The sequence below is a fragment of the Mus caroli genome, unplaced genomic scaffold (genome assembly GCF_978045245.1).
Source record: "Mus caroli unplaced genomic scaffold, Mus_caroli_1 scaffold_2, whole genome shotgun sequence".
In the NCBI taxonomy this organism is placed as follows: Eukaryota; Metazoa; Chordata; class Mammalia; order Rodentia; family Muridae; genus Mus; species Mus caroli.
Genome location: NW_028227257.1, coordinates 64,093,450 through 64,165,538, shown reverse-complemented (window position 1 = coordinate 64,165,538; position 72,089 = coordinate 64,093,450).

The window sequence follows — 72,089 nt, the reverse complement described above, 5'->3', positions numbered from 1 at the left end:
CTTATGTGATCCTCGCACATACTCCAAGTTGCTTGTAAATTGCTCATAATACACCAGACAATGTCAACCTCATGTGAGTAGTTGTTATGATTTATCATTTAAAGAATATTGACAAGAAAAAAAGTATACACTGAGTATGTGTGTGTGTTCAGATGTGTGGGAGGTGTACTCCCTCATGTGTGGGTATGTGAAGCCCGAGGTTGACTCTTGGTATCTTCCTTGAATGCTTTTCATCTTATTTTAATTAGGTCTTTCTTTTTCCTAGATCTTATTTTATTATTTTGTGCATATGAGTGTTTTGCCCACATATGTGTCTGAGCACCACATGGGTGCCTAGTGACTGAGGACTTGGTGAACTTCCATCTGGGTGCTGGGAATCAAACTGAGATCCTTTGCAAGGATGTGGGCTCTTAACCACCAAGACAACTTTCTAGGCCCTCTATCTCTTTGTTTGAGACAGCATCTATCATCTCACTTGGGAGCTTGCCATTTTGGCTAGATTGTCTGTCTAGTGATCTCTCAAGTTCTACCTGTCTCTGAATCCCTCCTGCACTATTGTTTTGACATGAGAGCTGGGGTACCAAACTCACATCCTCCTGTTTATGCACCAAGCATCTTACTAATATGATGATCTTTCTAACCTCTAGAGGAGTTTTTTTTCTTTCCTTCAAAATGTTCTGTCTGAAATTGGCACAGAGAGTTGACTATACATTGTTTTCTAAACTCTAACTGGATCTTAATTTGTAACTCAAATATTGTCTTTAATGCAACCCTTCAGGCCATTGGCATAAAGACATCTCTTTCTTCCGTCTTTTGCAAAGCTTATGCAGCATGGTTACAAATTTAGGGAGGTTGCATTTGATTTTGATTTTACTATTAGCTAGCTCATTGACCTTGGGTAGCTTCACCAATTATTTCTGAGTCTTAATTTCCTTATAGATGAAAGTTTTAGGTATAGTGTCCTATAGGCTCTTTATGTTTATTATGCACAGCTTTTGATAAAGTATATTTGTTTACTTGTTTGCCACACATAGCTTTACTAAACCATAACAGAGTCAAGTATGAAAGTCATGGGCATAATCTGAGGTGCAGTGGACACATCCCTTTAAAAGATGCATTCCAGGGAGACCCCCCTCTTTCATGTGATAATGGTAAGGGTGAGACAAGGGCATAGACCTAGAGACAAACTTTTAGTTTCATTAGCTCCATTCTTCAATTAATTCTTTATGCTGATCCTCAGTGGGATATCAAGATAAAATGTGGATGTCAAAAAACAAGCAAATTATTCAAGCCCAACCTCTACTTTATCTAGACCACGTGTAAATTTGTTTCAAGAATGTCTCATATTGCTAGACAAATTAGGCATATTATTCTGAAGCAGCCTTTTCTCTCACCTTCCACATAAAAATTGGCAATAACAACAACAACAACAACAACAGCAATAACAATAACAATAGACTTTGGATTCCTAAAACACTGCCTCAGTATGTTCCTATCAGTGTACTTTGTTTCAGGACTTAAAAGACTCCATTCTAAAAATAGTGCATGCCCCCACAATGACATTTTTTTCCAAATAAACCACATTTTTAAATGATGAAATTAATATACAAAGTAGAAAATGGTTTCCACAAGTCAACTCCCTGGCCTGGTCCACAGTATCACTTAAGCTTTGAAAGACTTCCTAAGCTAATTGTTCAGCAAAGAGGAAGCCCAGCAAAGCGCTCAATCTAACTTTTATCCATCCAATGATGTTTTAAAAGATCTTGCTCTGAACAGTACTGGTAAAATGATAGATGTTTCTGAATAAGTACATGCTTTGTACCTTAAGTCAAATGATCACACACACACACACACACACACACACACACACACACACACACACACACATATCTTATGAATCTACAGTAGAGTAAGCTATTGAATAAAAGAACAAATTCTCACCATCATGCAAACTAAACATGGCGAAAATGAACTGTCAAATAAAACGTGTGGGGTGTATTTTCACCATACAACATAAAAATATATTTCCTAAAATAGCATAACAAACCAATAAAAGAAAAAGTTCTGCAAAGGAGAACTCATGTGCAAAGATTATGTGTTGACTAGGGCTCCTATAATTTGATCACATGTAAAATTTTACAGATTTCTGCTATTTTTTTCTAAATTTTAAACTTTCAAATATTTCAAAAAAATTAAGATTATAATTTAATTACATTTCTCCCTTCCTTTCGCCACTTCAGCCAAACTTTTCATCATTTATTTTATATGTATGGGCCATTGAATGCTGTGGAGCTTGTCCAATACATTTGTATGTAGGGTTGTGTTTTATATAGTTTTTTGTCATTGTAGCTTTTGCTTGGAAATGCATACTCATTGTCAACAAATTGTCACAAGACTGCTCTGCCCTATAATCCACTTTTAGGTTCCTTTTTGTGTTTAACTATTTGCATAGGAATTTTTGAGGAATTGATACATGTGTGATTTATTATAGGACAATTGTTAAAATGCATTTAAAATGATAAGTTGTTATCCTTGTGAATATGATGACCATGTGACTGTTTTTGTTGCCATAGTGTTATTTTCCACAGGAAGTGTTTAAGCAAATAAAGATAATTAAATATGGAGAAGGACAGTTATACTATTTTACAAAATGTAGTAGTTCCAAATAGCTCCTTTTGCTTTATCTTTATGAATGGTGCCAATTATGAAAATTTATTTTACCCAGAGAACAATATTTTGTTTATAAAAACCATGAGGATGCTTAAAGCTAGATTGGAAAATATATTTTTCACACATATGAAGTACTTACCTACATAATCACGTAGGGCTTCCAGTAGGAAGATGTAGTTCTCTGCAAACAAATTCATTTGCCGAAAGACTACAGAGAGAGACTGTTATTCTCAGATACAGTTTTAGTGTTCTTTTCCTTTTAAAGGGGGATTTGGATCTGTTTCCAATTTAATTGAAATGTGGCATGAAAGTTATCAATCAAGAGCAAGTATTTTGTGCATAATATTGTCATACACAAAATTGGCATGTGCAACAGGGGAACATGTCAGAACATATCAGTTATTCCCGGGACAGCTTATTTCTGAGCACAGTAACACAATTCTGGAACCCAGCCCTGCTCCCTTTGGCCCTGTTTCCTCAAGTTGACATTCTACCAGTGGCTACTTTGGGGTGTCTTCTACTACAAGATTCAAAAGAAACCAGCACCAATCGTTAGGCATGGAAGAATCAAGATTTCCACGTAATCTCCCTGAGATTACAGAACAATGTCATAAGGCACAAACCATAGGATCATGGCAGATGATGATACAGAAGGTTCAGGATGATACCGTAGTTCCCTGCCTGCCATTCTCTCATCCTGTTGACCAGTGAATAGCAATATTCTGATGTCCAGAGGATTATCCCAGAGCATACATACGGATGTAGCGTTTTCCTATCATCCCGACTTAATCTGCCATGTACTTCATATCCATACAAGTCATAGAATATGTGGAGTACTGTGACCTGGGAGACTGAGACCTGCCCAGGACATGGGAAACTTCTCAGTGCATCTGCAAGTGTTTAGACCTCCTGATGGTGACATACATGAACTTTGGTCTTTGGATTCTTCTGCTGAGTTGGCAGAGGTCTCAGATGCCTTCATATCAACATTCCAAGAAGTTATTTCTAACTGATTTGAGTTGATTCTCAAATAAAATCATTTTGTGCCCCCTACCCCTTTGGGTTGACATTTCCTCCACTCTGAATTAATGTGCATTTTAGGCCTTCTTTTGGTCCGGGTGAACTTATACTAATGTACAACCCTGCAAAACATAAGCTACACTGACATTACACATGGATGATTTCATGGGGGGCTGCTCATTCCAGTTGTGTCCTCACTGTAAAATCATGAACTGTAAATTTTCAGAATGTATGGAAAATAAAAGATACACATGTTCAGAAGTAAATGATCTAGCAGCAGGGTTCCTTTTCCTGTCCACGCATTTATGGCATACTCTCAGGGAACATCATTTTTTTTTTTAGCATTGTATTTCTCTGACTTCTCCTTATCATTCGTTTTTTCATTTCAGTACCTTACAAATACATGTCACGGTTGTTACCTTAGGGCTCATATCTTTGTTAGCCCCAGCTCAGAACTTAGCACAAAATATTCTCTCAAAAGAGAATTAAATTTGGTAGAATGATGTGACCTCACAGGATGCAGTAATCTGAAGGATTTCACACTGTCATCTTACTGGTGACTGGAACTGGAAATCCCCATGACTGGCTTCAGGCTTCTAACAGCCAATCATGGTGAGCAGCCCTCATGATGTGGCTTTCTCTGTTATGTCACTTGCAGTACTTCCTGCTCTACTACCTGTCTTGACTATGACCACTTTGACCTTGTATGTTAATTTGTTTTAAGGTTTAATGTTTATTTTAATGCTTATGTGTGTATATGTGTATCTCTCTGTGTGTATGCTGTGTGTTGGGCATGCAGGCATATGTGTCTGTGTATCAGTCTGTGTGTGTCTGTGTGGTGTTTGCCTATGGACACCAGAAGAGGGTGTCAGATCCCTTGGAGCTGGAGTTATCAACTCTTGTAAGTTTTCCAGTATACTCTTCAGGAACTGAACTCGAATGTACTGGCTACTAATTCTATTATTAACAGTTGAGCCATTCTTCCAGCCCAACATTCTGTTTCTCACGTGTGCTTTGCTGTTTTCCAGTCCTGAGTCATTGGAAATCTTACTTCTTTTCTAGATGTTTCTTCCTGTCACTCAATCTGTGTCATATTCCACTAATCATTGCATCAGTTGAACAGCAACTTCCTGCAGGTGACCTTCTACAAAAGTCTCAGTCTCAGTTTGGCTCCCATAATGACTACCTCGTGTAACTACTTTTTGCTGTGATACCCTGTTCTTATTCTTCTCCATTCTAATTTTCAACTATTTGTGTAATGTCTATTTCTCTGATTAGATTGTATGCTACCTAACTCTGAGGCAATTTCTTTTCTACCTTTGTGTTCTCTGCACTTATTTCAATGCCTGGTGTTTAATAGATACTCATTAAACTTCACTGGAAAATTAAAATAGTGAGTTCATATCAGATCCCTAGCTGGAAACTAAGATATCTATTCTTTCTAACTCCATTGTGACTGGCTCCAATAAAAATCTGTGAAAAGAAGTGTACTAAAGATTTCCATCCTAAATGAACAAAAGCTCTAAATTTCACTGCCATGAGCATAGTCATTTAAAAGAATTTTTATCTCGGAGTTAAGAACTAACACTGTCATTTATGCTAAAACTGCTGAGAGTTTATTGGAACTTAGAGTATGGATTGAGTTTCATAAGCACTAGCCTTTAGTTTCTCTTGTTCATACAGTATCAAGTTCTATGTGATTATGGTAGTTTTAACCCTAGGTTGTGCAGTGCAGAAATGTCTTAGGAACCAGAGTTCAGCTTCCAGAGCAGCTTCATCTGTTCTTTGCATTCTTTATTTATTACGATGCTTGGCAATTCATCAAACACTTCTAAGGCTTAATTTTCTTATTTCTCCAGTAGATACCTTCCTGATCTACTATCTGCCTTGACTATGACCACTTTAATCTTGTATGTTTACTCATTTTAAGGTTTAATGTTTATTTCTTATATGTGTATGTGTGTATCTCTGTGTGTATATGCTGTCATATATCCATATATTGATATCATAGATTGCAATGATAATACTCACCCATTTTCAGTCTCTTTTGGGTCTACTCATTTCTCTCCCCCAGTTTCAATGTAAAACCATGTTTGCTTATACATATACATATATACATATGCACACATATACATATGTATATACATATATGTATACACATACATATGTATATATATGATTTATGAATGAAGAACTTAGAAAATGCATGTCGAATATTGAGTTTTCAAACATATAGCAACTATTTGTACTTTATTATGAATCTGTATTTCACCCATCTATACATCCTATGGTGTCTGATGAAGAGTAGAGCACACTGAATGTGAGTATCATTTGGTACAAAGCTGGTGTTATTATGAGGGCCTCATAAAAACCCAATTATACTTTTCTTCCTGTACACAGCTTCACAGTGAAACACTCACTGGGTTTGCTTCCTTTGTAGAGTTACTCTGTTGGAGAGTGTGTTGAGAGATGGCCAGCAGTCATTCTCCTTAATTTTCTTAAATGATCCTTTTATTTAAAACTTCATCTAAAAATTGCACTGCATTACAAAAAAATCAACAAATACTATCATTAAATGCCCTTCAGATTATTTTAATACATATGGAAAAATTCACAGAAATATAAATTATATGAATATGTAACAGATCATATCCACAAACACAATTGCAAATTTTAAATATTGTAGGTATTACTGTTGTAAGGTAATTGTTTTTCAGTTTTCAGAAGATTTTTCATCCCTTGTATCTCTTTATTTTTTTAATCATGATAGATGCATCTTGTCTATAAATTCTTACTTTGAGAATTCAAGACATAGTATATCTTCTTGATATTGATGAAGATTTCTCAGTGTGCCTTTTATGATATTCCAAAGAAATTTTTTTTAAAAATTCAATAAAGTATTAATGCTATTTGGTTATTAAAATGATCCATGAAGGTTTTGAGAGTCATGATCTGCATGTCACAATTGAACTTCATGTGGCAAAGGCTCGAATGTGTTCTTTCCTGTGAGATAAACATGATGAGCCTGATGGAACATAACTAATCTGTAAGTTTCATAATGATAGGTCATCTTGTAATCAGTGAAGAGCAGAGGCAACCTCATCAAAACTCAGTTTCCTCATCGGCCAAATGGTGACAGCAGTCACTGACAGCATCCCCATGAGGAGTCTTGGTCATGAACATGGAGTCCATTTATTTAAAACATTGCTTGGCTATATCCCCAGACTTCGTGAGTATTAGCTTCACAGCTCTCCATGAGTGAAGAGAGAGTGAGAAATAGACTTTGAAAGGGTAGAGAAATCAGAAAGAGACTTCTCCTTTCCTAGTGTCCTCTGCAACGTATGGGAGAGCTAAGGCTGAGGTCATGGGGAGAGTCAGTCTTGAAACCTGCCTGAAGTTTCAGAGTAGAGAATTGGAGAAAGATGGCATCTTATAAAAATCTGCCACGGGATCTGATGCTTGTAAAATGAAAAGACTCCCTTGTTGTAAGTTATCTGTGGCTGCTGTTGATTTGAAATTTAGTGACAAGCCAAGATCTTGCTACAGTCAGATGTTGATCTAGAGAGGCAATGGGTCCAACTTCTGGAGGATGCGTCTCTCCCTGGCAGTAATTTACGCAGTGTGAAACCTGTGCAAATGCTCTTTTGGGTCATTATCCTTCTGCACATCATCGATAATGTATTTGGAGCTGGTAACACATTAGCCTTGTTAAATTTATTTGTTTTTCACAAATCATCCTTGAAAATGTCCACACTTTATCAGAGCTGCTCTTTAAATCTAACATATTTATCATACAGAATTTTATTTATTAAATTTTATTTGCTGTCAAGAGAGACAGACATGAGTATAATGTTTTTAAAAATTGTCTATTGATGTGTAAGAAAAAAAAAAAGGCAAGTCCCGAGGTGGAAGCTCAGTGGGTTGGAGAATTGTAAACATCCTCTACATTTTATCTTCACATGACAAAATGCATTATGGTCAAAATTGGATCGGCGCTAAATCGCAGCATTCTAATGCTCTAAAACATGCATAATCTAAGCCTTTGCCTTTCTATGGGCTTTATTTTTTTTTAAATCCTAGAGCAACCATTTTTATCATAAATGCTACTAGGTCATTGTAAGCCTCCTCTTTCTTACAATACTTTTATACATAGTTATTTCAGATACATTAAAGCCAATTATAATTACCTTGACTATGCAAAACAACACCTCCTTATTCAGGGTGGGTGTGATATACGGGGTGCAACATATACTGGTGTCAAAAGCAAGTTATTTTCATCAGACAATTATAGTTGTCTTTGACATCAGGCCTACATTTCCCACCAATTAGTACAAACTGCAGGGTGCAATTCCAGAATTCTGCAGAGCTAGCAGCTAGTGGTACTAACTGGAATTTAGGGCATTTAAATACTCCTAAGGCCAATAAATATTCTGCTTTAACTTCCATTGGTTCAAATTGATAGTCGATGTTGTCTGCACATTATTTTTTCCTCAGCAAGAAAGTACATATGGATTTTATTTTTTGTTGAGATATTAATTCTCCTTGTCAATAAAATGCTTAATTTCCATTTTAACTTTATGTCTCTCCTGCATGCCATCGATTGTACATCAGGCCAAACTTACAACTACTGCTATGGTTGGAGGAGATTGGGGGAGGGTTCCTGTAGGAAGAACATGTCCAGAAATTAAAATAAAACTGCCGTTTTCTTCTGCATTCGAGGTAGTTGTGAAATTATTGGATAGTCTGTAAAATAATTCAATTGCTGAAGCAAAAACAATGTAAATAAGCACAAAGCAGGTTACTTGACTTTTAGGGCTTTTAGTTCTTAGTCGAGAGCTGCGTAACAAAGAGGAATCTACGTGATTCTAGATCGCAGAGATTGAAGGGAAGCATAGGTCTAGTCTGCCGAGTCTCTTATTCAGCCCCGAGAGGTGGGACTTGCATTTTTTTATGAACACACTGTTCCTAGCTGCTTCCATTGCCCCAGCAGTTCTCATGTCAGTGCTGAGTTCCCTAAGCCCACAGCAGACAGGCTGCTCTCTGCCTCCAAACAGCTTATCAAACGCACTGGACTTGGGTCCAGTTATAATGTTTGGGTTTCCATATTTTCCTTAAATATCATGATTCCAGATATTACATAGTCTGTTATACTGTTTTAGACAATATAGCTGAAGTGCTAGCTTTTCAGCTCAGCCATCTGGTGATTTTATAGAGAAAGACACAGAGGAAGACATGACTCCATCCCCAAACATTAAGAGTTCAAAGTGATCCAGGATTGCTCTCAGCCAAGTATGGTTGGACAGTTCTGTACTCATAGCCTGCAAAAGGCCAAAAAATGAGACTCTCTTTAAAAGATAAAATAAAACACATGAAAACAGAAAAAAATATTTTAATTAAAAAGTTTTCTGCTGAAAGAGTCAAATGCATATATTTACACCCAACCAATGGACAGAAGCTGGTGACCCCTGTGGTTGAATTAGGGGAAAGCTGGAAGAAGCCGAGGAGAAGGGTGACCCTATAGGAAGACCAGCAGTCTCAATTAATCTGTACCCTGAGGATCTCTCAGACATTTAGCCAATAATGAGGCAGCACACACAGCTGCTATGAGGCCCCCAACACACATACAGCAGAGGACTTCTGGGTCTGGACTTAGAGAAGATGCACCTAACTCTCAAGAGACTTGGGCCCCAGGGAGTGGGGAGGTCTGGTGGGGTGGAGTGGGGTGGGAACATCTTCTTGGAGATGAGGGTTGGGGTAAAGAGGTGTAGAATATGTAAAAGTCAGTTGGTTGACCATGAGTGGAATAAAGCCTGGGCTGAAAAAAAAATTAAAGAATAATTTTTTTAAAAATTAAAAAATAAAATTTTCTAAAGTAAGTATTTTAAAACAATGGATGGAGAAAAGCCCCCAAGTGCTTCAACCTTACACAAAGAACTACAGGCAACTGAGGAGTTCTAGGAGTGAGAGAATAGTTGATTATCCAATACCAAATGGTCAACTCTGAAGCATACATAGAAGTAACACTGTATAGATTGATCAGATTATATTTAGGAATATATATGCATATACACATGGGCATACAGTAACAATGTAAAGAGGTCATGAATTTGAAATGGAGGAAGGTGAGGCACACAGGTGGGTTTAGGAGGAGGAAAGAGAAGGGAAAAGTGTAATTATAATCTCAGAACTTAACCAAAATGTAAAAAGTAGCAAGTACAGGGGAAGAGACCTGTTACGTGCTGTGCAGCGGTGAAGCAATGAAACCCATGTGGGCAAGAGGGGAGAAGCAAGCCACCAGGGCACCATCCAAGTAGTTTGAATCCAACCCAGACACTGACATTTCTTCCCTTCTGAAGTACAAGATTCCTTCTGCTTTTGTTCCGTATATGACTTTAGAGGTATATTGTAAAGGATGCCACAGAGATAAAACACTGAGTAATGGAGAAATGCTGGGTCCCACGTGGTGGTTAGACATGCTTTTGTTAGTCCTGCAAGTATTACTTGAGAACCTACTCTGAGTGTGGGTGTGCATTAGAAATGGATCTGTTCTCAAGAGTATATTGGTTAGGGAACCAGAGATGAGCACATAGATCATTGTAGGAGATTATATTGTATGTAGAGCACCCCAAGCAGTCACAGGGGGAACCATGGCTGGGCAGGAATGCTCAGAAGAGAAGGCAAATACAAAGAGTCAGGTAATTAGCAGTTCCCTTTACTCTAGGTGGAGCTTTGATCTAGTTTCTTGGTGCTCAGTGTTACTCCACTGCCAACGTTAAGGAGATAGCTGCTTTAACCATGAGTTATCCTGTGTAAGTAACTGAGTTTCTCTACCTGGAAGTGTTAATTTATGGTACTGTATTTCTAGCAAACAGATGTGTCAGTGGTTGCAAAATACACCCATCCAAGGGGAATGTAGCTCTAACTGTTGGGAACCACTCTCATCTGTTTACTTAGGGTATGCAAATCTAGACAAGAGAATGCCATTGTCCAAACCAGTTACAGCACACCAACTAAAAATGACTAACAGTAGTTTGAGAGACAGAGCCTCTTAACTCATTCATACTAGAGGCACTATCTTTCTTTTCCCTACAATTGGGGGCAGGAGACATTTTGTCCCCAGTGTAAAACAAAACAAAACAAAACAAAACAAAACAAAACAAAACAAAACAAAACAAAACAAACTAACAGATTCACTGGACTCTTCTTTTGCTGATGCCATACGAACTGTTTCTTGATGTCATTGTTTCCAGTATCATTATCTTGCCCAAATGTACCTGTGTGAGATAAAAGTTTAAGATGGTTGATATTGCAAACAAACTCTTCTATGCCCATGGCCCTTCAAGTTTTCTCCTAGCCAGTCCCCGTGAGCATGCCTGAGTGGAGAAGAGAAAGGTGTTTTTCCAGAAGCAAACCTTGGTTACAATGTTCCTGCCCTTTTGGCTCTTCCCTCAGCTTTCCTTCCCTGGAAGTCTCCCATGGAATCTCATCAGTGTGACAGCCTCCTTCCGAGTGGCACTGAGTGTATCTTGCCAATGGTGCACGGAGGATATAAGCTCATAACTCCCATTAGCATTAATGGGAGTTATCCGCTTAAATCCCCTTACATCGATTAGAGAATAGGCCCCTTTTGATTTTAGCAATCTTTCCTGTGAGGATTTCCCTTGTGTCTAGTATGGGCATATAAATGGCCATTTTATTGTATTAAATATGTATCACATCCATCATGTTTAATGCTGTGCTGTGATGGAGGCTTCTCAGTTCTGGGATCAGTTCGGAAAATATTTAAACTTGGCAAGCCAAACAAGCCTCAGTGGGACAGGCCTAAGGGGACATTCAGGGCAACATTATCTACCGCTTATGCTTGATTTAAAAAAAAAACAAAAAAAAACCGAATGCACACACACACACACACACACCTGAAATGATGTAGGGACAAGGTGTGGACAACATTGTTTTCTACTAAATTACAGGCTTTTCATATTCATCAGCAGTGACTTTGCCGTCACTCAGCAGAGAAAATCTGTGTTTAAAGCAGGAGCAAGGGAAGTGTCAGTGCTTGACATTTCTCTGAAGCTGTGGCTTGTTGGTTCACAGCCACACAAGTACAACCAAAAGAGGTAAGCTTGTGTTCTGACCTAAGATGAGCACGTAGAATGAAAACTGCACCATCACACCTCCTTCATCAAGGCGTCCCATAGAGACGCAAGGTAGAAAGAGCACTGTTCCCCCTTGACATTATGACCTGATCCTGGAGGGAGTGGTTATTGCAGGCTGCAGGCACAACTTACTAGCAGATTCTTTTTATTTAGTCTCCAATCAGGCCTGCCCTCTGCCAGCTATTCAAATGCCCTCTCACTCCCAATTTTAGGACACTGGTCCTCTTTTCCCATATCCTCTTGCTAACACAGAAAGTAGCTCTGCAACCTGACCATGGGATCTGCTTCTCACACTTTGTGTGTTGAGGTATCTGGCCTTAGGCAAGCTACTCATCCTCTCTCACCCTCAGTTTCATTCTCTGTGAAGTGGGAAAACAGCATGCATGTTTGCTTCAGTGTTGTGTCCAGGATAACAGGAGATGATGATTTCATAGCCCAAGCTCAGTCTCCAGTATTCACTCTGTCCTTGGTAGACATTATCAAGTTCCTGTGAGATTGTTACAAAGAAGGTTTGGAAGCCTGTGCAGGTTGTCAAAACCATGGGTGGCATGTTTTACCCTTTTGCCACATGAGTGAGCCTACAGTTAGGGCGATGTCACCGGCGCAAAGCATCCCAGAAGGTAAGAGGAAGGTTCCTATTTCCCCTCTCTAGCTTCAATAGTCACTTACATTTTACACAGTGGAAAGAGGGTTGGAGATACTACTCCAACAGCTCGACTCCAAATGCAGACTCCTTTTGGCAAGTAAGCAAGTCATCTGTGCAGTTGCTGCACACATTTAGATTTGCTGATCATGGAAAAGCACACTTGATCTGGCTAATACCAGAAAACGCTCTTGAGTATAGAAATGCTACTTCTCTATAGCTTCCTGTCTTGGGGAGACACCTGCTATCCCCCAACTCCCGCTGAATGTACTTACACATAGCACATCAGATGATAACTAACAATGTGGCTGAATTCACTGCAATGGTTCATGGGAGATTATATAGACATGTTTCTCAAGGACATTTTAGTGTGTTGTCTCCTTATATACACTAGATGGGGTGACATCCCTGGGGTCTCTAAGAGAATGTTGGCTGGCTGTTCCATGCCCCTCCTGATTCTGTATTACCTCTTTCAGAATTAATTGACTCTCTTTTTAATCAGCTGGACAGAAAGGTGTCTTTTTTATTCTGTTTTTTAAGAGGAGAAACACATTCAATTCACACTTAAATATATTTCACAGCTCTAGCATCACGATGTACTTAAAAAAAAAGTCCCCCTTGGCCTTTTCCATCTTTATTTCTCTTCAGGGCTTTCAAAATGAAAGGAAACATCCAACCATGTCCAGCAAGCCACACCAGACAGCATTACCTACTGGAAATTGGTGACATTTACAGAGAAGGGATATTAGGAGGACATTCATGGGCTTATTTGTTAAGATTAACGGGGAAGGATTATTAAAGATCTGGTTTTTCATATGTATACATGTGAGTGTGCAAAAATGGGGGCTGCGGGTGGGGGAGAGAGGCAGGGTTTAGGAAGACAAAGGCCTAAGGCAATTTACATTAGGGCTTACAATGGTTCTGCGGCAAGCATGCAGAACTAACTGGGTTTAGATTAAGGCGGTCTAATTAGTGTCATGTCAAACTGGCAGTGATCATAAGACAAGAGAGAGGTCACTCTTGTCATCTTCTTGGTCTTCTGCCCTTAAATATAGAGCCGCATAAAGTACAATCTCCTCCTTGTTAATGGAAGCAGAATATGTATAATCTGCACATGAAATGAAAAGAAAATGTGTAAGGAAATTTCTTTTTCCCATTTCCTCGTCAGGAGCTGTGAATTTTAGTGCGAATTAAAGTAAGGCTAATTCTGCAGTCATCTTCTGACCTGTCAGGGTGGCTGTCACCCTCACGTCTCTCAACGCCCGTCTTTAGCTTCTTCTTGCTGAGTGCAGCCTTTGCCGACTGACAGAAAAATACCGACCATGACAAGAAAAAAGAACATAATGTCCTTTTCACCCATCACTACGCAAAATTGCTCAATCTTTACTGACATATTATTATACATTGTTTCTCTGGAAAAGCACTCGCTTTCTTTTCTATATGAGAAGTACAAAACTTTCAGGAGACAAGAAACTGTTCTTTAGAAAAGATTAAAGCCTGTAATTATTTTAAATTGTCTATTAATATGCAATATGTTGCCCTTTAATATGAATAAGGTGTAGTGAGGCGCTTGAGTCATTAACAGTGTGCCCACTTGCGCCTCTGCAGCTAAAGATCTGTCACGTCTTTTATTATGGGCTGAAAAGCAGCATGGTAGGATCAGCTGCAGTGTTTTGAGAAGACTGTCCCAAGCTTGGAATAAAATATTTAAAAATTTGTTGGAGACTAGGTGGAAAACCACCCAACTGCCAATAAACCAAGTCAATAAATAGGACTGGAAGTAATAAGTCAAGACATTCATTCCCTCCTGACCTTCACTTCTTTTTTCCTGGAAAAAGGAAAAATCTTATCCTAATCTATAAGAAACATAAGAAAATGTCACTTATACCAAGAGAGAAAATTAAAGCATCAAGGAACCACGCAGACCCACAAGAGAATGTAAACATCCACAGAGTCCACCAAACACAAACGTAATGAGTGTCTGTGTGCAGCCTCCGGCCTCACTGGCAGTGACATCTCTCCAAGCCACCTGTACCATCAGTACCTCAGATTTCCAGAGTCAACTGACTCCACCTAGGTGCAGGGGAAGTGGGCTTCGGCAGAGCATCCTTGTGGCTGTTAATTCCTTTTCCTTTGATGAGCCGTATACTCTCAATAATTTTGGACAATTACTTCAGGTCCTAGTAGGCTCTTGTTTGGAGAATAATATGGAGATCAAGTACTCCCTATAAATAATTAACCAATAGACACAGGAAATACTCAGAAACCCTGGTGTTTATTTCAAGAGGCTCAATCTGAGGTCCATAAATACACTTTGCTCATTTTCCTAACTCACTACATTTTTGGATTATTACATCTATTATTTTTATTTTTTTTTAACCAAGGGAAGTTTGTGTTTTTCATTGTATGACATTTCTTTGAAAAATCTTTCTTGTCTAGATATGGACCTTAATGCATTATGCAAAACCCAGGGATTTTGATTTTTGACATCGCATACACTCACAGTATATTCTAAGGGGAGACATTATATGCTAACTTCTTGTGAAATCCTGTAGCAGCTGTTTGGTTAATATAATATGTTGAAAAATATTTATGTAGCTTGTTTTCTTTTCTGTCAACCCCAGTATCTTATGAAATTTTTTTTCAAATGGCCAGTAGCTAAAGTAGTGACTTTAGTTTGACTTAATATTATGCCACATTGACAGATGAAAACCCCTTCTAAAAATGTCATTTGAGTGCTCGACTAATTTGCATTTAGCTCAAAAGCTTTTAGTGCTTTGCACATTCACATTATAAACATTTGGGTGAACATTAATACCCCAGCTAAACAAAAATGCTATTCACTCCAACCATTTCTTCCACTACATAAAAACTATAAACGATTCTCCTACCACAAAAAAAATGAATGTAACCAGAAAATCAATTATAGTAACTATTTAGAAATGTAAAGGAAAGGCAGTAAAAAAAGTGACAAAAAATCTTTAATTGTAGGGAAAATGTGCATCTTTTTTCCCCCAACATGTGAATAAAATGCATTTCCTTCTTTAACAATCGCAGTTACAATAGATCCATGCATCTCCCAGGAAAAAAATTGACAATTTGATTATGACTTGTACTTTTTGCCGGGGCCATGAAAGTGGTTTATGTTTGAAATGTATCAGCTGGAAAGTACTTATTACTCATAAACGCTCTGCTATTTCACTTTGTGCAAAGTGAGCTGTTAACAGATACAATTTGAGCAGAATAGCCAGAGGAGGCCTTTTGATATGCAGAAGAGCTGACCCGCGTGCTGAGCCTTTAATTGGGTTTTTAATTTTCCAGGCCATCTGACAATATCAAACATGATCCCAGTGCTTGAAATGTTGATTGGAGGCTAAGAAGGATGTACTACAACATGGCATTATGGAGAGAAAGAGGGAAGAACTCAGGTAGAGGGAAAGACACTGAGGGCCAAAGCATCTATCTGCCTTGTGATTTTTGCTGGTTTTAGAGAATATTTTCAAACCGTTTAGCATTTCATTTTAAATGATGAACATCTTATTATTTTGTATTTATGGGGAAGATGTTTTGAAAATATCTCTGAATCATATGTCTTCAACTACTTAGCCAAGAAGATAAGTGAGATAGAACTGGCAAATAGCAGTTTTGCAATTTAGCGAGTTTTAGGCAAGGCTACCTAACGCAAGACAGCGGTTGTTGATGACATATTTAATTAATTGGATTAATTAATTAATTAATCATTTGAATCTTTTCTTTGAGTAGCTCCAGAATTATTATACTTCTTTCCTAATTGTGAAATTCTCATTTACTACAAAACATGATACTTTCCTGCTGGTCATCTTACTGGGAGTCAAGAAGGTGGCCCCTGAAGGCTAGGAAATAGAGAATCATAAAATTTACTCTGGTCTTGAAGAGCTTATTCAGTAAACATTTCGTCTTCATATTTACTCATTTTAAGCATAAAGCAAAGAATAAAATTCAATTTCTTTTGCTATAAGTTGGTATCAGAGTGATGCAGGACTGTGGATTTAAAAAATCTATAAATCTTTTTAATAAAAGCCTGGGGAATTATTAGCAAGAACAAATGTAAGACGTTTGACAGTTACATTTCTAAAAGAAAACCACAATAATCTCATTAAAGAAATTACTGACAGCAGCTCACAGATGTTAATGGTTGCAGTAACAAAGGCTACAAAATATCAGAGAGCAGATTATCTTTTTTCCTCTTTGAGAATTTCACTATTGATCTAACTTATTGAGCATTTCAAAATAACAACTTTATTTTTCATTCAACAATTTTCCTCAACAAGGCTAGGCAATTTTGAATAAGAAAAAAAAATGCATGCAATGGTCACTAACATTCAGACTGAAAGGATTGCTAAGCCCCACTTAAAAAAAAAAGACCGTGGATGCTGTAGTATAGCCAACATACAGAAGACTTTTCTGGAACAGGAATATCTATATTCTGAGATACACATATGCATTCATGCATTTATTTATATAAAATGTTTTTATCTTGATGGCAGTAGAGGAAATTATTTAGGCACAAAGGATACATTCATAGTTTTAAGATTTGGAATTCTGTTTTTCATTTATTATGCCCACTTCCGGCTAGCCCTTTAAAACAAGGGTTAAGAGAATTATCCACTCCGGTGATGGTTAAGAACAGTGGAATCAAGAAGAAAGAGGCTTGCTTAAAGGAAAAAGCAGAATTGTAACATGCCATCTCTACTGTTTCCCCAATGCTTCTGTATGTTAAGGGAGGAGGTGAACGGCTTTCCATTAGATCTCTGGTGTACTTGGAGGTATCTGTGCCATTTGCCAAATCACACAATATAACCTGGGTATTACATTTCAGTGGCTATTATGCATCTGGATCAAAATCAAGAAAAACTGTTTGTACACTTAATTCTTTAATCTTTCACCTGAGCCTCTTAAATGTTCCAGGCTTCTGAAAGCTGCACACTTCTCTAAGATGTAGTAAATATTCAATTATGTCTGTTTTGTACTGGAGAGAATGAAAGCACTCAGAGACGAGCGATCAGACTAATGTTTTCAAATGTGTTAATGCAGCTAAGCAATCTTCAACCCAGGGCTGAGACTCACCGGGCACACTGCCTGACAAAGACCTCAGCGGGGAGACAGCGAACCCCAGATTCCTACAGTGTGGGAATGCAGGCCAGCCATTGAGGAACATTCTGCCTGCATTTCAGCACATCCCACTTCAAAATGAAATGCTTTAAGATGTAGGTGTGATTTTCTGATGGAGGACAGCGTGCAGGAAGCCAGGGATGCCTTTTCTGGCTTAGGAAAAATAACTTACTCCTTCATATTGTATCAATTTAAATATAGCAGGCAGGTTAAACACACACACACACACACACACTCTTTGCACATGCACAATGGGCATTGTTTTCTGTTTTGTCTAGAGTCATTAACTTGCAATGGAAAATTTTACTTGGCAGCCTATATAATTCATAAACTAAAAATTTTTCAAGTATTCTAAAAAATCTGCATTAAAAATTTTCAGACTTTATTTTGTGCTTTAAAAATCAAAATATTTTGGGGAAAAAAAAGGAAACTACGAAAGCACTTTCAAATGAGCTAGGTCAGAAGCTTCCTCGGGTCCCATTTCATTTGGGAGAAAGTTCTTAGAAGCAGTTTTTGATGTGTCCTGTTCTGAAATTTTAATTAAAAAGTATTTTTAACAAACCCCAGTTTTTTATTTTGTAGGGAACGGAAGTGAATTCAACTAGATATTAATCATTGCTGATGTCAGTAGCTAATCCAGGGATTGCTAATATTTTCCAGGAATCTGAGTCAGAGGGCTCTCATGAGGTATGACCGAAAACACTTACGTAAAACAAAACAACCTCAAGTGTTAGTCTTCAAATTCCAAGAAAATTAGACCAAAAACAAACAAACAAACAAACAACAAAGGAAAACAATACAAAACAACAGCAGCAACAAAACCAAAAAGCCCTAACTCTTCCCACTCATGGGGACTCCTACATAAGGTCCTAGAAGATTCTTCATCTCTCCTGGAGTCAGTGAGCAGAGAGGTGATGGAGAAGCCATGGCAACAGCTTACTTTCCCTCACTGTTACATGGATGGAGCACGAACAATGTGCTTTTCTGTTACTTTAACATGTGTTGAAGACTCTTAGATCCACAGGGAAAAAAAAAACCTGAGAAAGCATCACGGAGAAATCCATATAACCTGAACCCAATTTCTCTGAATTAATTAATTTCATGCATTAAAATAACTTTTGTTAAAATTATTAAACCAATGTGGTACTGTTGACAAAAATTTCTATTTTATTCTTTTTCTTTCTTTTTAAACCCGAGGTCTGTTGTCTGTTCGAGGATCACATTCATGATACCACATTACATTTAGTTGTCATTTTTCGGTAGGCTTCTCTTGGCTGTGACAGTTTCTCGGGCTCTCCTGGCCACTGATGGATTTGACAGTTTTGAGGAACACATTGGTCAGGTATTTCGTATCCTGTCCCTCCACTGAATTTTTTTTTACTGATGTTTTTCTCATTAGACTTGGACACCTCACTTGATTTCAATCACAATCCTTTTAGGTTGATATTCTGCAGTCACAGAAGCAGCATTGAAAAGAATTGATCTACTAAAGCTACTAAGCTAGTAAGGACTCTCAGATGTTACTGTGGGTGCCGCTTCAGCCACTCTATGATGTTTGAAAACTATAGCATGACTGTGCTTGAAGAAGACCCTGTGTTAGGTTGTTTATTTTTACAAGGCTGAATTTGTTTTTCCACATGAATGTCATCTAATTACCTATTTTACCAAAAGAAAAAAAAATGAACAAGCAAATATTGGACAAGACTAAAATAAGAAAATCAGTTGGGAGGTCTATATAAATAAAAACAGCCAGGCTTGTAGGCTCTCTGGATGTCAAGATGGGAAGCATCCTTCAAGAGACTCTGCAACATTTATCTCATAGTCAGGTTAAAAATAGGAAAACTAAACATTTCTCTCTCTTGTCAGAGATTTCAGGGTAGGCAAAGCCTGGGGGAAATCTTTAATCTGCCGTTGCAGAAGCCAGGCTGTTCCTTAGCCATTCAAGTTGTTGTTGGTCAAATGAAAGCTCGTGGAAAGTTAACTCAGATCAACCTGTGGGAGTGAAAGTTAACTCAGATCAACTTGTGGGAGCTTGCTTCATGTTGTTTACCATTTTTATCCTCCACTCCACCCCATTCCCTAATACCTAATGATAATATAGATCAGAAAATAGTTATAAGTAGAGAGAGAAAAACAAACTTGCCCTTGCCACAAGCAGGCCTCTTGTAGGTGTGATTTAAGGGTGTGGTATAGTGGCAGGTCTTAATCATAAAGGAAGATTGACCACAGAAGGAACAGTTCACACTCAACCATTGAAAGACATTTCATACTTCCGTATAAAAACAGAGCAGTATGCCAGAGTTAGCTTGGGATATTTTCAAGGTAACAAGATGCAGCCTCCACTCAGAGCAATGGAGTGAGTCTCTGGGAATGTGATACCAACAGTATCTCTGGATAGAGAACCACTCACCTACATCTCCAATAAAAGACCCAGACAACAAACTCTGAAAAAAAAATTAAGGGACATTTAAAGAACGTGGGACATGGAGGATTCTATGAATCTGAAAACAAAACAAAACAAAAAAGAATAACAGGAAAGTGCCTGCTGTCAAGAAACAGGCCATCTGCAGGGGATAGAATACTCATGAAAACTCCAGTGTCATACAAGAAATATTCCAGGCAGCTATAATATGCTAAGAAGGGGCTCTGAATGGGGAACAAGCAATGAGGGAGAGCTCGCCAGCAAAGCAGCCATTAAGCACTTAGTGGAACTCATGGGATCTTGCTTCAAATTATTGAAAGGACCACATATTCTCTATGACTTTGGTTTTCACTTCTTAAAAACAATGTCAGGTTAAATATAAACATCATAAAATACAGATAGACCCCACATGCAGGTAAATGCCCTGATGTGCTAAGGTTTAACAATTCTCTTCCAAACATTATTCAATATGGTTGTATATCTCCAACTCGGGCATAATTGGATACCTATGTAGTTAACAAACTTTGCTGGTGAACATAACATTTCATACACACAGACATCATCTATTAAATCACCACAAAGCACTCCAAGGAGTAACGAATTCAAACAACAGTTATTCTACCCACAAACTTTTAATTTGAGTTGGAAGGTTACAACAGCTGTCTCTGGTCTACACGTAATTAACTGGTTGTTAAAATCTCCTAGGGCCCATTTTATGCCATTTATGTGATGACCCAGAGCTCAAATATTTGCTAGACTAAAAGATCCTGGGCTCTTTGGGTATCCTTTACCTTCTTTGTGTCCACTATACATGGTCTTCTGTATGTAGACTCAGAGATGAAGAGAGTTGCATGTACTGAGAGCCAGCTGTGGATAGAACATCTTTCCTTACCTGTACCTGGAGGTCCATTGTTAATAGGGAATGACTAAGGAATGACTAAAGTAAGCGCTCATTCAGGGAAAAAGAAAAAAAAAAAGGATTAGAATCTACTTTGTTATGCAAAGAGTCAAAATATTTGGAATCACAATGGCCAGTAGAAAGCAGAACTTTCTACACTGTAACACGCTGTTTGAACATAAACTTTCTATTAACCTGTTAATTATATGTGATCAAGCATTTAAAATAGACGCAGAAAGTAGCAAATACTTAATGTTAGGGCCTAAGGAAAAGAAACACCTATTATATTTTGATGGTTATTTCTAGAGAAGTTAAATTGTCTGAAGAATAATAACAACAATGTTTATAGGCTGCATATATAAATTACTTATCAGACAGTCTCTCATATCCCATATAAGGAAGGTGCTTGCATAATATATGTATTAGGATGCTGTGAAGCATTATTTCTGGGAGACATGAACAAATGACTACTGAACCCAGATAAGGAACTGACTGAAGACCAAACTTCAGATAGCACCAACGAACAACTTGGTGAGTCAACCAGTGTTATTGGTGTTGTTTATGGGAATATGGGTGCAAGGTAACTTACAGGAGGAGAAATGATTCAAAGACAGTTACATCAAAACCCAGGCCAGTGTTTGTGACAGCATACGAAAGCTGGAAGCTTGAAGCCCATGCACAACTTGCTGAAGGCTCAACACGTTGGAGACTGTCCTTTCCAGACAGCTCAGTCAGTCTCTGCTTCTTTTAAGCTGCTTGGCTGGTCTGTGTTCCTTCCAGACTGTTTGCTTTGAGACTTTTCTAAGAATTGAGTTGTTTAAAAGTGACATACATCAGTCTTTACTACTTATATATCCTCAGGGAGGGAGGGACCTAGTGAACTTATTCAGCTTCAGGGACTTCCTGAAGCTATTTAAGCTGTTCACTTCCTGCCTTAGTAAGCTTCCCTGTAGAATGGAGTGTTTCGCCTCCTCTCAGAACATCCTTCTATCTCCTTTTATTTCCTTGTAAACATTTCATCTTAAAATATTCTGTTGTTTCACCTCCATTCTTACACCCTATGTCTTAAAGAGTTTCCATTCTGGAAGGTTTTAACTGAGAAACTACAACACAGCATAGGAGATATGGAAGCAAAGAAATTTTCCTAAAACCAGAACTTTTTTCACTAACTGACTTTTCACTTTAGAGACCAAGTTCTTGATAGCCCTGCCAACTATCTTGCACAATCATAGCTGCTAACACAGACTAGATAGTGAACTTGTACACTCTCCCAAAAGGGTCTGCATTTTGATGAGGCACCCTGAATGGCTCCAGTTTTTACTTTCTCAGTTTTTGTTAATATTTAGGGGCTGCAGAAATGGCTCAGTGGTTAAAGGCACTTGCAGAGAATCCATATTTAGTTCTCAGCACCCACATGGTGGCTTAAAGGCATCTGTAACTCCAGTTACAGGAGATCTGACACCTTCTTCTGGTCTCTGAAGAAACTGTATTTACATGATGCACTGGTGTACATGTAAAACAACCACACACATAAAGAAATGCAAATCACTCCTTTAAAAAATTGTGTAACTTCAGACTGTGAACTAATACTAGTTGCAAATCTAGGATCTCAGCATTAATTCAACTATGGAAAATTTATACTTCACTTTGGCTTTCTACCTTAAAACGTATTAAAATATTACCAGAGATCTCTTGTAAAGGTCCAGAAATAGTAGTAGTTCCATGTCTTGTCATAGTGAAAAACTGCAGAGTGTTTTGCTACATATTGTACAAAAACAACACAGGTATGTGACATACTATAGCTTTCACATCCACTGTGCATTTTTAGGTTTTGTATATGAATACTTAGCATTCTGTGGGGACACAGAAATGTGTAAGAAAACTAATTAAAACTTGGTTTGAAGTGAATAATTTTGTGCTTAAATCTATTCTTTTGTCTACTTTGTTGACAACTTTTTGTAAACATGGTTCAGCCATTTCCTGTCTCATTTTCATATATCTGCATTTGATTTGATGAAAGTAGATGTGATGTAGGCACTGAGGAGAGAAAAGCTTTCCAGGAAATGATTTTCTCTCCCCCCCCCCAGCATATTAATCAGGTTGACAAAAATATGCATCTCTAGCCAGCAGCTTCTCTGTCCAAGGGAGGGAACAGGGTGGTTCCAAAGACTCCCACTGTGAGGCAGAGACAGCCATAGCTCTCTGCTCAGCTGCCCAATTAGGTCACAGGACAGCCTAGGGAATGGAGAAATAAGGGTGTTAGGTGATGTGGCAATCACTTAATCAGTCTGAGCAAGGATCCAGGAAAGATAGCAGACAGACGATGCATCGGGCAGCAAGGCAGGAAGGAGGCTGAGTTTTAGGCGTGAAAGCTATTCGCATAACCTAACACATAAAGAGACCCATCTTCTCTATACACAGGCCTCTGAAGTCTTGAAGTTGTGATATTGACTTTCTAGAAATCAGGAAATGATTGAGATACCAATTCCTGTATTGTAATTCCAGAACCAGTAATGATGATATTCAGTGTGTTCCTTTGGTAAACTCAACAGGGTACTTAAAAATGTGTGAGCTTTTGGGATGTGAAAATGATGACAACCAAGCTGCAGGCTTCTTGGGAGTCAGAACAATCAGTTATCAATATGGTAGCTAACATGCTTGGTAATGGGCAGGCTAGCTGCACAATGGGGCAACTGGAGAAGGCCATCAGAGATGAACTGGAGTTCATAGGATGGCGATTCCTTGATGGAGGGAAAATGATATGTGGAAAGACCCAGAGGTAATATGTACTGATACTTGGAGATCCTGGAACTTCAGATGTGAGGCATGCGGAAAGAGCTGTAAGAGTCTAAGTTAAGATGGTCCTCCAATATTAGGCATCAAACACTACTCATCTATGTCAGTTTCTGACGGCTATAATAACTCACTAGAAACACAGCATACATCCAAAATGCATCTTCTCACTCTTCTCATCCACACAAAGAGATGATTGTTATTTAGGATTTCATTCCTATAGTCATCATTATTTAGAATTTCATTCCTATTGCCAGTTCCTAATTTATTTTTCCTTCTCCATACCATTGCAATAATCTCCACACGTTTCTGCTCTCACTTCAGTCTTCCTCTTTCACAAACACATAAGATAAAAAAGTGAAAGGGTTCAAAACACGACTGAGAAAAAGAAAAATCCAAAGAAACACTGCCACCCATCTCCAATAGCTTCTCACTTCAAAGATAAAGCAGAAACTTTAAAAAATAAAACAAAACTTAAGATTTCCCACCTAGTGACTCCACTTTAATTGTATTTCATGTCCCTATGTAGACCATGCTTTTGCCTTGGTTGACTGTCTAAGTATCATGTTCTTTGTCTGATAGCCTTTCTCCCTCTCACCTATTCCCTTGCCTTTTATTGAAACTGTTTTTTCCTCACACAATATATCCTGATTCTCCTCCCTCTATTCCTCCCACTTATTTCCCACCTCTCCTCCCTTCCAGAGCCTCTCCCTTTTTAAAAAATCTCTCTTTAGAAAACAGTTTTCTAAGGGATAACAGTAAAATAAAATAGAATAAGGTAAAACAAAGAGCTTGTGCAGGCTACCTTAGTCTCTGTGAGTTCATGTGTACTTTGATCATATTAAATTGAAAGGCCTTGTTTTCTTGGTGTCCTCCATCCTCTCTCACTCTTACACTCTCTCCTCCACCTCCTCTTCCACAGGGTTACCTGAATGCTGAGGGGAGAGATTTGATGGAGACATTTAGGACTGAATGGTCCAAGGTCTTTCATCCTGTATAATGTCTGGCTGTGGGTCTCTGTACTTGTTCCCAACTGATGCAGGAGGATGCTTTCTCTCATGATGACTGAACGAGGCACTGATTTATAAGTGTAGCAGAATGTCATTAGGAGTAATTTTATTGCTACTTTTTATTTATATATTAATTAGTTTGTTTGTTTACTTGTTTATTTAGAATACTGGTATTTAGTTTACCCTAGGCCCCTGGGCTAGTCTGTAGCTCAGGTTCATGGCTACCCAAGCAGTGCCAGGGATAGGTTCCATTACCAAAACCATCCTTACCTCTACTAATATATGTCTCGGCATCTAGCTTGCAAGGTACCAGACAACGTTATATTTCTAAGTAGGAGAAATAACAAACACCTCCAGAGTGTGAATTATTTGAAACACTGTTTTGTGTGTATGTGTGTGCGCTTGCATATGTGTGTGTGTGTTTGTGCTAGGGTTGGTGTCCATGACCTCATGAGATTTACCACTGCATTGTTTCTCTAGTGCCCTAGTGTTTGGAGTCTTCTTGGCCAAGACAGACACAAAAGTTCGTGTTTAATCGAAAAATATCGTATTTAATCGAAAAATACTTTTTCATACAATATATCGTGATGACATTGTCCCCTTCCCTAACCCCAAACTCCTTCCAGATCTTCCATTCCTCAGCCACCCAACTCATGCCCTATCTCTTTCTAAGCACAAACAAAACTAAAAACCCAGAATACACACCCACAAAGCCCTCACAAAAAAACCCAAGTGGAAACCAAAATATATACTCACACTCAAAAGACCAATAAAGCAAATACAAAAACAACAGCAACAGCAGCAGCAGCAGCAGCAGCAACAACAACAACATCTAAACAAGACATCATGGGATAAAACAGTTACAAAAGTACCACAGAGCCTGTGTTGTGTGCTGGGCATACTACCTACCCTGAAGTATGTGAACAAAAGATTTGTAAGAAATCCATATTCTCCTGTTGGCAGACATAAGACTTTACAAAAAAGAAATAAAAAAAAAAGCAAACTTCTCTATGTCAAAGTCTTTCATCCATAAAAAAACAGGTAAAACACTTTGTGGGGTGTTTGCATAATTTAAATGGGAAAAGCCTTTTATAAAACCTGTACTTGCAGGGTGGGGGGAGGGTATAGGGAACTTTCAGGATAGCATTTGAAATGTAAATAAAGAAAATATCTAATAAAAAATTAAAATACTTAAAGACAAATTAAAAAAAAAAACACCTGTACTTGCACATGAGTGTGAGCCTTCATGCAAAACTTTCAGAAGCAGACTGAGCTGGGTATGGTGGCCCTTGACTGTGTTCCAAGCAGCAGGGTCGGGAGCTCAAGGTCAGGTTCAGCTTCATAGTAAGTCTTTGTCTCAGAAAACACAGAAAAAACAAATGCAGGATGGGAAGTTAGAAAACTGCAAAGTCTAAGATCTCATATAAAACCACACCCTATGTATGCCCACTTCCCCAATTCTTTATGCACGTATTTTGGCATATTATATTAATAATCTGCCCACTGCAGCATTGCAGTGTGACATGATGAGAGGGTGCATGAGAAAAACAAGAGAAGCATATTACTCTATAGCCAGGCGCATAGATAGCAGCATCCTTGTTTGTTCTTTGTCACAATGGGCAGTCTCCAATCTGATAGGATCATTTGTGTGCATAGTGTATAACACATATGAAAAATGTAAGCCATTTCATGATCATACTCAGCTTTAATCATATTGAGTCTCTAGAAGAATAAAGAAACAAAGTCCATAAAATTCAAGTGTCTCTTTTCAGAGCAGTTCTGTGGTGAGAGATCTCCACCAGCAAGGCTGCGTTCCTCAGTGACTGCACACCTTCTGTGACTGAGCACGGCTATGTGCTTGGTGTGGGAAGCAGAAGACAAGCCTGTCTTTCATATTTACTTTGATATTAAGCATCTGAGTCACTAAGGGACATTTCCTTTGCCCTTGCTCATCCTTATTAGTGGAGTACTGTCTCAGATTTTTGTAATCAAAATTTGCCACATTGCTATAGTTGCAACGCACACCTACAGACAAGGTTCCCTCTGCCATCCAACCCTGCAATGCACCAGCATTCACTTTTACATTATAACTTACTGGAAAATTTAATTTTCACATCTGTCTGGTGGATTTTGACTGATACTTTGCTCTTGCTATGTAGATATTACTGGGAATTCCATGCATGTAAAATTGAATAGCGCAGAATGAAAACCAAATGTTATTCTTTAGCCCAAACACGGGGTGCTCTTTTCTATTACATGAATATTCTAGAACCTATTCTTATCAGACAATACTTTCCCCTTTACTTTTGCACACACTTTGGGAGTAATTATTATTTAAATGTCTGAACCTCTTGATTGATTAATTATAGATACTGGAAAATCGCTCTTATTTTTCTCTCATTAAATATTGACCTTTTCTGAGTCCTAAACCTACAAGCTAAATGAGAATTCTGTGACTGGCTCCAAATTTTAACACCTCTTTAAAAAGGAAAGATTAGAAATATATATCAGTCCCAACAGTAAGGGATGTATAATCTGTGCAAAACCGATGTAATTATGTCTAGGAATCTTAGGACATCTATTGTTGATTTTTGTTGTTAAAGTCCTAACAAATGTTGAGTGTAGTCATTTTGCTTCTGATGCCGCAACAAGTTGAGGTATCTGGGAATCAACTTTCATATGATAATAAACATTGGGTGATACTTTAAACCAGAAAATCAATGAGATTTTAACTTGACTCTGTTTAACACGGTTATCTGCAAAATACTAAATGAAGGCTCCCACTGACTCTAGGAATGAGTAGAAAGATAAATGCCAAGTCTCTGAATGTACCTTTATAACATGGCAAAAATCAGGACAGAAAGTATAGAGGGAGAAATCGACATGGGTTGAGTATCTCTAGCATGCTAGACAGACATCAAGTGGCTTTGTCTCATTGTTTACTGAGCTCTATGAGGTCAATGGTATCACTTCCAAATGTGAATGTGTGCTGAGATTTGTTATGCCTGCCCCAAAGCCGGAGCTCCCACTTGACAAGCCAGAAAAGACATATAAGGTCCTTCTTACCCATGGTTAAGAAGACTCTCATAATATTCTGTGCAGTCCCCACAATATTTTCAGTGCTTACCATGCATGTTAATACCCCCTTAAACTTCACAAACTGAAAAAATCCCCAGCCAACATTGCAATATACAGTTGTAGTATGCTAAGTGAAACTATGATTTTGCTCCTCTGGTCTTTAAAAATCAAGTTGACAAGGTCATTATTTCCAAGGAAGATGGGATTCCCTTTGTCACAAATGATAGTCATCAAATGAGTAGTTACTGGATGCTGTGTTAGAAAGAGTGCAGAGAGGACGGCATTATGCATAGGAGATGGACACAGGAATAGAATTCGAGCATGGAAGGACAAACCAAATACATATGGAAAGCTTAAGAGGAATAACTATGGTAGTGCACATCTTTGAACTTAACACTTGAAGACATGTGTGGAAGGATCATGGATTTGAAGGCTGCTACATAGGGAGATCCTGACTCAAAGAGATAAACAAACCAAATAGGTTTCTATATTATTACTCTCAGCATGTCTTTACAGATGGAGACTAAGTCCAGATATTTGCAGTTGCATTAATTCTGACCATCACTAGGTTCTGCAGGATTATGTTTATAGAACTCACTCCCATCCATAAAGAGCAGACAGTAACAGTATTCTATGTTCAACAATGTTATTTTGGCAAACAGCTCCAATCAAATGGTTGTTTCTGTGGGTTCAAAATCTTGATAGAATCTTAAGGGTTTGAGGTCTCTGTTATAAGATCCAGTAAAACTAGTCTTGTGTGAGAGTCAGATCCCTGAGGCGCTCAGAATGGTGTTGCTGTCCTGTACTGGTGTTTGTTACAGATGATAGAGGGTGTGGGGGGTGGGGTGGGGTGGGGGTGGGGATGGGAGAGTGTGGGCATATGTGCACACGCTGTTTTGTTTTGTTTTGTTTTGTTTTTTTTTGTTTTGTTTTGTTTTGTTTTGTTTTGTTTTAGACTCTAAAAGCAGTTACCCACCACTGGCTCTTGATAATAACCTGCTAGAGAATCAAAGAAGAGAAATTTCAAGAAATGATGTTCTAGTACTACTACATTATTGTCTTCTCAAGTTTAAATATCTTTTCTGCACTTTAAAGCAAAGTTGCCATTTATTATGGATATGATAGAGATGCTAATATCTTCTCTGTCTTCAGAGCCACCAAGGGAAGCAGAAGAAACACTCTTGGGATAAAATGCAGGGAGCTGCAGGTTTTTGCTGCTCTGTTCTAGTTGGGATATACTAATATCACATGAGCTCCAGGAGGAAGACCTTATGTACATCTTATCTGTCTTAGTAAAGCAGCCCATAGTGATTGGAACAAAGGCTCTGGGGTTAGAGTGAATGGAATTGATTCCTTGCTCTGCCAGCCTTTACCATCCCATGTGGCATTGAGTATGTTATTGAAATTCTATTTTACTTTCCTTTTCTGTAAATTGAAGACCATGGAACTGCCATGGGTATTTAATGTGCTGTGTACATAAAATGCTTTGAATAGTCTCTGACACACAATGCTATTTGTCAGCTTTTTCTACACAGTATCATCATCGCCACTATGGACTGTAAAGTAGGTGATCAATATATTCTGTTAAACATATGTAGAAAGCAATCTACATAAAGTAAGTAGGGTGGTTGACAGTCCAAAATTATATGAAGGGGAAATTGTTGAAACAATTTGGCATACAATCTAGTGAGATAACTGGCATTCTTACTGATGCCAGCCAGAGTCATTGAGAAAATGTCAGGCTAACTTCAGAAGCTGTGAGGAGTTTGGGTGTCTAGGATGTTCTTGCAAGTGTCTGTGAAGCATCCCTGGCTGCTCCTTTCAATGTAATTGATGTACATGATCATGATTTGAATACAGGGGGAAGAGCAGCTTAATTCTCACAGGGTTCATAGGACTAAGGACCAAGTGATTGGATCTAGTTTCTAAGTCAGGTTCATTTTTTACCATCCTGAGGGTCTGTCTGTTAGATGTAACGTTGGAGTAATACATCCCTGATCATGTCTATTTTTCTGTCTTGATGAAAGTCTGTTTCTGCCTTTCTAGACAGACGGAATGGGAAGGACCAAACATTATAAGACAGGAAAATAAGACAGGAAGAATTCTAGGTTCTTACAGTCAGCCAGGATTGAAACTAAGCCAGGATTGTGCATCTCAGTGTAAGAGGTTCTCCAGCACCAGTAAGGATGAAACGGTCAGAGACTCTTTGAGATTACTCAGCAGGGAAGCATCTTTGGGCAAAGAAACAATGCCTTATCAATGTGGGGCCAGGTCTTGTCATCTTAGGTAATCTTTGTAAAATGTGAGCTACAAATTTCTCATAAAACTGCAATTACCATTTTTATAAATTTTTATTGATCATTTTGTTTATTTACATTTCAAATGTTTTCCTCCTTCCTGGTTTCTTCTCCAAGAAGCCCCCCATCCCACACCCCCTCCTACTGCCTCCATGAGGGTGCTCCCCCACCCACACACCCAATCCTGCCCCACTGCCCTAGCATTCCCCTATGTGGGAGCATCAAGCTTTCACAGGACCAAGGGCCTCCCATTCCCTTTGATGCCAGACAAGGCCATCCTCTGCTACATATGCAGCTGGAGCATATTTTTCTTTAATTTTTAGAGACTATTTGTAGTAGCAGAAGAAAGATAATTTTCCTATGTAAAATGTTGCCTAATAAAACATACAGTGCTTTTAAATGGCTATGCAAATAGATTGCAGTTAGTGTGTGGACATACTTGAATCATAGAAGGAAAGTCTGTTAAATAGATGGACAGTTACAGCAATTAAAATACTAAATAAACCTCATCATGATAAAATTATACACACTTCTGTATGACACCAATGAACTATTTCAAGTAGATCCATTGACAACATGATGTTAAAACAGCAATAACCACTGGTATTATTTCACAAATTCGTAGCAACTGGCAAATGGCACAAGAATATTTGTGGGTTTTCTTGGTCCCAAAATCTCAGATGCAGCTAGCATCACTAAGCTTTATTTTCTGTGTTCACACCTAAAGGAGAATACCTCAGAGTTAGAAGCTGGTGAAATTATGTATTCTTTGAATTCTTTGAACGATGGCCATCCATTAAGGTGTCCTTGTAATGGAGTTCCAATATCACGGAGCTGGAAAAATGAGAGGAGAATATCTTTAACTTTAACTGACTGTGACCTTGCACAGTGACTCTGGCTCTATACAACCTAAAGAAGGATGGCTTAGGAATTTACAGAATTCTGGGTGTACATTGCTAAGATAATGCATGCAAGGCATCAGGTGAATGCTGGGTGCCATGCTGAAATCTACTAGATCTTATGGACATGTTTCCTGAGATCCAGCGATAGGGGTGAGCTAACACCTGGCCAGCAGAATTCCTGCTGTTTTAGAAAGTCATAGATGTCTTTATTCCTGTGCTTTCTCCTTACAGGGTTTAAATGGGAGGATTCTATTTTCTGTAAAAAAACACCACAGTCCCACTAGAGGTTTTACTTTTGTTTATGCATCTATTTTATGACTAAGAAAAAGAATATGGTTGATGCACGTAAGGAGAAGAAAGGAGAAAAATGGATATTACATCCACTTAGTGCTTTCAGAGCCTGTGAGACTACAGAAAGATGATATAAGCAGAGGCATTGTCGAAGGCAGTACGCATTAGAAGCGATGCAATTCAACAGGGGAAACGGATTTGCAAAGGTATTTTGTGAATAAAGGAGGTGGCAGGTTTTCCCTTCTAATGTACTCTGCTGTGTTCTCTTACCAGGTTGGAACAACTCTATGCAATAGTTCCCTATTATGGGCTGGAGAAGCAAACTCCCTCATGATCGACTCCACTTTAATGCTTTTAAAGTGAGTGAGTTTAATATTAAAAATGAAAAATGTGCAGGCAGATTTTACCTAATGGGAATTTGTCCACTTTGCTTCTTGGTTAAAAAAAAAAATCTGCATCAAGAATGAGATTTGGGAAGAGTTGAGGTAAAAGAGTTTGAAAATAGTTATTGATGAGATGCGACATTTGCTGTTAAGTAGAAACCATGAAAGATCATTCCCAGTTGCCTGGGATGGGATGGTAACAGCGCACATTGCTCTTGTAATGGGGCTGATATGCAAGTCATCGGAGAAGATGATGTATGTGAAGAGAAGTCCATGGAGAGGACATTATGATATCAAGACAATGACAAAACAAATTTCAATGCAAATCTGTAGAGACCATATTACAATGTCAAGGCAATGGCAAAATGGAAGACTAGAGAGACCATTTCACAACATCAGGATGGTGGTGAAACAATGCTGCTGAGTGATTATTGCGACCACATTGCCTTACTAAATTACAATGTCAAAACATTATCATTGTAACTCTTTTAAAGATCCTGTACCTCTTTTAAGATAATAGCCAAACAATGGAATTTGAAATAGCAAACAATGGAACAAAGGAATATTCTGTTTCTCCCCAATTCCTATCAAGACAGGATGGCAAAAATGGAAAGGCAAGCCAAAAGGTTGCTAAAGAAACAGAGGATGACAAGCAAGAAAAGGGTTCAGTACATGCAGGTAGCATTTGACTTAATTCTTGCTTTGAAGAGAACACAGGCTCCCAGGTAGTGAGTAAGATTAGAAAGCAGGTTAGGCCAAAGCTAGTGGGAAAAAAAAATCAAGGCTGGATGAAACTGGGAGGAATCAGGGCCACAGATGGACCTGATTTATACAGAATGAAATCTCATTCTTATTTTCTGCAATAATTGGCTTTATTGTTTGAACTATTCAGGTGAATCATACTTATGGTACTATGCTCACGAATCTGTGGGTTCTGATTTTGGCTTTGTTTGTGGCCCTCATGTATGATGTAGCATCTACCACCTGCCACTTAAACTTAGATTCTGTTCACAGTCATTACTAAGTGTCAATCACTGGGCCAGGGGCCCTAGTATCACTGTGGGCAAATGGGGTTTCCTGTCAAACTGGAGGAAGTAAGGGGAAAATTGATAAAGAAATGTTCTTAATAAGTGAGGTGGGGATATGGACCTTCTTGTCCTAGGTCTGCTGCACTCTTGCTCTGACTCTGAACACACTACTTATCGAGCCATCTTTAGGTTTCTTTGTATATAATTAACTATGGGGACATTGACGTGGTTGCTATCACTTGTGTATTGAGACCTGGACCAGAATCCAAAGCTGTGTGTTTGGAACACATGTCTGAGTGTCTCTGGGTTTACTCACTTCTAAGAACAACGATGATGGGTGATTGTGGTATCATGGCTCTTTTCTAGTCCTCAGAATAGGTGTTAGAATAAACTGAAGTGTTTATGCTATGCAGGAGCAGTTGCCTTTCAAAAGCATCATCATTACCCACAGCCACACACATTCAAAGGCCACTGCATCATTGTTGAGTCAGATGCAGCCTCTTCCACATTCTACTTTTTCTTTGGGCATCCGAGTCAATGTGCCATGGCTGCTGTGCTCTGCACTCTTCTTCATAGTTTCCATCTCGTTATTCCTCACTGTGGCAGTAGTAACTATAGTGGAACTTTCTTCTAATGCCCTATTCCTTCCAGTGTTTAAAGATTCTATTGTTTTGCCTTGTTCCTGTTTAATGGTTTTGGTTTTAATGACTATGCTTGATTTTTGTTGAGGAAACACTATTTTTCTGAATTTCCTGCTAATTATAGGGATTTCTCTTATGTTTTACTTTTGTGTGGTCTTACTGTTTTTCACTGGTTGAGAAAATAAATGTTAACTATATCATTCTATATTCGTGTGTTCACTGTGCGCAGTATGGATTGTAAATCCAAGTTCATCTTCAGCAGGGCTCTGTGGTTTCCCTTTGCTTCTGACGTTTAGGAAGTATTCTCCATGAGCAAATTTGTGCTTTGAGAAAATGATTTCATGGTTTTATGTCAATGCCCAACTTTTGTAGGCTTTGGATCAGAGATACATTTTAGTTCAAACTCAAAACTCACATAACTTCACACAAAAGCATGTAGGCATATTTTACAACAGCTTTATTCAGATTTGACAAAACTTGGAATCAACTAAGATGTCTGTCTATCTATCTATCTATCTATCTATCTATCTATCTATCTATCTATCTATCTATCTATCTATCATCTATCTATCTATCTATCATCTATCTATCTATCTATCTATCTATCTATCTATCTATCTATCTATCTATCTATCTATCTATCTATCTATCTATCTCTATCACCTATCTATCTATCTATCTATCTATCTATCTATCTATCTATCTATCTATCTATCTATCTATCTATCTAATGTGTATTGGTACTTTGTCTCTGTATGTCTGTGTACCAAGTACATTCATTACCTGCAGAGACCAGAAGATGGTATTGGATTCCCTAGGACTGGAGTCATAGATGGTTTGCGATCCACCATGTGGGTGCAATAATGAAACCTGGGTTCCCTACAAGAGCAGCCAATGCTCTTAATCTCTGAGCCATCTCTCCATTTTTCCAGTCCAGATTCTTATCATGAGAACTTCAACAGAACTTTGACCTTGGCCATCTGAATCCTAACTTCAGATTGGGTTCTGCTTAACCTTATTAGTTCCTAAAGTCATGTTTTTATATTATATTGACTCTTTGCCAGCCATCTACGTTTGACTTTATTCTCAAAGATTATTTATGATTCCATAAATAGGTCACAAAAAGGTTGTTCTTGGTGAAGGTAATTAGTAAGCTAGGAATTTTAGGCTTCTTCCAGCTTTGGAATTTTATCTGCTCTGAAGGTTGTGACTACGATGTGCGTTTTCTGACTGTGGTCTTTCCTGGTCTAATCTGATTCATACCTTCACGGCATTGGACATTTCCTAGTTTTATACAACTGTGGGAACAGATTCCCTCTCAGTGAGCAGCAGGCATATCATCACATAACACTTCAAATTTTCTTTAATGATCCCTTCTTTGGTCTTGGAACAAGTCTGTAAAGATTACAAGATTGTCTCAGGGAGAGAAGAGGAACAGTATAGCAGAGCCAAAACTTGAGCAAGTTCACAAAGAATCCTAAGGGGGTGGACGAGTTATTAGAATATAAATAGAAAGAACGGTATTAGCTCCAAACAAATGCTTTCAAAGTCTTTGTGTGCAGTGACAGCTTCAGATATTTGATGTAAATGAATTTTTCTCTAGAAACAATGGAATCTGTAGCTTGTGGTGGCACTGTTTCTTTCTAAACCTTGCTTTTTTTTTTAACTTTGATTTTTTTTTTTTTTTTTTGTTCCTGAGGTGAAAGCTGAGCTAACTTAGATATATATTTGCATCAGAAAGCCTCCCAGCAGCGTCTATAGGAGTCCATGATCATTTCTCATTATTTAGGTAAGGACTTGTTTCCAATTCTGTTTCCCCAGCTTTTGCCCTCCACTCTACAAAGCAAAACATAGCCACAGCCACAGCCACAGCCACAGCCACAGCCACAGCCACAGCAAAGCACACATACAACACACACACACACACAGAAGGAGGGAGGGAGGGAGGGAGGGAGGGAGGGAGGGAGGGAGGGAGGGAGGGAGGGAGAGAGAGAGAGAGAGAGAGAGAGAGAGAGAGAGAGAGAGAGAGAGAGAGAGAGAGAGAGAGAGAGACAGGTATAATGGAGATTTTGGCAGGGCAAGATGATTTGAATTTTAGAAGATGAAAGTGCATCCATAGCCTGCATTATGTGTTTGTTGCAAAGCTGTCTTGTGAGTCTGCTTCCTACTGCCATAAAGAGCATGAGTGAGTGGGACAGTTAATCTGCCCAAAGCTATGTGCTCAGGTTTTGGGAATCTCGGAGCTGCACCTGCATATGGTGAGGACCTTGATGCAGCACTATCACATGGTAGATGCTGGGGCTGTGAAGCACAAACACAGCAAGGAGAGAGAAGTCACTTCTAGAGCAACCTGCTCTTGTGATAACTAGCTTACTCTTGTCACTTCATGAGGGCAGATCCTTTGTACTCTGATCACCTCCCAATGCTGTTGTATTGATGATAGCATTTCTAGCATGTGAACTTTAGGGGATGCATTCAGTCACAGCTTTTTTGCCTTCATTTTCCTGGTGCTCACACCAGAAATGTAACCGTGGCTGATGACACATCGTCTGCTTCATAGAACTCTCGCTCCCATCAACTCGTCATTGTTTAGTTTTTGTTTTGTTTTGATTTTTTGTTGTTGTTTGTTTTGTTTGTTTGTTTGTTTTGCATCTCCTTTAAAATGTATCTTGAAAATTGAAGAGATGGGAAAATGGGTAAAAAGCTTCCACATGAATGTGAGAACTATGGTTTGAACGTCCAGCATCAACTTAAAGACATAAAGGCTGGGCAGGCATGGTGACCTACCCACAATCCCATCACAGAGAAGGCAGAGACTTGGGATCCCTAGAGCAATCTGGCTAGCCACATTAGCAAAATGGTCTCTGGACTGAACAGAGAGATTCTGCCTTCACATATATAGTGGAGAGCAATTGAGGAAGATGCACAATATCAACCTGAGGTTGACTTCTACATATATGTACTCACGTGCATGTGTAAGTGAACACATACACATGTGTGTTCCTAAACATGTGAACACACATTCAGACATATACATCACAAAAAATATATATATCTTAAATTTGTTCTTTTTTAATCACCATTTTAGTCCCAGGTAACTTTCTTGCCTACCCACCTGATTTCATCTCTACAAGGTATTATTAAATTAGTACACAATTTTGATAATCCTCATTAATATGCATCCTCCACCACCTTGGGCTTTCTGCTGGATTCATTGAGGCATCAAGCATCTTTCAAAAGCTCACTAGAAGCCTCATGTTTAGATGACTCTTTTTTCTTTCAGGTCTCCTTTTTTCCTTGACTCCCTGGACTACAACCACTGTGGCAATTGCATGAGAGACACATAGACATATAAAATAACACATCAGTCGTCAGGTCTGGAAGTAGCCTTCTCTTAGTGTTAGAATGTTCTCGTTCCTTTCTTTTCACCTATTTCCTGTTGAACTTTTAGGGCATTACCCTGGAGGATTCATATTGCATACCTCTGTCCTCATCTCTCCTACTACTCTGTAACCTTCTTCAGAACAATCATTAATTTTTCAAATTACTTAGTTAGGTACTTAGTGTCTTCTTATGCACTGTATATTCCAGACTTGGCACTATGCCCAGCACATGGTAAATGCTCAATAAATATTTGTCAAGAAAATTAATATTATGGTAATTGTATGCACCATTTCAGGCTATTAGCTGCATTGTTTAGGAAAATCATAAAAAAATGAAAATATATATCATCCCTTCCCACACACAATGCTTTTGCACACATCTTGGTTTTCAAATGAATGACTGCTGTTAGCATTTTTAACAACCATCAACACCAAAACTAGAACAGATCCATCTACTTAGTTCTTCCTGTGAATCTTGTGAGTAACTAGAGGTGGTACCTACATTGGTTGGTGTGACTTGAAGGATGCTCAGAAACATAAGCAGTTTCATTTCCCACTATCTATATCATAAGGTACTTACTGTTTTGACCAATGGTTTTTAAAATTATTAGACAGTAGATTCACTATTTAGGAGAAATGGTGCACCAACCATCATTGATCATTCTTGGTATGTTCTAGGGGACAACAGTCAGCTACTCAGAGACTAGATGTCTAAAGGAAGGACACTATATAGATCCATTTTGACTGCTTGATAAAAACACAATGGAAGTCACAAATAATTAAAGTACTCACCCAAGGCATCCTGAGGAACTCGAGCAGCAAAGTTTCATGTGCTTGATAGGTTGCTTGACACCTATTAGGAAACTGGAAATTCCAGGGGATGCTCAAAGCAGAAAAACAGGTCTATATTGCCAACCTCTTATCTACATGATATGCTTACAGAAGTATATATAACCCAGACAAAATACATATAAAATCAACTGGCTCTAAACATATGGGATTCAGGGCAGCCCTGGGATGTGTCTAGGTTCACAACAATTCCCATACGGTTGCTTCTCGAAGGCTTTGGTGATCTGGGTCACTCTGAATCAGTAGCCTGACTGCTTCCTGGGGTCATGGATCGGTGAGAAGCGCTGCCTGGCATTTATTTGAATTCTGTTGAGACTAACTTAACTAGCTGCTTCCTGTAGCTATAGAAGAGTTTTGAGACTAATTGCTGAGCTGCTAAAGAGTCCAGTTGCAAGGTAGAGCCCTGCATGGGTGTGGTTTCAAGATTGCTCTGTGAAAAAGGAACTGAGCTTTGAGAGGTCACAGTGGTGGAGTATAGTCTTGGTCTAGACAATGTCACAGTGTATTCTTCAGTACTCTCAGCTTGGGCTTCTAGCCTGGGAAGACTGCAGGCTTTTTCAGCAGCAAATAACATGGGTGGCTATGCTTTGGGTGGAAATTCCTGAGGGCTCCTGGAATACTCTTTACTGACTACATGAAGGTCCTATGGGCTCAAAGTTTTTCTCAGATGTCACAGCAAATGTCACTTTCTTTCCTTACCATATCACCACCTATTTTTATTCTCCAAAATGTCTTTGTCACAATCCACTCCCATAATCATACCAATAAAATGAATAAAATGTTTCTCTACACTGTAGAGGAACACTGTAGGTGTTTCTGTAGGTGGAGTGTAGCATCTCTGGAGCCTCAGGCAGGCATCTTGCTTGGACCAGTTTCTCCTGATGGGATGTCCATCTGAGGGCTTTTCTTTCTGCTTTTATCCTAGGCTCTACATAGACTTCCCAGAGCTTCTTGTATAATGAATTTGACCAGCTTCTTTTCTATTTGCTTTGATAGCTTATGACATGCTTTCAGAAATATTTTCACACCAGATCATTGTATCAATCTTGTGTAATAGAAATGCATCTCATAGATAGGAAGCGGAATCTCTTCATATTAGATTGACTCTCCCCATTCTGTTTGCCTGGACTTAATTTTTGTTAATAGAATACTAATTGATTCTAATAAGGCTGGTAATGGCTTTTTGGGCTAGCTGCCAATTTAAAATGACTAAGCTAGAAAATAACTAAAATAATAATAGAATGTTCTAGAAGACCTGCTTAGTTCACTTAGCCTCAGAGAGCTTATCTATGTTGACATAGATTTAAAATATTATCATGTTCATAGAATAAATGATAGTAAATGGCAGATACTTGAATTATATCAAGTAATTCTTCTTTAGGCAACTAAAGACATGAGACATAGCTCAAACTGGGATTGAGTCAGAGACTGGATGCAGTGGGCTGTCATCCAAAGCTGATATTAGGTTCTGTTATGTGCCAAGGTTTGAAACTCAGCCCAGCAATTGTATCCAGGATGTTTTGGCAAACCTTAGCATCTTACCACTCCCCCTGCACTGGACTCAGGCATGCAGCATGTGTGAAAGCTTCCAACAGTCCTGTTTGCTGGTTCTATCATGAAGGGTACTGGTGCAATGACACAGGAAAATGGCTTGTTGGATAAGTCCAGGGAAAATAATGATGCATTTGAAATGTGTCATTTCTTGGTGACGGCATTGTTGAGTCTAATTAAGTTTTCCATAAGCTATTAGGTAAATGGAACATTGAAAATATTTCCCCTGTCCCATAGTGGCTTATTCCAAGATTATTCTCAAACTAAATATATGTATGTGTATTATATATGCATATGAGTACACATATACATATGCATATACACAATTATTGCAAATAGGAAAATCCACAAATGCTTTCCAGATTATCTATGGTCTTCTTTTGAGATTCGTTATTTGCAGACAGCCATGCAGGTAGACCAACAAATGGCTTTAGAACTCATGGAATGTGGCCCATGGCTTACCACAGCCACATGGGTGAGCCTTCTGGTGGCATGGCCCCAAGGACTACACGTACTGAGGACTTAATGCTGTTATGGAGTTCTGCTCTGCTTGCTGCCCACACATCTTTCTTCATCTAAGAATTGTATGAAAACTTTAAGGAGGCTTTCAAGTCTCACACTGGGCAGTGTCTCTGGCATTCACAATAATAGTGCTTGATCTATCGCAGGCATTGATGCTGGAGTAGATTATAATTTGATCACCACCTTAGGAAAGAACGTAGAGACGTAGATTGTCAGCAGTGACCACCATCCTTAGAAATCTTTTGGAAAAATAAAATTATTAGTGAAGCTAGGTTGAGAGGTTTTTTACTACTGTATCTGATGTAAAAAAAAATCCTATGGAATAATTTGAAGTTCAGAAAGTCACACTTTTTTTCATTGGATATTTTCTTTATTTACATTTCAAATGTTATCTCCTTTCCTAGTTTACCTCCCTTTCAGAAACATCCTATTACATCCTCCCTCCCCCTACTTCTATGAGGGTGTTCCTCCACTCACCCACTCGCACCTCCCTGCCCTCCATTCCCCGACACTGGGGCATCTATCAAGCCTTCATAGGACCAAGGACCTCTCCACTCATTGATGCATGACAAGGCTGTTCTCTACTACATATGCAGCTGGAGCCACGTGTACTCCTTTGTTGATGGCTTAGTCCCTGGGAGTTCTGGGGTGTCTGGTTGATGTTGTTCTTCCTATGGGGTTGCAACCCCCTTCAACTTCATCAGTCCTTTCTCTAACTCCTTTATTGGGGACCTCGTACTTAGTCCAATAGTTGGCTGCAAACATCTGCCTCTGTATTTGTAAGGCTCTGGCGGGGCCTCTCAGGAGACAGCCATATCAGGCTCCTTTCAGCATGCACTTCTTGGCATCCATAATAGTGTCTGGTTTCGTAACTGTATATGGGATGTATCTTCAGGTGTGACAGTCTCTGGGTGGCCTTTCCTTCTGTCTCTGTTCAACACTTTATCTGCATATTTGCTTCTGTGAGTATTTTTTTTTTCTCCTCCAAAGGAAGACCTAAGCATCCACACTTTGGTCTTCCTTCTTATTGAGCTTTATGTGGTCTGTGAACTGCATCCTGTTTATTTGGAGCTTTTGGGATAATATCCACTCATCAGTGAGTGCATACTATGTGTGTTCTTATGTGATTGGGTTACCTCACTCAGGATATTTTCTAGTTCTATCCATTTGCCTAAGATTTTCATGAATTCATCATTTTTAATAGCATAGTAGTACTCCATAGTGTAAATGTATCATATTTTCTGTATCCATTCCTCTGTTGAAGAACATCTGGGTTATTTCCAGCTCCAGGCTATCATAAATAAGGTTGCTATGAACATAGTGGAGCATGTGTCCTTCTTACCGGTTGGAACATCTTCTGGATATACCCAGGAGTGGTATAGCTGGGTCCTCAGGTAGTACTATGTCCAATTTTCTGAGGAACTGCCAAACTGATTTCCAGAATGGTTGTACCAGCTTACAATCCCACCACTAATGGAGGAGTGTTCCTCTTTCTCCACATCCTCATTAGCATCTACTGTCCCTGAGATTTTGATTTTAGACATTCTGACTGGTGTCTGCTACTATCTTGGGGTTGTTTTGATTTGCATTTCCCTGATGTCAAGAATGTTGAACATTTCTTTAGGTGCTTCTCACCCATTCAATATTCCTTAGTTGAACATTCTTTGTTTAGCTCTTTACCCCATTTTATAATAGGGTTATTTGGTTCTCTGGAGTCTAACTTCTTGAGTTCTTTGTATATATTAAATATTAACACTCTATTGGGTATAAGAGTGATAAAGATCTTTTCCCAATCTGTTGGTTGCTGTTTTGTCTTATTGACAGTGTCCTTTGCCTTACAGAAGCTCTGCAATTTTATGAGGTCTCATTTGTTCATTCTTGATCTTGCACCATAAGCCATTTGTGTTCTGTTCAGGAATTTCTCCCTTGTGCCCATGTGCTCATTGGTCTGCCTCACTTTCTCTTCTATTAGTTTCAGTGTATCTGGTTTTACATGGAGGTCTTTAATCCACTTGGACTTGAGCTTTGTACAAGGAAATAAAATGGGTTGATTTGCATTTTTCTACATGCTGACTGACAGTTGAACCAGCACCATGTGTTAAAAATGCTGTCTCCCCCCCCCCCCACTGGATGGTTTTAGCTCCTTTGTCAAGTGACAAATATCAAGTGTGGGTTCATTTCTGGGTCTTAATTCTATTCCATTGATCTTCCTGACTGTCTTTGTACCAATAACATGCAGTTTTTATCACTATTGCTGTGTAATACAGCTTGAGGTCAGGCATGGTGATTCCATCAGAGGTTCTTTTATTTTTGAGCATAGTTTTTGCTATCCTGGGTTTTTTGTTACTCCAAATGAAGTTGCAAATTGCTCTTTCTAACTCTATGGAGAATTGAGTTGGAATTTTGATGGGGATTGCATCGAATCTGTAGATTGCTTTCATCAAGATGACCATTTTTACTATATTAATCCTGCCAATCCATGTGTATGGCAGATCTTTTCATCGTCTGAGATTTTCTTCGATTTCTTTCTTCAGAGAATTGAAGTTCTTGTCATACAGGTCTTTCACTTGTTTGACTAGAGTCACACCAAGGTATGTAATATTATTTGTGAATCTCGTGAAGGGTGTCTTTTCCCTAAATTCTTTCTCAGCTTGTTTATCTTTTAAGTATTGAAGGCTACTGATTTGTTGGAATTAATTTTATATCCAGCCACTTTGCTGAAGTTGTTTCTCAGGTTTAGGTGTTCTCTGGTGTAATTTTTGGGGTCGCTTAAGTATACTATCATATCATCTGCAAATAGTGATATTTTGACTTCTTTCTTTCCAATTTGCACCCCTTTGACCTCTTTGTTGTCTAATTAACTTAGCTAGAACTTCAAGTACTATGCTGAATACATACAGTGTCTTGTCTTGTCCCTGATTTTAGTGGGATTGCTTCAAGTTTCTCTCTGGCTACTGGTTTGCTGTATACTGCTTTGACTGTGTATAAGTATGGGTCTTGAATTCCTGATCTTTGCAACACTTTTAATATGAAGGATTGCTGAATTTTGTCAGATGCTTTTCAGCATCTAATGAAATGATAATGTGCTTTTTTTCTTGAATTTGTCTATAAAGTGGATTACATGGATGGATTTCAGTATATTGAATCATTCCCTGAATCCCTGGGATGAAACCTACTTCATTGTGGTGAATGATCATTTTGGTGTATTCTTGGACTCAGTTGGCAAGACTTTTATTAAGTATTTTTGCATCAGTGTTCATAAGGGAGATTGGTCTGAAGTTCTCTTTCTTTGTTTGGTCTTTGTGTGGTTTAGGTATAAGGGTAATTGTGGCTTCATAGAATGAATTTGGTATCATGAATGGGTGTTGGACTTTGTCAAATGCTTTTTCTGCATCTAACGAGATGATCATGTGCTTTTTGTCTTTGAGTTTGTTTATATACTGGATTACATTGATGGATTTCCGTATATTGAACCATCCCTGCATCCCTGGGATGAAACCTACTTGGTCAGGATAGATGATTGTTTTGATGTGTCCTTGGATTAGGTTATCGATTCAAGGCCCATACCTAAACATGATAAAAGCAATCTACAGCAAACCAGTAGCCAACATCAAAGTAAATGGTGAGAAACTGGAAACAATCCCACTAAAATCAGGGACTAGACAAGGCTGTCCACTCTCTCCATACCTATTCAACATAGTACTTGAAGTCCTAGCCAGAGCAATTAGACAACAAAAGGAGATCAAGGGGATACAAATTGGAAAAGATGAAGTCAAAACATCACTTTTTGCACATGATATGTTAGTATATATAAGTGACCCTAAAAATTCCACCAGAGAACTCCTAAACTTGATAAACATCTTCGGTGAAGTAGCTGGATATGAAATTAACTCAAACAAGTCAATGGCCTTTCTCTACACAAAGAATAAACAGGCTGAGAAAGAAATTAGGGAAACAATACCCTTCTCAATAGTCACAAATAATATAAAATACCTTGGAGTGACTCTAACTAAGGAAGTGAAAGATCTGTATGATAAGAACTTCAAGTCTCTGAAGAAAGAAATTATAGAAGATCTCAGAAGATGGAAAGATCTCCCATGCTCATGGATTGGCAGGATCAATATATTAAAAATGGCTATCTTGCCAAAAGCAATATACAGATTCAATGCAATCCCCATCAAAATTCCAATTCAATTCTTCAATGAATTAGAAAGGGCAATCTGCAAATTCATCTGGAATAACAAAAAACCTAGCATAGCAAAAACTCTTCTCAAGGATAAAAAACCTCTGGTGGAATCACCATGCCTGACCTAAAGCTGTACTACAGAGCAATTGTGGTAAAAACTGCATGGTACTGGTATAGTGACAGCCAAGTAGACCAATGGAATAGAATTGAAGACCCAGAAATGAACCCACACACCTATGGTCACTTGAAATTTGACAAGGGAGCAAAAACCATCCAGTGGAAAAAAGACAGCATCTTCAACAAATGGTGCTGGCACAACTGGCGATTATCATGTAGAGGAATGCAAATTGATCCATTCCTATCTCCTTGTACTAAGGTCAAATCTAAGTGGATTAAGGAACTTCACATAAAACCAGAGACACTGAAACTTACTGAGGAGAAAGTAGGGAAAACCCTTGAAGATATGGGTACAGGGGAAAAATTCCTGAATAGAACAGCAATGGCTTGTGCTGTAAGATCGAGAATCTACAAATGGGACCTAATAAAATTGCAAAGCTTCTGCAAGGCAAAAGACACTCAATAAGACAAAAAGGCCACCAACAGATTGGGAAAGGATCTTCACCTATCCTAAATCAGATAGGGGACTAATATCCAATATATATAAAGAACTCAAGAGGGTCGACTCCAGAAAATCAAATAACCCCATTAAAAAATGGGGCTCAGAGCTGAACAAACAATTCTCACCTGAGGAACACCGAATGGCAGAGAAGCACCTGAAAAAATGTTCAACATCCTTAATCATCAGGGAAATGCAAATCAAAACAACCCTGAGATTCCATCTCACACCAGTCAGAATGGCTAAAATGAAAAATTCAGGTGACAGCAGATGCTGGCGAGGATGTGGAGAAAGAGGAACACTCCTCCATTGTTGGTGGGATTGCAAGCTTATACAACCACTCTGGAAATCAGTCTGGCGGTTCCTCAGAAAACTGGACATAGTACTACTGGAGGATCCTGCAATACCCCTCCTGGGCATATATCCAGAAGATGTCCCAACCGGTAAGAAGGACACATGCTCCACTATGTTCATAGCAGCCTTATTTATAATAGCCAGAAGCTGGAAAGAACCCAGATGCCCCTCAACAGAGGAATGGATACAGAAAATATGGTACATTTACACAATGGAGTACTACTCAGCTATTAAAAAGAATGAATTTATGAAATTCCTAGGCAAATGGATGGACCTGGAGGGTATCATCCTGAGTGAGGTAACACAATCACAAAGGAACTCACACAATATATACTTACTGATAAGTGGATATTAGCCCTGAAACTTAGAATACCCACGATATAAGATACAATTTGCTAAATGCATGAAACTCAAGAAGAATGAAGACCAAAGTGTGGACACTTTGTCCCTTCTTAGAATTGGGAACCAAAAACCCATGGAAGGAGTAACAGAGACTAAGTTTGGAGCTGTGTCAAAAGGATGGACCATCTAGAGCCTGCCATATCCAGGGATCCATCCCATAATCAGCCTCCAAATGCTGACACCATTGCATACACTACCAAGATTTTGCTGAAAGGACCCTGATATAACTGTCTCTTGTGAGACTATGCCAGGTCCTAGCAAACACAGTAGTGGATGCTCACAGTCAGCTATTGGATGGAGGAGCTAGAGAACGTACCCAAGGAGCTAAAGGGATCTGCAACTGTACAGGTAGAACAACATTATGAACTGACCAATACCATGGAGCTCTTGACTCTAGCTGCATATGTATCAAAAGATGGCCTAGTCAGCCATCACTGGAAAGAGAGGCCCATTGGACTTGCAAACTTTATATGCCCCAGTACAGGGGAACGACAGGGCCAAAAAGTGGGAGTGGGTGGGTAGGGGTGTGGGTGGGAGGGTATGGGGGACTTTTGGGATAGCATTGGAAATGTAAATGAGGAAAATACCTAATAAAAAGTATTAAAAAATACTAAAAAAAAAAAGGATGAATTGGGTAGAGTACCTTCTGTTTATATTTTGTGGAATATTTTAAGAGTATTGGTATTAGGTCTTCTTTAAAGGTCTTATAGAACTCTGCACTAAATCCATCTGGTTCTGGGCTTTTTTTTTTTTTTTTGGTTGGGAGACTATTAATAACTGTTTCTATTTCTTTAGGGGATATGGGGCTATTTAGATCATTAATCTGATCCTGATTTAACTTCCGTACCTGTTATCTGTCTAGAAATTGTCCATTTCATCCAGGTTTTCCAGTTTTGTTGAGTATAGCCATTTTTAGTAAGATCTGATGATGCTTTGTATTTCCTCAGGTTCTGTTGTTATGTCTCCCTTTTCATTTCTAATTTTGTTAATTATGATCCTGTCCCTGTGCCCTCTAGTTACTCTGGCTAAGGGTTTATCTATCTTGTTGATTTTCTCAAAAAAAAAAAACAAACAAAAACACAACAACAACAAAAAAACACCCAGCTCCTGGTTTGGTAGAGTGAGTAGAATGTTGTTCACTTCCCATGTATATGTGTGTTTTCTGTTGTTTTTGTTGGAATTTAAGACCAGCTTTAGTCCATAGTGATCCAATAGGGTGCATGGGATTATTTCAATCTTCTTGTATCTATTGAGGCCGGTTTTGTGGCTAATTTTATGGTCAATTTTGAGGAAGGTACCGTAAGGTGCTGAGAAGAAATTATATTCCTTTGCTTTAGGATGAAATGTTCTATAAATATCTGATAGATCCATTTGTTTCATAACTTCTGTTAATTTCACTGTGTTTTTGTTTACTTTCTGTTACCATGATCTGTCCATTGCTGAGATTGGGCTGTTAAGGTCTCCCACTATCATTTAGTGGGATGTGATTTGTGCTTTGAGCTTTAGAAGAGTTTCTTTAATGAATGTGGGTGCCCTTGCATTTGCAGCACAGATGTTCAGAATTGAGAGTTCATCTTGGTAAATTTTTCCTTTGACCAGTATGAAATGTCTTTCCTTGTCTTTTTTGATAACTTTTGGTTGAAAGTCGATTTTATTTGATATTTGGTACCATTTGCTTGGAAAATTTTATTCCATCCTTTTACTCTGAGGTAGTGTCTGTCTTTGTCACTGAAGTGTGTTTCCTGTAATCTGCAAAATGCTGGTTTCTGTTTACATATCCAGTCTGTTAGTCTATGTCTTTTTATTGGGGAGTTGAGTCCATTGATGTTAAGAGATATTAAGGAAAAGTGATTGTTACTCCCTGTTATTTTGTTTATTAGAGGTGGAATTATGTTTGTGTGCCTATCTTCTTTTAGGTTTGGTGAAAGATTACTTTCTTGCTTTTTCTAGGGTGTAGTTTCCCTCCTTGTGTTGGTGTTTTTCATTTATTATCCTTTGTAGGGCTGGATTTGTAGAAAGATATTGTTTAAATTTGATTTTACTGTAGAATATCTTGTTTTCTCCATCTATGATAATTGAGAGTATTGTTGGGTATAGTAGCCTGGGCTGACAGTTATGTTCTCTTAGGGTCTGTATGACATCTGCCCAGGATCTTCTAGCTTACATATTCTCTGGTGAGACGACTGGTGTAATTCTGATGGATCTGCCTTTATAAGTTACTTGACTTTTTTCCCTTACTGCTTTTATTATTCTTTCTTTATTTAATGCAATTGGTGTTTTGATTATTATGTGACAAGAGGAATTTCTTTTCTGGTCAAGTGTATTTGGAGTTCTGTAGGCTTCTTTTATGTTCATGAGTATCTCTTTCTTTGGGTTATAGAAGTTTTCTTCTATAATTTTGTTGAATATTATTTACTGGCCCTTTAAGTTGTGAATCTTCACTCTCTTCTATACCTATTATTTTCAGGTTTCCTCTTCTCATTGTGTCCTGGATTTCCTGGATGTTTTGGGTTAGGATCTTTTTGCATTATGCATTTTTTTTTTTTTTTACTGTTGTGTCAATGGTCTCTAAGGTGTCTTCTGACACTGAGATTCTCTCTTCTAGCTCTTGTATTCAGTTGATGATGCTTGCATCTATGACTCCTGATCTCTTTCCTAGGTTTTCTAACTCCAAGGTTGTCTCCCTTTGTGATTTCTTTATTGTTTCTATTTCCATTTTTAGATCCTGGATGGTTTTGTTCATTTCCTTTGCCTGTTTGATTGTGTTTCCCTGTAACTCTTTAAGGGATTTTTGTGTTTCCTCTTTAAGGGCTTCTAGTTGTTTACCTGTGTTCTCCTGTATTTCTTTAAGGGAGTTATTTATGTCCTTCTTAAAGTTCACTATCATCATCATGAGAAGTGACTTTAGATCCGAATCTTGCTTTTCCAGTGTTATGGTGTATCCAGGACTTGGTATGGTGAGAGAATTGGGTTCAGATCATGCCAAGTAGCCTTGATTTCTGTTGCTTCTGTTCTTATACTTGCCTACTACCCTCTGATTATCTCTAGTGCTTCCTGCCCTCATTATCTCTGACTGGAGTCTGTCCTTCCTGTAATCCTGGTTGAGTCAGAACTCCTCATAGTCTAGCTGTCTCTGTAATCCTGTGATCCTGTGATTTTTTGGGTCCTGAGATTCTGGGTGTGTCAGAGTTCCTGGGAGTCAAGCTGCCTCTGAGACCTTGAGATCCTGATGTGACCAATCTCCTGAGATCCTGGGATTGGAACCTCCTCTGGGGGCTGTGGGATTGACTGCCGAGTTTGTGGCCAAGACAAACCAGGGCAGACCAGAAGGAACCCAAGCCACTGGGTAGGCAGGGTTCCCGTGTCCCTGGATCCTGCTGGTCCCAGTTACTCCTGGTTGTGTTGGAACAGATGTTTTGTTCTACTCACCCCCAATACTGAGCATGCTAGAGCACCTGGGAGTGGAGCCTCCTCAGGGGGCTGTGGGACTGGCCCAAGTTAGCATCCAAGATAAACCTGCACAGACTGGAAGGAAGAAAGTCACACTCTTATTAGTTAAGCTAGGGACTGTTTCATGGTCAGGGAACAAGAACAATGGCAGCACTGGCTGCCGTGTCTCACTGAGGCTGGACTGGTGATGACTGATTTCTTGTACCCATTGTTCCCCTCAGCTTCCTGATATGATTTATTAAGAACTGCTGATGAGTAGACTTGCATTCTGAAGATTTAAGGTAGATATGACTGACTTTTATATAAAAGTTTAAAATTATGATTCTTTTAGGACTCATACAAGATTACTTTTAAAGATAGATAGAATAAAATAATTACTTCATTCTTTGGAACCCCAAATTGCTGCCTACCAGTAAGAGAAACGGTGTGAGAAAACTACCTTCCTCGCTTATAATTAGTTAATTTATAACAAATTGCTTAGTTAAAATGTACGTGGGTTTGGGGGAATAATTTGTTTTCTCTACCTGTATTATGTAATGTTATGTTTGTAAAGGTATTGGGGGAACACATTTTCTCATAACCATTTACTAGAAGAAAACTAAAATGTAATCACATTGTAATTTTATACTGCTTGAAAGATTTTGTTGGGATATATATATATATATATATATATATGCTATGGAAGAAAGAATAAACTATGGGGGTTGGAACGTTAGTTCTTTTCATCACCTACGTATATGTATATATTTGTAAGTTTATGTGAGTGGAGAGTTGGAACATTCTTCCTTCAACCCACCAAATATATATATATATATATATATATATATATATATATATATATATATATATGTGTGTGTGTGTGTGTGTGTGTGTGTGTGTGTGTGTGTGTGTGTGTATGTGTGTGTGAGTACATATATGTATGTGTATATGTGAAGCTTCTCTGGGAATATGTTGGAAGTTATTCCATCTACCAATTGTGTTTACTTATGTGTATGTATGTATGTATGTATGTATGTATGTATGTATGAAATGTTTGGAGCCTGCTTGCTGGACCTTTGCTCTTACCATTCTATGTTTGAATATGTGTGTGTGTGTGTGTGTGTGTGTGTGTGTATATGTATATGTATTCTGGATGCACATATGTATTAGTGTATATATTCATGCATGTATGTTTATGTGTATGAAGTTATTGGACTATGCTTTTTGTTTCATCCATTCAATGTGTGTGTGTATGTGTGTGTATGTGTGTGTGTGTGTGTGCGTGCATTTGTGACTTTTCTCTCTTTCCTTCTCTTTCTCTCTGGTCCCAAGGAATTAAAAGAGTTCATAGTTTTTCTGCTGGCCATAAGGAGTGCCAGCCCCAGTAATTTAAGCTTTGTTACCTCAGAAAAAAAGTCTGCTGAGTAACATCTCTAATTGCTGGCTACCTTTGGCAACAGCCCCTGTAGGTATCTGAATCTACCTCCATCAGCAGCTCTAAGCAGTAACCCCCAATGACTGCCTGCCTCAGTTTATCCACTACATAGATCCCAAAGTCAGTCATTGGCACTTGTGTGTGTGTGTGTGTGTGTATTTCTTACTAATACTTGCCTATAATTGTAAGGTTAGCTAATTTTCTCTTGTTTTTGTTTTTTCCTTTTAGAACACATGACAGGGCCTCACCATCATGTCTGTGTGTCCTCTGCATCTGCACAGTCCTTGTTGCATCCCAGTCTGCATCCTCTTCTTCTGCATCTGCACAGTCAGTGTTGAATCCCAACAGTAATGTATTTACAGCATCAATGCTGTCTTTGGCTCACTATTCTGAGATGTGAAGGCGAGTTCATCTGAGAGGATAAGTGAGATCCAAGAAAGTCAACTGCTCTGTGGTATGAGGATTCAGGGCAGAGAAAAGAGGAAGGCAAACCTTCACTTTGGGCTCGCATGAACCAGACAGACAGACCTTTCTTTCACATTATCTTCTTTGATCTTTACACAACCTGATTAAATACATGGTTTTGCCCCTATGTAACTGAAAAGAGAACTGAGGCTCAAGGGGTTAATTAGTTTCCCTAAGGTCACATGGTTGCAGTAGGATTTGAGAGTCTATTTGATAATCCGTGTTTGGTCTCCTATGCACATGGCTCCTTTGAACTGAACAGAACTCTACCGAGATTAAGAGGTTTATGTACTCTTCCCATTTGAATACATACAGTTTTAATGCAACTCTCACAGTGGTGTTTAGTAAAAGGCATGGAATCTGTTCCTTGGTAGTTTGTATTGTCTGACTTTAAATGAAGTTTTCTAGTGTCTTGCTCTTTCTTTTTATCAAAATCTACCACCTAAGCTGCACGTAGCAGGCAGGCAGGCTATGTGTTTGATAGAACAAACATCAAGTCACTGGGCAATTGTTTAGTTGGTGACAACTATCCAAGTGATGTGCTGACAATTCACAGCAGTAGACTCCAGGTTCAACACATGGCTCCTGTAGATCTCAAAGGCAATGACTTTTTCTCCCTAGCTCTGACATGATGGTGGTCACTGGAAAGACAATAGTCTCACATAGGAATTTTGGGTTCTCAAGCAATGTTAGTTAGGCTTGAGACACAAAAGAAAGTAAAGAGGCAGAGGTCCATCTTCACTTAGAATTGGATACACTTTGGATTTGCAAGTCTTATCTTCCAAACCTTTTAAAACAGTATCTCCCATGCTACCTCTCTTACCATCATAAGAAGTGTAGTCAGTAATTTCTTTTGTGAATCCAGACTGATTCCAGGAAAGGATGTTCTGGTTTCCAAGCTTCGTCTACAGCAGTAATTTACTGTATGTTTGGTTTTCTCAGGATGTTGATTGAATGAAACCATACACTACACAGGGAACAAGTTCAGTCAATTGATGGGGAGGATCATATTGGAAAAACAGACAAACAAACAAACAAAACCATGCACACAAACAAAACAAAACAAATAAACCAAAACCAAAACCAAACCCAGAACCCAAGACTAGTCTTGGGATTCCAGAAGAGCTAACATTAACTTGCCAGTCAGGTAAATTAGCTTCTCAGCCAATTTGGGTGCAGTAAACACCAGTCATCCCCCAAGTATCATGCCCGCTTTGCAGACGTGTGAGCTAAATAAGTAACTGCTTATAATCTAAGTTACTAGATTTTAGAGTTGTTTACAACTGGAACAGAAAGCATGCTGCAGACATAAAACTAGTGGGAAAGCCTTAAGTAGTTGAGTGTCCAAATGGCATAAGTTGAATCCGTCTCTGGGGATTATAAATCCTTGTAATTAAGCAAAAAAAAATTTTTAAACTTGTTCCTTGACTCTACATATAAAATTTATATGTACATTTGGCCCAAAATGCCAAGTAAGCATGCCTGGAGCTTACATCCTTGTTCTTTCCTTGTTTTTTAAAAACACAATACATACTGAACTAGACCCTGGATTCCAGAGAATCCTGTAAAGACAGAAGAAAAGGGAAGGAGCTGAGAACACAGCAGGAGACCTACTTTAAACACAATAGAAATGGTTAAGTCAGCTAAGGTTTTTATAGCTCTTTGTGATTGACAGGTAACAGCAGAAAGCAAGGATTTTTTAGCATAACATTATAGATCTGGCCATAGTATTTCATTCTCTTCCTTTCTTCTTCCTTCTCTCTGTCTCTCTCTCCTTCTCTCCCTCCTACCTTTCCTTAGCATTCACACAAAATACACAGACCAGTTCTGTGTCTGCCAGCACTGAGTCCCTGAGGAAGGGACAGGATATCTTGGCTTTGTTCTTATAACTTACCATGCTCCAAATATCTTTTAACTATCAGTTTCTCCATTGTTATTCCATTCTTGAACATTTCTTCTTGACTTGTTCAGGCTGATTTTCACCCTTTTATTTCTCCATTCTTCTTTGTTCCCCACTCTCAAGCAATTTTCATCCTAAAATATCTGATAGCCAAAGTAATCCCCAAGTTGTCCCTGTACTATATCACTGTGTTGCTGTTATTCATGGCCTTCTAGGCACACAAACTCACCACCTTTCACATCTGTTGAAGCCATCAATGGATTTCCTGGAGGCTCACTGTGTGCCAGGCCTCTCTGTAGACTATTTTCTTTTTTAATTTAAAATGTGAGATTTGTGCTGGTTTGAATATGCTTGACCCAGGAATGGCACTATTAGGAGATGTAGCCTGGTTGGGGGTGGGGGGGTATGGCCTTTTTGGAGCAACTGTGTCACTGTGGGGATGGGCTTTGAAACCCTTCTTCTAGCCATGTCAGGCTTCTCCTAGATGCAGTTGGATCAAGATGTAGAACTCTCAGCTCCTCCAACACTATGCCTACCTGGATGCTGCCATGCTTCCTGCCTTGATGAAAATAGACTGAACCTCTGAACCAGCCCCAATTAAATGTTGTCCTTATAAGTATTGCCTTGGTCATGGTGTTTCCTCACAGCAATGGAAACCCAAACTAAGACAAGATTCTAATTATATCTCCCTTCTCTTTCTTCCCTCAAGCCCTCCTATATTCTGCCTCCCAAACCTTTTCATATTCATAGCCTCTTTTTCTCATCATTATTACATGCACATATATACACATATATATATATTCCCAAATATAACCTATTTGGTCTGTATAATGCTACCTGTATGTATGTTTTCAAGGCTGCCTGTCTGCCACTGGACAGTCAGTTGGTGTTCTGTTCCTGGAAGGCCACATCTCTCACTTACAGCTTTCCTCAGTTGTCTATAGTTGTTTATGTAGGGTTGAGGCTCAGTGGCCTCTCCTCTGTCTACTTTGGCATGCTCATTGATATCATATCTGTTTAGTTGACATTTAAGCAGTTGTGTTGTTGAGACTTTATGTGTATAAAGTGATCCTATGGAGATTTTGAACTTTTTATGAAATCTAACTTCAAGCCCTTTCTCATATACAGCACTTGAAGTTCAATCTTTTCTTTCTTTCTTTCTTTCTTTCTTTCTTTCTTTCTTTCTTTCTTTCTTTCTTTCTTTCTTTCTTTTTTGGTTTTTTGAGACAGGGTTTCTCTGTATAGTCCTGGCTGTCCTGGAACTCACTATAGACTAGGCTAGCCTCGAACTCAGAAATCAAAAATCAGCCTGCCTCTGCCTCCCAAGTGCTAGGATTAAAAGCATGTGTCACCACTGCCCAGCCCAACCTTTGTTTTCTAATTTAAGTTCCTTTCTAAATTCATTTAACTAACTCTAATTGTGTTGTTTGGAGTGAAATATCAGGGGCTCTGTTTAAATAATATTTATATACTTTGAATTGATCTGTGAAGTATATCTAGCTTATTCATCACTTCAAACATAATGACAAGATGCACAATCCTCTTTTCTAGCTATTCTGACTCTTAAAATACAATAGTGTAGACTGTAGCCACCCTTTCATGAAAGAGAATTTCAGAATTTCTCATCCTATGTGGCTATGATTTTAGACCCACTAGCCCATCTCTCCTTACACATGCCTCCAAAATACCATTTCTGCTAACCAGTATGCTACTATGTACTTCAAATTTAGCTCTTTTACATTCACATATGAACGAAATCGTTCAGTGCTTACCTTTATGTACATGGCTTAATTTAGTAACCCAATCACCAAGGTTTTTACAAATGATACATTAACATTCCATTATGGATATGTACAATCTTTTCTTTATGCATTAATTTCCCAAACAAACACACAGACTGATTCCACCTTTGGACTTCTGTAGTAGCGTGGCAACAAACTCAGGGGTGCAGAGCCTCTGACACAGAACCTTCCCATGGTGTCCTCTAAGTGCTTTTTTTTTTTCCACTTTAACTTCCAAGCTTACATAGGCTTTTCATTATTCTAAAGGGATTTTCTATACTCAGTGGGGGCAGGAACCACACCTCTCCCTATGTAGCTAGCACACATTTTCAGGCACATGTTTGTCAAACAGAGTTCTTTCCATTTGCTTCTATACCATTCTACTGGTCCTTACAGAAGCTGGGTAGCAGTATTTTCTTGTTTGTGCTGGCACACAATAAAGAATTGGAATTATGTTTTTCTTTAAGGCAGGTACGATGTCTATTATTCTGAATTTCTCTCACTTGTTCTGTACTGCGATCAGTGACAAAAGCCTGTGACAAAAACTTAACAAATTGGAAAAACAAATGTCTTTTTGATTAATACATTGAATTTGCAAATGTGTGATATTCAGCATAGAAGAAAATAAATTATGGATATTAGGAATGAGTGTGATGTAAATGTATTCATTTTAACACATCTGATTAACATATTTAAGTGCAGGGTGCTCTGAGCTATTACTCTATGCATATATAAACAGAAGCTTGTATAACAATACATCAGAAAGATAGATCAATAACATATATGAGCACTCAATTCTCCAATATTTAAGTTTTAAAGTAGTTTTGAATCTGTGTGAATTTTCTCATCACTAAAGCAAAGCATCCAAATGTGCATGAATACATTCTGTGCCTTAGAAATTAATAGTAATCAAATAAGGTAGACCATGGGCTGCTGTAGTTTCTGAATGGCTTATTTTTCACTACTTACAGATGTGGATCACATCATCACCTTTCCCACTTTTCACCTTACGTATCCTTGTATATTAGTTGGCTTCTCAACAGTCTCCCTGTTTCTTCTCATTATCTAGACTTGTTTCTCAGTGCTGAAAATAGTGTTGAAAGAAGACAAGCATTGTCAGCTGCTGATGTTAATTGCTGCCCACAGCCTGAGAAAGGAGGCAGAGATGGGTGCTTAGCATATGCTCAGTGCCTGGCCCTCCCTCTCCACCTAAATGGGTTAGGACATTCTTGCTAATGGTTTAACACCAAGCTTGGAAAGCCATCGGAATCAAAACACATCTACCGCTTGCTATCTGGTGAAGAGGGCATTTTGAAGGCAGAGCTGGAAATAAGGAATATAGAACTACTCTTTTATTTTTAATTTCTTGAGTCACGAGTACTGAATTTAGTCCTTTGATATAGTACAAAGCTATTGTCTACATTTGTGCTGGTTATGTTTTATTGACAATTTGTCAAAACCTACAATCACTTAGGAAGAGGGAACTTCAATTGAAGAGTTGCCTACATCAGTTTTGCTATAGCAAGTCTATGAGGTTGTCTTGACTGATTTTCTATGTAGAAGGACTCAGCTCACTATAGGTAACTGCTCCTAACCAGGTACAGCTTAGGGGCTCTATTTAAAATTTTTTAAAAAGGTAGCTGAGAATGAGCCAGTAAGCAACAGTAGTCTAACATTTCTTCTGAGGTAACCCAATCACAAAAGAACTCACGAGTTTTTGTTTGAATTACTGTCCTAAGTTGCCTTCACAGTTAACTGTGTAACTTTGAATTGTAAGCCAAGATGTCTTTTTTTCCCCACATTACTTTTGGTTGGGGTATTGTAACACAGCCTCAGAAAGCAAACCAGGGCAATGTTTTGTCAGCTTCTCTGGAGATTATTTTGCTTTGAGAGTGAACAGGCTGAACCATGGGTTGTAGCTTCTTTCAGGTATACTCTTGTTGATCTTGGAGTAGGATAGAAAGTCTCTCACTGAGCGTGAAGACAAGAGATCGCACATTAGTGTGCTTGGCATTGGGACAACCCATGAAGGATTGGATGCAAGGGGAGGATAGATATAGTGAAATCTTATTGATAGTTTTTCCTTATAACTAGTTTTGAAGAAAAATGATTAAGTTTATAATCATTTAGAGCTACACTGTCTGATATGATTGCTATGTGATATTTGAAATCCAGGTTGCTTTAATTTGGATGAGTTACAAGCAAAAAATTACTTCAAAGATGTTGGGAGCCATTAAGACAACACGATTGTCCTGATCTCTGAATTGGGCCTCTCCCCCCGAGAAGAAAAGGGGGTCAAAAGCGGGCCACCGATGCACCACTCCAAGAACAACTACATATTGTTCCAGCCCTGTACTTCCCCTTTTGCTTGTGAAATTCTACTGCCCCATCCTTCCTGCTGAAAGGCACTTCCCCTTTTGCTTGTGCATTTAAACCTTGGGCCTGGCTAATACATTGGAACCTTGATGTTACTCAGACTGCTTCCGTGTGTTGTTCTTTACACAAGGTTCTCGTCTCTCTCTACCCCCCAATTTGGTTCTTAGGAGAAGGTCCCCTCGAGACCCTCGAATAACTGGACCTGCTGGACAGGTCACAAAGATAAGAATGTGATCATTTTAATGTTGTATACATATTGAAATGGTAATATTTTGAATATATTTAGCTAAATAAAAAGCATCCTTAAAATGAAAAAAAAAGTTGGCTATTTTCATTTTAAACAGTATTGATAAAATAAAATTTAAAAGTTATATATGTCACTCAAATTTATTTTATTGAATAGCATTAGCTTGGAAATTTCTCATAAAGCTGATCTGGCCTTGAGTGCTTGCTATGATCAATAGGTCTCAGCTTCTGTACATATAACTATGCCTGCTATAATGTTTGTATGAGAATTAATTGAGAGAATGTCACAGAAGCACGTTTCACATTACTTGGAGAAAAATAAACACTCAATAAATGTTTAAATAAACACCTCATGGGCTGGAGAGATGGCCCAGTGAATAAGGATATTATCTGTTCTTACAGGTCCCATGTTTGAATCCTGGCACCCATATGGTAGGTTTACAACCATCTGTAATTCTAGTCCCAGGGGATCTGACACCATCTTCTAACCTCTATGGGTATTGTACCCATCTAGTAGATAAACACAGGCAAAATGCCCATATACATAAATGTTGTGGAAAATGTTAAAAGAGATAGAACCAGTATGTTCCCATGCTTGTGCCTCTGCCTCGGCAGCCTGGCCAGCCATGTACTGATGGACAATGGCTGACCAGTTTTTATCTCATGGAGATTTTGACTCTAAACTCAATAATCTCTCCACTCAGCTCGCTAGGTTCCCACTGGTGAGTTAGTACCATGCCAACCCCCTGCTTCAAATCCCCCACAGCCTTTGTGGAATACCTCAGACAAACCCACACTTGGCCATCATACCATTCTCTCTTAAACCCAAAGGAGCTGCCATGTGAAGGAAGAAAATGCAACATAAACTTAGTTCAGAAACAATGGTAACTGGATCTCTGGGTGCAACAACTGAAATTTAATCTTATAAGCCTTATTAAAATCTGATTCCTCTGGTGGTGAATCCTTGGATATTCCTGCCATGATACTCTAGCATTTACATCTTACCCTTCTGCTGTCCCCATTCCATAAAGGACCTACCTAACTCTCTCCTGCTTTTTCTCTTCCTCCGTCCAACTGGAAGTCCTGCCTATTCACCCAGTGATCGGCTCCTTTATTTGTTTGGAGATTGGTTCACAAGAAGCCACCTGAATACGTGATCTCATTCCAGGCAGCCTCTCCTGGAAAAGCAAACAACACAGAGCCATCCACAACACTAAATAGATTTTTTAAAATCTTAGCAGAATATTTTTTATTGATTATTTGGGAATTTCTCATAATACACTCTAATCACTCTTCTACGTACTCCCAAGTTTGTTCCCCAATCCTTCTACCCCCCCAAAAGATAAATGCAAACAAAACAAACAAACAAAAATGTCAATTTGTGGTGTCCATATAGTACTGGAATATGGCCAAAATCCCAGTGACCTACCATTGAAGAAAAATAAATCCTTTCCCACCCCAACCTCACCAGTAGCCTTCTATTCTGGAGAGCTATGCTGTAGTATCCATATTACAATTTCAAAGAGTTCTCTTTGATAGCTTTCTGTCTAGATTGTTACCTTTTAGGGGGTGGGGCTGGGGGTGTGGGTTGTTAGAGAAACCTTCTCTGTTTCTCTTTCTAACTGTGAGTCTGCAGTCATCAATACCTCTGCAGAAGGAGCTTCCTGCCCCCTTACAGTCAGCAGGAACATAGATAATAGATTTCTACATAGTCGTTGGCAATAGCACAGACCACACATATCCACCTGACCTTGAGTCAGGATGTGTCATAGATGTCAGCATGGTCTCTGCTGGCAGTACTGGCCACAGACATCAACATTACTTTAGGCAGCAGTGCAAAGCATACACACTAACATGGGCTTTTGTGGTAGCTCGAGTATCAGTCTCTTTCTACCTCTCCATTCCTCTATCTTTCCCACCCCTCTATTGCAAATTGTTTGTCATAGTGGTGTTGGAAACTCGAATGTGTCACTTAGTGTATTTATTTGCCTACACAGCTATACATGCAAAGACTCATGGCCACAAGTCATTGATCTGGCTTAAGGCTTCTTTCTGGCTTCTGAGGCAGCATAAATATCTGAGCTTCACAGCTTTGCTTCAGGTCTTCATCTTCTATGTCAATGATGTGCTCTTGGGTCTGGCTCTGCAGCAGTGGCTCCTCCTCGTGGTATAGCAGTTCATAGAGGGGAATGACTCGGAGGGTTAGGGCTGGCCCAAATAGCAGCCAAATTGGTCCCTCACAGCAAACTCTTCACATAAATAGATCTTTAAGGTGAATAAGAGCCCCAAATTAATATTCTGGAGGTCTATATTCTTGTGTACTTCCTGTTCATATGGCACTGAGAGTCATTTATTCTCTTTGATTTCCAGTTCATTTTTGTATGAAACCTTGGCTTAGTAGAAAGTATTTTAAAGTAATTTATTTAAAACACTTAGTCTAGGACTGAGTGCTTCAAAGTCCAGTTTGTCCACTTGCCCAGTTGTAGGTCTGTGTGAGTTCCCATTTATTCCAAGGAACAGCTTCTCTGATAAAGGTTGAACAAGACACTGATGTGTAAATTTCATAACCTATTTTTCTTAACAGCTAAGTAATATTCCATTGGCCAAATGTGCCACATTTTTTATTATCCATTTATCAGTGGGTTGACATCTAGGCTGTTTTCAATGTTTGGATATCATGCATAAGGCAGTAATGAATATGAATAAGCAAGTGTCTCAACCTGGTCAGGTTCAAAGCAGACACGATCTCAGCACTGAGAGGAGAAAGTTGACACAGGCTCTTAGTCCTTGTCAGAAAATTATTTGTAATTGATATCTGTTGGCAAATGGAAAATTAATTTCTACTACTGGAGTGTCTCTAGGTATATCGATCATGGTTCAGGGCAGGCCCCATGCCTAATAGTAGTTAAAGAACACAAAATGAACTGGATGTTTTTTGTGAGTGATTTTTGTTTCATTTTGGAGTGTGTGTGTGTGTGTGTGTGTGTGTGTGTGTGTGTGTGTGTGTGTCTGTGTGTGTGTCTGTGTCTGTGTCTGTGTTTTATTGGATTTTTTTGCTTGCATTTTTGATTTCGGGAGGTGGGTCATGAAGTTGGATGGACAGGTAAGTGGGGAGGATTTGGCAGAAGTTTTGGCAGGGAATAACACCATCAGAATATAGTTTATGAAAATTCTTAAATAAGAAAAACATTTAGTCTAACAAGGCCTCAAGTATCAAGTTATCAAAGAAGTAATTGGTAATAAGTGTGTCATTCAGGAGGACCCCAAAATGATTTCAATCATGATCTAACCCTGGTGAAAACCCAGTGTTGTTCTGCCCAGTCTCTTCAGAGTCTCTTTCTGGAGACATGACTTCTGCTATTCAGAGTTACATGGACAACCGTCATGCTAAATACTGTATCGTCCCGTGATCACATTTGTATGTCAGAGGAGTGAAGATCTGCCCAGGCTAGGCCAAGCTTTCTTGGGAACTGCACTTGAGACCAAGAGATTTCAATTCTATCCTCTGTATTCTTGAGTAGGCATGACATCAACTGGAGAGCGACCAGTGGTGTTTATTTTCAACTCTGTGGGCTGAGAATAGAGACAGCTGCTCTATGGTGACAACAAAGAGCAAAGCAGGTGCAGAATATGCAGTGGAGGGGAGAGACATAAGCAGACCTACAAAACTTCTAGTCAGCTTAGTCTTGCACGCAGTCCTTCATGAGAATGAGCCATATTCTAGGCTGCATTGTGGATGCTGTCCTTACAGTTTACATAGAACAAATTGAAACCCTTTTTCTTTCCTGAGCATAGTTAAAAAAATTCTTCTGTTACTTGCAATTTATGGAGTTTTAACTAATTTTGGCTTATTCCTTAAACTTGTCATCTCTATGGTAGGGGAAACAGCTGTGCAGCAATTGTCCACACTGTAAGCCACTGTTAAAGAACAAAGGAAAGAGAACAACTAACTGTGTTCACAAAACTTAACACGTGAGGAGGGCAGATGAGAGAGGAAGACAAAGTAGCCATCTTTAGGAAGAGACTCATTCAAGGACAAAAACACAAATGAAAGAGAACATTCCATCAAGGAGACCGCATGTGGATTAGTGGTTGGAAAAGTAACCTTTGGCTTTGTGGGATTGAATTATTTTCAGTTGTGAACATTTTTTAGGAATATGAGAAGAGCAGGATGGGGATCAGCAATGAACCTGATGTAGGGAGATCTGGCTGGACTCTGTGTGTCAGGGGTCACCAGTGACACGCTGGTGAGTCCATATAGATGCTTTGCAATTGATTTCCAGCATCAGAAAGGAAGATGCAGACTTCATTGTCTCTATGCTTCTTTTCAGCTCAAAATTCTGAGTTTATAACTAAAACATGGAAACTTTGTCATTGCTGACAAAGCATTTCTGCTAGGTTTGACTGTGGCAATGATTTAATTTAGATATGTTTCCTCTTCTGTCAAAATAGTGTGATATGATGTATGCTACACTGAAGAAGTCTTGTCCTGAGCATTTATTTTATAAGGCAGAGAACTGAGATAGTGAATTTCACTAAGTAGCAACGGACCTGAGCCTGAACTAGTAAGGTTTTGAACATTTTACTTTTTCCTTATAGGCAGTGGGCCCAAAGAAATTAGAATATCTGATTATTGCAAGGAGAATGAATGATTGTTTTCTGTGGAAAACAGAGGTCACTGAAAATGGAAACTGAAAATATTTCTTGTCAGGTTATCTCCAAAAATGCTTTTGATAAATGCCATCTCTATTTAAAAACATAGAAATGATAATTAAAGTGCATTTCTTTCACACATTATCTTATTCTCTTCCTTCTTCTGCCTTTGCATATAAGAATTGGAAGTTCAGCCGGGCGTGGTGGCGCACGCCTTTAATCCCAGCACTCAGGAGGCAGAGGCAGGCGGATTTCTGAGTTCGAGGCCAGCCTGGTCTACAAAGTGAGTGCCAGGACAGCCAGGACTATACAGAGAAACCCTGTCTCAAAAAACCAAAAAAAAAAAAAAAAAAAAAAAGAATTGGAAGTTCATGTTATTTGATTTCTACTATATACCACGATGATAATTTGGTAACGTGATTGTTGAAGTTCCTTTTGTTTGTAAGCTTGTGGGATCATATGATATGAAGTGTTATTAATTGAACACATATGTTACCAGGTGTGGGCAAGCTAGCTAACAGAGGAGACCTTGAGCCCAGAGTGCATGGAGGTAAAAGAGAAATTGAATGTTGAGGTAAATAAAATTGCATCCATTGTAACAAGTGTGGGGATGAGGAAAAAGTCAATACGCAAATTTGCTGTTTGTATAGTATGTCTAGCTCTCTGTTTAATGTGTGCCTAGAAGACTTCTCACACATACAAAGATTATTAAATTTTAGTACTATGACTAGCAAAATATTAGTTTTTGTCTATATAATTATGAACAACAAATCACAGTCATCCTTAGGTTTACAATGAAACTAACCAGGAGCCAAAATGACATTCTTACTAGTAACCCACTTCTTGTATGATTGACGAGCATCAGTTCCCTGATCTTCAGATAAGTGGGATGTAAAACTTCCCATAATGTGTGTGTGTGTGTGTGTGTGTGTGTGCGTGTGAGAGAGAGAGAGAGAGTGCTCATGTGCATGTATGTGCACACATGCACACATGTGTACATTTGTGTGTTTGTATGTATACAGGTGTGTGCATAATGTGTGTACATGGTGAAGGCTGTAATATCTTCCTCTGTTGCTTCCCATATTATTTTTTTGAGATATGGTCATTCACTGAACCAAATTCTCACAGATAATTAGGGCCAGAAATCCTCATATGTCAGCCTCAATTGCTGTAGAGATTGGAACTCAGATCCTCATGCTAATGTGACAGTGCTTTTTTGACTTTGTCATCTTGCTACCTTTTTTTTTTCAGACCAAATCTTGTTGAACAGCCAAGGCTTGCCTAGAATTTAAGACCTTCTTGCTTTAAACTTCCAAGAGGTATGCATATGAGAGCACAGAACAGCACTGACTATATGACTGTTGTTCTTATGTGTATCCTGATGGGATAGAGCTCCAAATGTTCTGGTTACTGTTAGCAGCTGAGTCAATGAATAAAGAATGATTAGTTTGTGAAATATAGGCAATCCTGATATAATACAACTATAAGAACAAATTTGATGTTATAAGGATTAAATTAAAAGATGAAATTTCTGGGTAGTGGTGGTGTACACCTTTAATCCCAGCACTTGGGAGGCAGAGGTAGGCAGATTTCTAAGTTCGAGGCCAGCCTGATCTACAGAGTGAGTTCCAGGACAGCCAGGGCTACACAGAGAAAACCTGTCTCGAAAAAACAAATACAATCAAACAAACAAAAAAAAAAGAAAGATAAAATTAAGAAAAGATAAATGTATGATTCTTGATAAATAGAAAGAAAATATTATCAATGCGGTTCCTAGCAGTTATCAACATCTTGGAAAATAAAAGCATTTTAAAAATGCTTGTCTAGATAGTGGTAATAGTCACAGAAGAGCATGAAATCTCAGTGTTGATAACCAACATCTGTTGAATCACCTCCCTTTCTCTATCACAGAAGCCAGTGCTGTATGGCCAGCACAAGAATGAGCCACACACTTGCCTTCAAGTGATGACATAATCAGAAGACGACAACAACCCGTTTTTCTTACCTGTTCTTAGAAACAGCTAAGATAATTTGAAAATCTGCATGAAAGTTTCAGAGCTTTTCTTCACATGGCTTTATTTGGTGTTAGTTTTCTGATATTTAAATACCAGCTGATATTATAAATGTTGACAGGTTTCTGAGATGATGGTAAAGGTGGCGTTTCTACAGCTGAGAAAGAAGAGAAGCAGAGATGTGTCAGACACTAATGTATAAGCTTTCAGGTACATTAGCTCATTAAGCTCTTAGAACTGGAGTAAGTTGCCAAACTGATAGCTTGTCAGCGAGCGATGGGGTCATCATTCTGAAGTAAGGACAAATTGGCATTCCTCGAATTCAGGAGGGAATCAGAATTAACTCTTGAGGGCTTTCACACAACTGTTTCCCACAGTGATTTCATTTCATTAGGATGGACTTTTGTTTTATGACAATATCTCTGATGTTGGGGATATGTAAGTTTATAAATTCCTAACACATGCTTCCTGAGGGACTCTGACATGGAGTCAAAGCAGAGAGTAGAAAGCATAAGTTAGACAGTAAGCAAGCTCAGAGGAAGGTGAGCATTTCTTTTCTTATTGTGTTTATTTATTCCTTGAGAATTGCATACAGTATATTTTTATCATATTCATTATACTCTCCAAATGCCTCCTACCTTATCTCCATCTCCCTACCCATCCAACTTCATGTTCTTTCTCTCTTTTAAACACACACACACACACACACACACACCACCACCACCACCACCACCACCACCACCACCACCACCACCACCACCCTGAACCCTAATTTATAGTAGCTAACTACTGTTGAGCATGGGGACTGTACTAGAGCGTGGTTCCTATATCCAGTGTCACTTCATTAAAGAAAACTGATTTTCCCTCTCCTGGTAGCTATCACTTGCAAATATCTTCTCATCTAGGGGTGGGGCATTTTGCCCACTGTAAGGAGAGCACTTTAAAAGCAGTCTTGTGGGAGAGAACACACTATGCCCATAGAAAAAGAAACCAAGAATATAACCTCCAAGAAACCTATAGAAGATATTCCTACTTTGGTATTTTAATACTTTATGAGGACAACAAATGTTTGTCATAGTAAATATGATGACCCTGGAACTTAGACAAATGTTGGTTGACACAAAAGATAGAATTTCCAGTAGAACCTCCTTGAGAGGGAGGCAAACATGGATAACTAAGGAAAAGGCTGTGAGCTTCTGACAGCCTTAAAATTGGGAAGCACACAAATATGAATTCTATCACTGCCACTGTAAAACTGTTAAACTCCGAGAGTGTTAGCAGATTTAAGCTTCAGGATTTTTCTCTTCATGAAGGGCATGGTGAAGATATCTTCAATGGCAGAAATTTCCTGTTCTGTAAATATACCTAATTCTAGGTCTGGGGAGATGGCTCAGAGAGCAGAAGCACTTGCTGAGTTAGCCAGGAGATGTGGGCAGTAGAAGGAGAAAACTTAGTCTCAAAAGGTGTACTGTCAGCTCTATACCTGATTTGTTGTCTTTTTCAAAAGGAAATAGTTTGTTCTTAGATGAAAATAGAAGAGAAAAAACAGACATAGTCTTATAACTCATCATTCAAATGCTTTCAGAACAATTTTCATTATTTAATTTAAAATTTAAAGTCCTTGTGAAGAATTCATGTTATAAGTATATAGATTAACAACCATCTTTGCACTGGTGATAACTGACACACGAAAACAAGATAAAACAAACAGAAGACAAGAAGATTGCCAATAGCTCTGTGAGAGCAAGCCTTGAGTTTCCACTTGCCTGACATCTTGGTTGCTTTCATGATTACCATTATATTCCAAAGTGTGGGACTGGGTTAACTTTGTCAGCTCTACAGCAAAGAAAGAATAACATGGCAACAAATGTTATATATATATATGTATATACACATATGTGTATATATATGTATATACACATACATACATATATATATATACACACATACATACACATATGTATATGTATATATATGCATACACATTTATGTATGTATATGTGTATATGTATATGCATATGCATGTATTATAGACGTGTATATATGCCCCACATTTATCCTTCAATTTAATTGGCTTGTTCTTGAGTTTGACTCTTGGATGTGTTCTATAATTTTTAAAGTCTGAGAGAAAAAAATATAAGTTTTATATACCCTGAGCAGGTGTGACATAACTTTTCCTGGAGGCAGAAAACTTACATAGCATGGCATTTGATGCCATTGGAGAGCTCTGAGTGAGAAAATTCCCCAAGGCTTTGATGATTCTACCCTCTCACTTCTCATATTCTGGGAAACAAATCTACATGAAAGAAGAAGAATATAAACTAAAGCCTACTCATCTACCTATCTGTCCACCCATCCTCAGGCGTTAGTGGTCTAGCTAATATGAATGGTCCATTGCTTAATTGGTTATCTTTTTCTAAGCAACAAAATTCTGTAAGATCACTATATAGGCAGCAGTGATTTAGCTACTAAGCCAACTACATTACTTTCTCACAGCTCTGTAAGAAATCCTGTGTTACGTTATAAAGACCGAACTTCAAAAACCTGTACGCATAGACCTAAATCATCACTATCATGTCCTCAATTTTTTTACCTGTACAACAAAATTCAGTACTTTTCAGGGTTATACCTCTATTGATTAAATAACCTACATGGAGGTGGGTAATGATGATCCAGCATCATTTCATTTTATATCTGTGTTGATTCAGGGAGCGAGAGCGCGGGCATCTTCAGATGAAACTGCGATGCATGTGTATGATGTTAGTAGAAAAACAAGGGAGCTTGTGGAGAAGATCGAGGGAGATGATGCATATGAATACTGCTTCACAGCATTTTGCTGTGCAATATGTATGTAACCATGCTGATAACACCCTGGTGTTGATTGCATAGTTCTACCAACTTACAGGAGGAAGCAATCAGCAAAAGCCTCAGAGATCTCTGCATTGTCCCAGTGCCCTTGTTTATAATAGGAACCAAGGAGCTCAAAGTGTGTCTTATTGCTAGGCAGTCTGTGCTTCATGTCTGACTGAAGCAGTTTGCAAATTCCAACAGAACTCTAAAGGATATTGTTCCAGAAGTAGTCTAACTCTTGTGGATCACACAGAGTAACTGAGTAACACACAAAATCCCACATCCTGTGACACAGTGCTGCTGTATTGAGTGTGTGTGTGTGTTGTTGTTGTTTTATCAGTGTGATCTTTTTGAGTCTGTTACTCTTTCATAAACATTGTTAGTGTTTGCTGTACTAGATGTTAAGTGGATAGTCCAGTATATTGATTATGAATCTAATTTTCATTTCTAGTGTGTACAGGGTAATGGGATCTGGCATTTAGAGCATCCTGATGCTGCAGCAGAATTCTTTAAAAGGGTATAGTTGGGGAAAAAGACATTATAAGCACATTTTGAGAGTTCCTAGTAAAAATTAAGTTTATGCAAATTATTTGTTATTGAAGACACCATTAGGCAGTATTGAAGAACTAAATTTATTCTGATAATCATTATAATGATGAAAAAATTCCTTGCTTCAATAATTGATTTATGCTTCATTTAAATATACAGAGTGGTTTCAATATAATTTCTTATTAGCTCTAATGATGAATTTTAAAGTATCATGACTCTGAAATAAAGATGAAAATTCTCCATACAACTTATTGCATTTAAATGGATTTAATGTTTAATATTTAAAAAATCATTTGGTGTAAATAGCTATCATGAATCATAGCAAATATACTAAGATGTAATTAAATGCACTTTCCTTTTCAAATGCATCTACTTGTTTCATAATAAATTATTTTTGTACTCTTTCTTCTTTTAAGCTATGCTATTATTTTGGAAATTATTATAAATTGTGAAATAATATCAAAAGTAAAATATCAGTAAATTTAAAAAATAACTCCTCCTAGGCAAATTCATGGTAATTGTATTATTGTTTAACATTTGCTTTTATATTGCAAATTGTTTTAAATCATAATAGTAAGAACTCCAAATTTTAATTCTAAAAGAGAAAAGGCAAAATAAAGGAAAGGGACAAGATTCTATGACCATGCTGAGCATGGTGGCACAGACCTTTAAACCCAGCACTTGGGAGGAAGAGTCTGGTTAATAGCTGTAGGTTTGTCTAGACTGGTCCACGCACTTAGTTCCTGGCTAGACAAGGCTACATAGTGAGGCCCTGTCTTAAAACAAAAATTAGGATCCTATGACAATTCTCACCACATCTATTAGCTTTATTGTATCTATGACCAAGTGAACACGAACACACACACACACACACACACACACACACACTCACAAAGCAACTGAAGAGAGGACTGATTTATGTTGGTTCACAGTTTCAGTGAGTTCAGTCTTCCATTGTTTGACCTCATGTGTCTGGTGAGAAATCCATGGGGTGGTAGAGATGGTAGTAGTGGTGGTGGTGTGGGTGATAGTGGAGCTTATTCAGCTAAGGCAAGTGCAGTGGAGACTGGAGAAGCATCAGGAAGAAGCTAGGTCCAGTTACAACTCCCAAGAACAATGCCCCAGTGACCTACTTCCTCCAACCCTCAAGAAAATCCTGTTACCTCCCAGTATTTAAGCCTGTCAGAGGACTCAACCCTTCATTATGACAGAGTTCAATGACTGAATTGTTTCTGGAAACCTATTCATAAAGTGTTTCAGTAACTACTCTAACCAGAAGGCCTACTTTTCTGTTATCCAAGATGCCCAGGAGAGCAGTTCACTAATTTTCTAGTCTTCCCAGATCTAATCAACTGGAAAATATTAACTCTCATTCCTTTTAAGAGTATGACCATAGAGAAACTACTTGGGAGCTAATTTTGCATTTAAAATATCCAGTGTTGCTATCTGGGTCAGACCTGGTATGGAGTGGGGATGGCAGGATGGCAGGATGGCAGGATGGCAGGATGGCAGGATGGCAAATATATTTTCTATAAACTACATCTAGAAACTGGGTCCCTGGGGACTCAAGTACCAGGGTAGCTTCAAGGAGATCTGTGAGCTGTGAGTCCTTGGGTCTACTGTACAGCACCATGAAATTCTGTATAAGGTGCAATCTTTTGATGGGTGATCCTATCCAAGACTGAGGGAAATGGGTAACTTTAAAAAATCTTGCTGGCCCTTAACGAACATGATCAATAATAAACATGATACACCAAATACAACCATCTGTTGTACCTTCTTAGAATTGGGAACAAAACACCCAGGGAAGGAGTTACAGAGACAAAGTTCGTAGCTGTGATGAAAGGATGGACCATTTAGAGACTGCTGTATCCAGGGATCCGTCCCATAATCAGCTTCTAAACGCTGGCACCATTGCATACACTAGTAAGATCTTGCTGAAAGGACCCAAATATAGCTGTCTCTTGTGAGACGATGCCGGGGCCTAGCAAACACAGGAGTGGATGTTCACAGTCAGCTATTGGATGTATCACAGGGCTCCCAATGGAGAAGCTAGAGAAAGTACCCAAGGAGCTAAAGGGATCTGCAACCCTATTGTTGGAACAACATGATGTACTAACCAGAACCCTGGAGCTCTTGTCTCTAGCTGCATATGTATTGAAAGATGGCCTAGTCGGCCATCACTGGAAAGAGAGGCCCATTGGACTTGCAAACTTTATATGCCCCAATATAGGGGAATGCCAGGGCCAAAAGAATGGGAATGGGTGGGTAGGGAAGTGGGGGGCGCTATGGGGGACTTTTGGGATAGTATTGGAAATGTAATTGAGGAAAATATGTAATAAAAATAATAATAATAAAAAAAAAATCTTGCTGGCCCTTAACGAACATGATCAATAATAAACATGATACACCAAATACAACCATCTGTTCTCTTTCCCCTTGTGATGAGCCAATAAGAACCTTAAACAATATAATTTATATGCAACAACACAATATACAGTAAATATACCAGGGGATAACAGAAAAGAAAGGCTTCTAACTACAGTAGTAACTGGAACACTCTATGACCTATGCTGTGAAGTTAGTGTGATGTGAGGAGAGAGTCTTTAAAGTCTAGCCAGTATACAGTTCCTCAGGAAGATGGGAATTGACCTACCTCAAGTTCCAGCTATACCAGTCTTTGGTATATACACATAGGATGCTTTACCCTACCACAGGGTTGCAATTATGTTAATTGCTGCTCTATTTATAATAGTCAGAATTAAGCAACCTAGATATCCTTTTACAGAAAAATGGATAATGAAAATGTGGTACATTTACACAATGGAGTATTTCTTAGCCAACCCCCCCAAAACAAAAACAAACAAACAAACAAACAAACCACCAAAAGCCAACAAAACAAAACAAAACAAAACAAAACATGAATTTTGCAGGAAAGTGGATGAAACTAAAAAACTCATCCTGAGTGAAATAACCCAGATGCAGAAAGACATAGAATGTATTCACTTATATGTGGATATAGCTATTAAGTAAATGATAAACAAGCTATAATCTGCATAATCATAGAGGGCAGGGTTAGGGTTAGGGTTAGAGTTAGGTATAGACTGAGGTACAGGGGTAAAGGGAAGAGATAGCTATTCCAAGGAAAGAGAAATAAAGTAGATAGTTATGGATGAAGGGCTGGAAAGGGAAAATCAGGTGGACATGTGGAAGCAAGACTGGGTGAAGGTTAGAATATGGAGCAAGACTGCTAAAATTAAAGGCCATTTGAGGGATAGTATGGAAACCTAATACAGTAGCTTTCTAAAATATATAAGTATATCGTAGGTGATCTAAATGAAATCACCAAATAGTGGGTGAGAGAGCCCCCATTATCTGGAGACCCACTCTTGTCACCAAATGAAGCTTCCAGCATTGGAATTGGGTTACATCTATTTGAGTTGTTGGTCAAATGAATCCCATGGGAATCTCCAACAACCAGATGGTTGCCAAAACTATACAAACTGATATTGAAACTGAATTGTGAAAGACGACACCTACACAAGTCATTGAACATAGAGAAGTCTAACTGGTGCCTACGTAGAGGTCTTACAACTGTGTTCTGGCATCTTTCATACTGGTAGATAATCTACATGTCATTAAAGAAGAAGTGTCAACACTAATCCAGTCACAAACGCTTTAATCTACAATGGTGTGCTGTCTGTAAGATATGCTAGTACAATTGTAGATCAAAGCTTGTGGGAGAAACCAGTCAGCATCCTATTTGATTTAAAACCTACTGCATGAGATGAAACCCATACATGACACTGTTAAGGTGACCAAGAACCTGAGAATAGATAACTCAGGGACCTAGGGTAAAACCAAATACTACTTTTCTTTTAAAAAAAGAAGTAGCAATAAATTGACTCCTAATGTCATTCTGATGGACTCAAAGATCAGTGCTTTGTTCAACCATTATTAGAGAAGCTTTTTCTTTCAGCGGATGGGAACAAATAGAGGCTCACATCCAGATACTACACAGAGAATGATATACCTTGGACCACCTCCATCATATTTCTCGCCTCAGGGCTCAGGAATCCCACAGAAGAGGAGGCAGAAAGACTCTAAGAGTCAGAGGAGATGGAGGACATCAAGAAGCCAGGCCCTTTAAATCAACAATGTTGACTCACATAGCAACTCGCAGAGACAGGCAGCACGGACAGCGCCTGCACAGGTCTGCATGAGATGGGGGCCTAGTGTTGAAGGAGAAGTAGATTTGTACCTCCATGCCCAATGCGGAAGCCATCTCCAATTGATAACCACTGGCAAATGAAAATTTAGTTTCCTTCAAGGGAGTCTCATTGGAAAAACAAACTACTCTTAAGGGTAGGCTGCATGCCCAAAAGTTCCAGAAAATGAACTCTGGAATCTTTAAAGTTTCCCTGTCTCATCATGTCATGTCAGAACTTTTCCTTTTTAAAACATCATTTTATTTTATTTCTATATTGCTTCATTTTCTCTTTTTATCCTACAGGTCACTTGAATGTATATATTATGACTTTCAGTTTAGTGTTTTTATAGGATTCCTAAGCTGTGTAAATGAGTGGATTTCAGATTCTCTGTCTTCTCTTGGGCTTGCTTCCACCTGTCAATTTTGCCTAAATCCAATGTGTTAGTTTTTGTTTTAGCATTATATCATATTATTATAGTCCCTTAGAAGTTTTTTTTTTTAATAAGAGAGAGAAATCAAGTGGATCTGGATAAGAGGGAGGGGGGAAGAACTGGGAGGACTAGTGAGAGGGGAAATAAAAAAAAATCAGGATAAAATCTATTTTCAATATAAGGAAAAAGGGGGTGGAGTCAGTGGCTGGAGTGCAGAATCCACACCCACTTGGATACTGGAGTAGTCAAGATCTTAATTTCAGCTGCAAAATAAATGCTTTGATCATTTTTATGTCTGATTCTGGAGCTCACAGACTAACCATAAGAGTAAAGGTGTGTTCCAATTAGAATGACAATATCACTTTATCATCTACAACCAGGGGAATTATTAATCATATTTGGTATATTGCCACAAACTAGAACTCTTCTGGACAAGCAGGGATGCAGAATTGCTCTAGACATCACACCCAGAACTAGCAAGCACAGCTGAACTTTAAGATGTGACT